Here is a 52,053-nt window from a genome sequence, read left to right on the forward strand (position 1 = left end):
TGAGATTATTTCCAAATAAATGAACTTTAGAGAAAAAAATTAAACAATTTTATGTACACATACATTAAAGGAAGGGATGAATATTGAAATGCATTAAAAACAACCGAGCTAACCATTTAATTTCCTTTGAAATTTTCGAATGTAGTCAACCAATCCATACTGTACGCTCAATTTTGAGAGTGACTGTATTTTAAAAATACTTTACCAATTTAGAAGGAATGTCAATGTTGTTTTTGTGTCTATTGTATTTTGACAGGTCAACCAACTGACCGGTAGTTACGGTGGGTTGCTGTAAAGACACTATTATAAATTCAGTAGAAAACCGAATTATAGCCGCTATCAAAATTGGATTTTTCTCACAATCCATACGTTAAACCTAATTTCGGAAGTGGTGCGCTGTATAGCACATCACCAAATGAAAACAGCGCACCACTTCCGAAGTTAGGTTTAACGTATGAATTATGAGAAAAATCCAACTTCATTAGCGGCTATAATTCGGATTTGCACTGAATTGATAATATAAACAAAGACGGGCAATGTTCCAATTGGAATTCCAAATTTACTGTCAGTGGCATTCCAATCGAGCAAGAGACCTGTCATTCCAAAACATCGCGTGCAACATTTGGCAAGGGTTCATTTGAACCAGCACGAATAAATATGTTTATATTATTATTTGAATATTTTTTTTTATGGATTTAGGTAAAAAATTGTTCGTATGTGGTTAAAAATCAATTAAGCATGTTTATAGTGAATTGTGTCTTTTTATTGGGTGGTTGAACACGATACAAATCAAATATTTTTGAATTATGAAATTCGTATAGACCAATGTGGAAAGTATATCCAGCATCAGCAGTGTTGCGCACGCAGAGTTGCCTGGCGATTTATTTGTTCAGGAATCAGACTTCTCGTCTTTGTATAGTGTCTTAAGGTTGCTGCATTAAATTTGTTAATTCTCTAAAATCGATACCACCGCAATTATAGTAGCACCCACGACTATCGAAACTTCAACCTAAAACGTTATTTTTCTCATCAATATTCATAGCTGGTTTAAAAAGGGTGTATTTGATAAAAATGGCATATCGAAAATCTCCTATTAATTTTGAACTGTATAAGTAAGAAACCTGAAAATGTGACCAAATCTTATTCATAGTGTATTGTTTACATCTGCAGAGTTCCATATTTATTCATACAGTGGTTCCAATCATATCGTCGGAACAAGAAATCACCAGTGAAAAAATTTTGTGCACGTACAATCAAAATCCGGGGGCGTCCCACCGATCGATAGCAAAACACTTAAAGAGTGAAATCAGGAGTGATTCAGTTTCATTCCAAATTTTCAACCACTATTCTAGTCACTAAATTAATGATTTCGTGTGTGTTACTTCTACGTGAAGTTAAACGATTTACAATGATATGCTCCCGTACTTCCCTCCCCCTTTTATACGGGAGCTTGGCAGAAGGAAGGTCGTGTGATATGTGCCATCACAAATATTGCCCTCCGCTCGCTTTCAAATCGACTTCTATAAAAACATTCTTCATGCCTGCCGTATCCTAACGGAACTATCAATTCTATACTTTCGCCTCTAATGCTATCATGAACATGTACGTCCAAGTTTGGAAGATGATATTAGCATTTCCATATCATTGTTTCACTATTCTAGTTTACATCTGGAGCAAAATAGAACAAACTCGCTGGTTTCCCCAGCAGTGTTCTATTCGTGTTTTTCAAATTTTCAATTACAGGAATCATCACGTTGGTGCCAAGAAAGGCGCCGTAATAGCAAAGTCGATTGATCCCTAGATAAAATGACGCATTCATAAACCAAAACAATTGGAAAATATTTGAATCTCGTGATTCAATCGTGGTTCAAATCTACAGAAAATAGAACGGAGCGCTACACCAGTTTTATTTTTTTGACATTTGACTGGTATTAAAAATGAATCTAGAACAGCTGCTGGGAAAATGAATGTTTCAGATTCATATTCAAACTGACAGCCCCGAACGATTTGAATCACTGCTGATTTTACTCTTAGGATTGCAAATTCAACTGTATATCGTGTAATAAAAACTTTCAAGGAGCATCTGAGTATTCAACGGAAGGAAGGGAGTGGTCGTAAAAGCGGTCCAATGGACAGTAAAATGACCAGGAGTGGTAGAACAGCTCAATAAGTTTCCAAACGAAATGTTGCTAACAAGTCCAAGGTGTCGGTTGGTTTCGTGCACAAAAACCATGAAACGTGCTGGGTTACATGTTTACAAGGTGCAAAAAGCCCAAAACCGAAATGAAAAGCATAACACCACTGCAAAAATCCGCGCCCGGAAACTTTACACGAAGTTGTTCACCAAATCCTGTTGCATCGTGATGGATGATCAAACCTACGTCAAGGCTGACTTCCGTCAACTTCCTGGGCATGAATATTTCGTTGCCAAGTCCAAGTTCGATATTCCGGAGGATGTCCGAACAAAGAAGTTATTAAAATTTGCTAAGAAGTCAGGCGATTTGCGAATGTGGTGAAGTAAGCGCTCCCTTCATTACTTCCGGAACATTCAACAGTACGATTTACACCGAATAGTGTCTCAAGAAGTATCTTTTTCCATTCATTAGAAAACACAAAGTATCAACACTGTTTTGGCCTGATCTGGCGTCTTGCAACTACGCTCGTAACGTATTGCAGTGGTACCGAGCAAACGAAGCTAAATTTGTGCCATGAGATATGAACCCACAAAACTCATCGGAACTTCGCTCAAATGAAAAATTTTGAACAATTGTGAAGACGAGACTTCGAAAACACCCTAAAATAATTATAACAGAGGTGAAGAGAAAATTTGGGGAAAGACAACAAACATATAGGAAAAATCGATTGTACAAAATTTGATGGGTGGAGTAAAAAGAAAGGTGCCCGCATTCGGGATGGACAATGGAATCAAATGAAACAAAATTTGTTACTTGTTGTAAATCACAACTTATTAAAAGTTTTTCATTCTCTGAAAATTTCAAGACAATCCGATAATCAATTGAATTTTGGTGAGTAAATATGTGTGTGCCATTTTTATCGAATACACCCTTTAATGTAACTTTCAAAGACAAGTAAGCTAAGGTCTGTAGCTTTACATTAGTGTTCATCTTACTGCATAATGTTTATTTGAATAAAAAGTATGAACGACACACGCAAATAGGCTCCCAACTGAAGACACTTCCTTATACTGTAAGACAAGTTCTAGAATCTAGATGTTAATGTAGATAGTAATAAAACACAATCCAAGTAACCAATAAGCCCAATATTTCGCCAAATCGGCATATAGCCCAAATCGGTGCTACTTCAATGCCTCTCCGTATTTAAATAGCCGTATATTTGCCCTATATGACGGTTTGACGTAATTTAGTGCAAATTGTTACTTAGGATACCTCAACCTCATAATCTCATCAATAGTGTGTCCAGATTTTGACACGAACAAGTTCTAGTAGCGTCTTCTTTGGCTGCAGATCCACCTGATGTGCTGTAGTACGCAGTGTTTACTTTGCTCATTCGCTTCGCTTTGCGTGCATCAACCATAAATAGTTGTGCTCTCGTAACGTGGATTACTACACATGCGCTAGCCGGCGGCACCTTTGAACTAAGCTTGGGCGATATGATTGAAAAAACATACGGCGATAACATTTTGATTTGGGACAATTTGAGCTCACTATTGAAACTTTATGAACGTCTTAAGCTTGAACAACACACTTCATTTGCCAGAATCAGGGAATCAATATTCGAGCAACGCCTAACAATATACCGTTTGTCGTCAGCAGAGTTTGTTACTGACAAACGCACCTCGCAACAAGCCTTTATCAGAACCCGAACACAATATGACAAAAATCATTTGCCTTGCATGCTCTGATATTTCCGAGAATACGATACTAATTTTGTAATCATAATTAGACTCTCGAATATTTCAATAAAAGCAGAAACTATGATAGCATAAAACCGGAATTTGCCGGACCTTTTTTTTAGTAGAAAAACACATCCGGGATATTGTTCGATGTTTAATCTCGCAATTGTCTGGCGTCGTTCTATCTTCGAGCAAACACGCTAAAAAAATTTACTCAAAATTGACATAAATTGAAGAACTCAAAATTTTGTCAAGTTTGGTTTATGCTATAGTTTAGAGTTCAATTTTCGAAGCGTGATTGTAAATACACGAAATAAATTAAGTACTTCTTTCATTTATTTTGTTAGCCTCAAATAAAAATATACAGCCATCCAGTTCCAACATTATTGATATGATCTCTCAAAATTACCTTATATTTGGTAGGATCGTTCCTTATAGAACAATATTGGACCCATTTTATTATTTCCCCTTTATGGTGACCAATTTCAATATAGGGTATTCAGAAAAATCGATCATTTCAGGAATTTTAATTTTTCATAAAATTGTAACTCCCAAATCATTAGGCCTATTTGTTGTATTAACAAATCAAATAAAAGCTACAGGTATACCTCGATATACCGTAACTAATTTTTCACTCTTCAAATCGTTGTATCTCCAAAACCACTGGTCCTGCAAGAAAAATGTGCTTCTTGCTTTTGTGAAGTGATATTTGATCGTGCAAGTGGAATACATAAAATGGGTTCAAAATCTAAGGAAGAATTAAGTATGGAACTTGTTGTCCCAATTGAAAGTTTTAAAGGTGTAAAGTTGCCTTCAAACGGTGATGTGCTTGGTCGGATACGTTTTATAATGAAAAATCAACACTTGAGTATAAAACCAGCTGCTAAAACTGTAGTAACTGAACTTCATTTTTTGGGAGAAATATAGAATTCCTCTAATGCAACACTACAATGCTGTTGTTAAGCTCCTAAAACTATTTAACAAAATGCGAGCAATTATCAAAAAATCTTTTCACGCGGGAGATAAACAGAAATAGCAAGAGTCTGGTTTCATTAATAATTTGGATCGATTGTTTGACATTGCTCGACGAAATGCATTAAATTTGATTAAAAACGATAAGGATAAACAGTTCCTTTTTCTGCAAAGGGAAGTTGGAAGGCTTGGATCTGCCTTTGCGAGAGTTAAAAAAGGCAAAATCGAAGAAGAACCAACAACGGAACCAGAGCCTTCCTTGGAATCTCAATCAGCTACGAGCGTTTTTACTATTGATGGAGGAGGTAAGAATATAATCAAATAAGATGGTAACTTCTACTATATGTCAATATTTTTATGTCTTGCTTCCAGATGAGAAACCCTCCACTAGTAGAGCGTTTTCCGAGCGAAGTAAATAAAAAATATCGACTCCTATACTAGCTGCCACCCTAGACCGTATTGGACTAAGCGACCGAAATGCAATGTATGTTATTTCTGCGGTTTTAACAAGTGGACTAAACTTAGGTAAATTCTCCTTAACAGTACTTTTATTGTATTGTTCTTTCCCCTTGAGTTTAATTTTATTATATTGATAGCATCTTGTAAGTAAAACAAAATCTTTATCAACTTTATCTATTTTTCAGACGATTTTACCGTTAGCAGACAAACAATCTCAAGGGCCCGTGCAGAATATCGCGAAGAGATTGCTCAAAATATCCAAAGCAATTTTGATCTAAATGGACCACTTGTTGTACATTGGGATGAAAAGCTGCTTCAAGATCTCACAGGTAATATATTTGAGTATTTTTTATAGCATTGAAATGTGTTATTCTGTGTTATGATTTTTGGATATCTTCTAACTAAGCATGATTTGAAGTAATCGATAGGTTTTTTTGTTATTTGAAATTTCTTTCCTACAATTTTAGATTACATTTGGTAATATTTGTTTTTTTTTAAGAAGCTATTTGTAACATATTTTTAACTTTTTTTTTTAAAGAATCTATCTGATTTTTTTTTCTTTTCAGGTACTGACAAAGTAGAAAGATTGCCAGTTTTGGTATCTTCTGGAGCAAATGTTAAGCTGCTCGGAGTCCCAAAATTATCTTCTGGAACTGGTAAAAGACAGGCAAACGAAGTTTGCAAATTGATGAATGCATGGGAACTAAGCGATCGCATCTGTGCAATGGGATTTGATACAACAGCAGCAAATACAGGAATAAAAAAGGCGCTTATACCCTAATCGAGAAGCGGATTGGCAGAGATCTTTTATGGCTGGCGTGTAGGCATCATATTGCCGAAGTTTTGATGACAGCAGCTTGGGAAAAACTATTTCCTTCAAAAGGCCCTTCTTCAAGTATTTTTATAAAATTTAAATCGGCATGGCCTGGCATGGCATGGCTGCGGCTTCAAGATTTGCAAATCATCTATGGTACTTGAGTGAAGAACTAGTCGCTCTGGCTTTTTTCGACCCAGAAATATCTACTGATGAGAGAAAAGAAATGGCACACAATTTAAAATCTTGTAAGGGTGATGAAGTAAGAAAAATAAAATTGAAAGTATCTACGATCGATAAGTTGACTTCTTGTACGCTTTCGGATTTTGTTTCTTAAAATATGTACAATGAATTTTTTTGAAATTTCTGGAATATCTGCAAATTTTCTCAAAGGAGATCCTGGTATATGGGATGAATTGGAAGAATTTGTTGAAAGTAGAAATAAAATTAATTCATTTTTGGTAGTGAATGACTGTGCTGAAAGAGGAGTTAAACTAGTTCAAGATTTTTGTGGAAAACTGACAAAAAATGCTTCAATTAAACAGACAAAAACAGCTTCTGAAAAAAAACAGCTTCAATATCTTCTCAAAGTTGTTCAACAGCATAGGCAAAATTTTCCAGGTTGCACTCGCTCTGTTATAAAGGAAGGCCTAGCAGTTGAAATAAATAATTAATATAGGTATAAGTGTTGTTTGTTGATAACTTTGTAAATTTATATAGTTAATAAATTATGCAATAAACATTAAAACTGTTGTTTGAAAAATATATAACTTATATAATATCCTAGGTCTCTCTGTCTTTCTGTCCTTCTGTCCCTCTGTCTGTAACGATTATATCATATCGTTCTAAAATTGATGCAACGGACATCACGATGTCCGAAAACAACTCGCTACAAATATTTCATGGATTTTGTCTGCCTTAGAAACTTCAGCTCGTTGCCTTCAGTGGTAAGTCACCCCCTCCCTCTCTAGCTACGTTACTGTACAGTGTACGGAAAGTATTTACCAGTCGGATAAAAATTCACGAGATTGCGTGGATAATCATGCATTTAATTTCGCACGGCAAATACGCCTGCATCGCCGCCGCAATGGTCGGTGATACGTTGCTCTCATTTTAAACACCCTGGGGACACGCTCGAAACCCTCGACTTTGGATGCTTATAACTTGGCCAATTTGTCCAATTTACATCCGGTCTTCACCAGTCGCTTCCTTATAAAAAAAGTTCTACATTTTGTCCACAACAGGAATCCGTCGACTACAGCGCCACCTAGAAGCAAAAAACTGAAACGGTTGCGTTTCCCCATACATTTGGATCACTTTTCTCATACAAACATTGAGCCATTTGCGCACGCCAACCACTGCACCAAATGAGCTGAAATTTTCAAGGGAGCTTCTGGGACCCCCAAACTGTCATTTAAGGGTGCAAGGTTTGAAATTCCAGACTTTTCACTTTTTCCATATAAGCTTGGGCCACTCTACTAGGTCAGGTGGAAAGTGATTTTCCCATGAAGTCTCTTGACCCACGTGCCAACTCCGGTATCAACGTATGTGTCCGTCGGTGTCAGGCCAATAGGCCGAAGGTCATTAGGCCGAATGGCCATTAGGCCGAATTAGCAAAAAAAGCTAATAGTGAAAAATGAGAAGTTCTTTTTCCACCTTACCCCTTCTTCATTCTCCCTTCTTGCATCCTCCTTCTTCTATCTATCTTTTTCCTTCTTCTTGCTTTTTTTTCTTTTTCGCTCTCCTTTTCTTCTTCTTTCTTCTTCGTACTTATTTCTTCTCCCTTCTTCTTTCTGCATTCTTCTTCCTTATTTCTTCCTTCATTCTTCTTCCTTCTTCCTCTTCTTTCTTTCTTCTTCCTTCTTCTTGTTCCTGCTTTCTTTTTCTTCTTTTCCCCACCCATTTTCTTCCTACTTCTTCCTTCTTTCTTCTTCCTTCTCAATTATTCCTTCTTTCTTCCTCCTTTTTTCTTCTTCATTTTTCCTTATTCCTTATTCTTCATTCCTTCTCATTCCTTCTTTCTTCTTTCCTCCTTCTTCCTTCTTCCTTCTTCATTCTTCCTTCTTCCTTCTTCCTTCTTCCTTCTTCCTTCTTCCTTCTTCCTTCTTCCTTCTTCCTTCTTCCTTCTTCCTTCTTCCTTCTTCCTTCTTCCTTCTTCCTTCTTCCTTCTTCCTTCTTCCTTCTTCCTTCTTCCTTCTTCCTTCTTCCTTCTTCCTTCTTCCTTCTTTCCTCTTCTTCCTTTCTTCTTCCTTCTTTCTTCTTCCTTCTTCCTTATATTACACCTTCGTACCCTATAGAAATGCTTTCAATTAATAACTGTGAAAATCCTTTTCGAACACTAAGTTGATAAGCAGGCCAAGGTCCAGTTGGAATGTAGATCCATTGAAGAAGAAGAAGAAAAAAGGAAGAAGAAGAAGAAGAATATAGACGATCCAACATTACTATTTTGATTTATATTCTTTTAGTATGAACCAATGACTTTATGATTTGAACCTACAAAAAAAACAGATCATTAAATTGCTTCGCTGTTGCATACATCCGCGCCTCAGGAAACATTGTAAATTCGTTTATTTTCAAGGTGTGATCTATACCAAGGCACCAATCCGCGAAAACACGATTGCTGCAGATAAAACTGACAATCCAATAAATAGGTTAATAAAACCTTGATGGTCATAATACTGTTGTACTCTTATTTCGACGAACCAATATAATTTTACCAATCCTGTTCAACAAGACGGGTATTATGAACTGCCGCAAATTGAGAAAAAAAAATCGCATTGTAGGTCATTGTTTTTCGGTCATCGGTATTTTGGTGCGAAGACTTACGCAACATAAAACGCCGCCGACAGAACTGCGTATATTAGAGTTTATTACAGTCTTATCGGACTTGCCGGTCTGCCGAAATGGTTGGTTAGGCGCTGCGCAAATTTGAGAGAAGTCAGCGTTCAATCAATAACCGCAAAGTGATCAACAGACGGAGTTCGCAATTATGAGCATCAACCACCGGGGACTGGTTGGTTGGCCAGCCGGTATATAACTTGGCTGAAATCTGATGAAAGCCAAAAAGCCACTCTACCACATTGCAACATGCCGAGTGGTGGTCACTGCGTTGTTTTTTGCAGCGCGCGCCATTCTCGGTACACTCTCCGACGGCTGCTACAAGTCTCTGTCCTTCTTGCTTTTAAGAGTGGCATGAACGAGCAATAATCAGGACCTGGTGCTGGAACACTGTTTACTTTGCGGGGTGGAAACGTGAACCAAATTTGTTTGATCTCGATTATTGGCATGCGACACGGTAGGCAGAGCCTTTCTACTGAACATTCTTTTAATTTTAGAGGTATAATTTATTATCATTTTAAAAGAGAATTAAATTCTATATTTTTATATCCAAACAATAAGTGTATTGCAAATTTCAAAAAAAAAACTAAAGGAACCGCATCATTACTGGAATCCATGAATGCCTATATCTCTTTATACGTGCTTCTGTGGTGTTTCACTGCGCGTATGTCGGTGACGCATACATACCAAAGACCTTCAACAGTTACAGCAACCTAATTTAAGGTCACTCCTGACAAAAGATATTTTAGTTACTAGATAAAGATTGTCGCTACTGTTCCCTTTGTTCTGCTGTCCGAAACATGTGTGGTACATACCTGTCAAATCGTATGGATTTTCCTTCTTTGACATTTAGCTCCCCTATCCTCGCCAGCAAAAGATGTTCCGGACAGCGACGACAGCGACAATCTTTATCTAGTAACTAAAATATCTTTTCTCCTGACGGAATCCAAGTTTCAAAGTGCTCGCGTTTTCGGGGGCACACCACTCGATACGGAGGCGGCGCACAACTGTCATTTTTGTTGATTTAGTTTTGCTGCGTCGCAGCATGCGTGGGAATTAAAGGTTATTATGTTATGGACTAAACCACGATGACGTCACGCGTCGATTTTCAGTAAGAAGAAAACCTTATCTGAGGGCAAAGTTCACAAAAAATGAACATCAACGTGAACATCCGGTGAACTAAAAGCTCCGAATTCACTCAAATGTTCATCGGCCCGCAGTGGATGTCATTTTTTCGAGCGAAAAGAAGAAGAATCGTTAAAAAAGGAGACGCTCGTGGTTAAGTCCATTGGATAATCTTTACCTCTATGTCTACAAAAAATCATTAGAAGGAATAATTATCAATAGACATTAGAGGGTGGCTCGAGCGAGTATAGAAAAAAAAACTAATGTCAAAATGTATAATGGGTCGCCTAATATTCCATTCTGTTTGATGCCCTGATGCTCAGGACATCTGTAATTGGCCAACGTTTGGGCGGTGCGAAATTCATTTGAAGTTTGTATGTTAAACGAAAGAATAAAAATATTGGGCATCTGCATTTAGAAGTTATTGCTATAGTAATAACAATCGTTATTTATGATTAAAAAATTTGAAACTCAACTGGCTCCTTCAAAATTTGATACTTTATCGAATAATGAAAGCGTGAAATAGGTTCGGTGATATTATTAGAACTTTACTAAAGTGTGATCTGACTAAACAACACTTCAATAAATTACCAATTACTTAACCGGATAAACTATTATATTCTTCCAAGATTGGACTGTGCACTAAATTTTGTAGGATATTTGTCTTTTTCATAGTTTTACATCGTAAATTACGTTACTGAGTTACGAAAATCAACATCATAAAGTTGCATATTCTAAACATACTATCTACCTATCTAATTCGAAGTATCAATCGCTTAATAATCTCCACCAGTACGATCACAAATGAACTTCAATGCGTAATGCCTAGAAATCATTTCTCACATTCTAAACCTTTTAATGCCCATTCATTAAAAAATTTCGCTGCGTACGAAGCTTTAGCCTGCAATTAATCAAAAAGCTTATCGATCATCTTCTTGAAAACCTCGTAACAAACTTACGCTATGTTACGTGTCAAGAAATTTTCCCTACACGCAATGTGTTCCAGATGATACACGCAATGCTATTTGTTTACAACTGAAACCAAGATTATCAACTGTTAAGTAGCATGTGGTATAATAGAAGCACTATTTTAATTCAAGCTCGGTGGTTAAGCTCTTTCTTACATAATTTTTTTCTTACGTAAATAATTTGTTAAAATTTGTGTTCTTCTTACAAATTGCCTACAACTATAAATCTTTATAAAAGGAATATATTACCAGTCGAGTCTTTTGCTTAACCTCCTGGTTACGTGTCCTTCTCACCGTAGTAACTTGCCTTTCGCGTTATTAGCGATGGGCGGAAATAGCATTATTTTGTATGCCCAGATGCAGATGCGGAAATAGCAAGAATTGTTCGGAATCGATTTAGGATATTCTTTTCGATTGACTTGGCTAGAGAGCAAACATTTGTACACCCGACGAGTCTCCAGGTAATTATTTATTTTATTTATTCAGACTAAGGCCGAAGTGGCCTGTGCGGTATATAGGAGTCTTCTCCATTCGGCTCGGTCCATGGCTACACGTCGCCAACCACACAGTCTACGGAGGGTCCGCAAGTCATCTTCCACCTGATCGATCCACCTTGCCCGCTGCGCACCTCGCCTTCTTGTGCCCGTCGGATCGTTGTCGAGAACCATTTTCACCGGGTTACTGTCCGACATTCTGGCTACGTGCCCGACCCACCGCAGTCGTCCGATTTGAAATCACCGTGAACGTCCACCCGTTCTGGGGTGTTGGCGTCCACACGCCTGGGCCAGCTCACCTTGGTGTTATCTCAGGGTCGGCTTTAGACCACGGAAAACTGGACAACCCTATACTCACCTGCCAACCGATCGAGCGAACAATGGATAGGCCTCTACCTAGATGAGGGTTGCATTCGTTTTATAACCAAGCTAAGAACAAAAGGGGTTTATTTTTGTATTTTAAATTTATTAATTTCTAATGAGACTGGGGAGATTACTACTTGCTGTTGATTGTCGTTGGGGCCCGTTCTGTTGCGTCAGATGTTGGTGGGAAGGGGAGGGTTATTGCATACCTTGCATACTTGGAGCACGTGTTAGAGCGTTGAGATGGTATAAGCGTCGCGTCACTCGGGAACCGACGCCGCTCCGATGCTCGTTGCTGACGGTGCTGCGGCGACGTTGCTCAGATGACTTCCCCTCAAATTTGGAATCTCGCCGCCGGGCGGCTGGCTACGGGCGGGAATTGTGACCGTTCTTGGGTACGTCTCCACTGCAGAGATGTGTACCGCCACGAGGGGTGTATGCACCTTGTGCAATTTGGTCGAGAGCGAAATCCCAGTAGTCGTTTGCGGTAGACTACGGAATCGGTTTTGTCGGGATGTTGATCAACCGGGGGCACGCTAGGAAGCGACGTGGCGTGTACCGGAGCGTCCCGTTGAGCTTACACGTAGAAACCGCGGTTCTGCACTATTTTGACGTGTGGCAGACCGGACCTCGTACATCGAGCACTAAAAGCTTCACTCGGCACTTTTTGAGGAATTCTCCTCCGAAAATCTACGCGCTCAACTTTTTTTGAAATGCCACCTGGCAAAAACCGAATATCACTTGGACCAACTACGAGGAACTTTTTTTTTTTAATTACGTTATGTTGCTTCCTTATCCCGAACAATACTGATCCTCTTCCTCAGAACTAGAGCTACTCATCCCATCCATTCCAAAAAACTTTTTTTTCTCCAATTCTCCACCATGCTCCCCCTCTCCCTGAGTCCTTCGTTCCACTATTCTCCCGGATCTGGTGTTGCAGCATCCCCAGTTTGCTCCCTTTTTGCGAGGGGTCTAACAAAGTCTCCATGGGTGAATTTTAAAGTTCGAATTTTATATAATATTAAGCATGGGTTCTAAAACTAATTTCGAATTTAATTAAAAATTTTATATTTAAATGAATTACAATACAATAAATACAATATAAACAATTTTATTAACCTAACAAATAGCCATAGATTGTTGCCGATTACGTCGGTAACAATTCTCCCCTCGTTAGAGAAGAAAAATTGTTACGACAATTTTTCGTTGGAAATCAATGTTGTTGGTTTCAACTCACCGAACACGAATTAATCTTTATACTGGACTTTAGATTAGGAAGGGTACCCCTTGAAGGACATTATCTGTTGATCACTCATCTGTGTTTAATCACCGTCACTCTATACATAGCCCGCATTTCGTTTTTTTGTTTTTAGGGAGCAAATAATTGTAAACCTCACCTCATTGATATTTCGTACTCCCAGCTCGAAGCTGGAAAAATAGAACTTTGATTCATAAATGATCCCATTCACTCATATACCTTCATCAATCTTCCATTGGACGCGTCCTCCATTAACACTCATACATCTATCACACTTCTTCCATGCACTCGCATAACCTAACTTAATTATAACAGATCAGTGACCAAAACTTTATGACGTCGACATGATATTTTGATGAATTTGTGAGGCACTCTGCCTTGATATTAAACATTTTCCCTATAAACAACCGCGTTACGTACCACATCGGGGTCATAGGGCATCAGCATTGAACATTTCAACTCCGCACAATTTTCAGGGATTTCCTACTTAAAGGAACCTGCTACTGACCATCAACGTCTGCATGACTCCGGTCTCCAGCGACGTGGTAACTATTGTAGAGGTCTAGGGTTTCAACTTTCTCAGAATTAGCAAATCAATGTTTGGAATTCGAGCAAATATTATTAAAAGGATTCTGAATCAAGCGTGCAATTTATGCTTTGGTACATAGATTGAGCTCTACTAAACGAACCTCTTCTTAAGGGATGTGAGGTGTTTGATTGAAAAATTTCAAACAACGACTAGCAACTCTGTCGTCGGATGAGGAGAACATTGAATCTCGCCGCAACGTAAACAAGTGGACGATCAAAGAGTGAACATGAATAGCTTGTTGCTATTAATTTTAATGCTTTTTATACTATTTAATTCCCAAAACATTTTATCTACTTTTAGGAACCATGCAGGGGCCACGATAGGTAGTGATCGGTTACCGATTATCGCACAAGAAGTGTCATTTTGAGAGGTTTTATTCTGACGATGGGTTGATGGAAAACATCCTGAAAAGTGTGAATGAACTCGACACCAGCTGGCAGAATGTGTATGAATGGGCTACCCCGGTTTTAAATGTGCAGCTGGCCATACACCTAAATTTTTCCCATCTAAATCCTCGATTTCGTAAGACGAAGTGCCTTTACGCGATTTTACGCGGGCCGGTAAGTAAAGAGGCCCGTATTTCGCGTTATAAGCCTCTGCCGCGCTGGACTGCTTCATATTTCGTCTATATACGAGTTGTCCAGGCTGTAGTAATTTCGCGTGCTGTCGATGTCGAAGATTATACCGTGTTGTACCGGCTTCGTGAGCCTTTCTCAAATTATCTTCAACCACGTCGTAGATTCTTTTGAAGAGATTTTTACGAGCTTCTTCTCGTTCTTCCAAGGGCTTTTCATTTTGCGAACCAAACCACTGATGATCAGTCCCTTGTATGAAGGCTTCGTGGCCATGAATGACGAAATAGGGGGTTAACTTAATGGATGAGTGTATCGACGTATTCAAGATCGTTTCTATTTCGGACAAGCGACTGTCCCACAGGCGTTGATCTTCACGGACATAGGTACGTATTGCGGCATTGATTGTTCGATTAACCCTCTCTACAGGGTTCGCCTGAGAATGGTATTTCGAATTCAACCAATGCCGTATATGGAACCTGTCCAGAAGAGTTTTGAACTCGCGCGATAAAAATACCGATGCATTATCAGTAATGATTATCTGTGGGGTAGAAAACCTAAAAAACCACTGATCCCTTAAAATACTACACAGCGAGACGCTATCTATCCGGCGCACCGGCGATAACATAACCCACTTGCTGTAGAGGTCCAAGGTAACCAGAATATGCTGGTGGCCCTTTTTGCTTCTCGGCAGTGGGCCAATATAATCTGTAGCAATCATCTGCCAGGGGTGGGTTGTATTTCTTTGTTCTCCCATAGCGGGAACTATTGGAACACAGGCTGCCTTTACCTCCTTACAAAGTGAACAGTTTTTTACATATTGTTTCGTCTCTTTGGCCATTTTCGGCCAATAATATTTTAGTTTTGTTCTCGCCAATGTTTTTTCATAACCCGCGTGCATCATGTTATCATGACTTTCGCGGAGTATATTTTCCCGGTCTTCAGGGGCCACTACCTTCTTCCATTCGTAGCGGTGGTCGTATGGCTCGACCGGGGTAGAGACAAATTTATACAAAACTCCCCTTTCTATCCGGAAATCCACGTATTCGTCAGGGTTTTCTTCGACTTTGTGCTTGAGATCTTCGTACCACTGCGATGGCGTTTGAGTTGATACTGCAGCAACACAACGTGACAATGCATCGGGAACAACATTGTCCCTTCCTCTCCGATGGACAATTGTCATGTCGTATTGTTGCAGTGTCAAACTCCACCTGCTACAGCGAGATGAAGTTCTCCACTTAGTTCGCAGAATGTGCGTCAAAGCAGAACTATCCGTTATCAGGGTGAAGTGGCTTCCCTCAATATATCCCCGAAAGGCTTCTATGGACTTGAGAGCAGCCAATGTCTCCTTTTCACACGCGTGATAATTCCGCTCTGGAGTTGTCAATTTGTGTGAAAAGAAGGCAATGACTCGCTCGTGCCCCTCATGTATTTGGGTGAGAACCCCTGCCACGGCCACATCACTAGCGTCAGTTTGGATGCTGAATTCCAACTGGAAGTTGGGGCTTACTAGGATGGGGGAACTGATTAGTCTCTCTTTAATGAGGCAGAAAGCTTCCTCGGCGGATTCATTCCATGGAAGTATTTTGCTTTTCGATTTTAGTAGGTCCGATAAGGGAGCCGTGATCCCACTAAAATCATCAATGAAACGGCGGTAATAATTCGCCATTCCTAAAAATCTCCGCATTTTGGTCAGGGTGTTGGGTCGATCGTATTCCACGATTGCCTTGATTTTCTCAGGATTGGCCCGAAGCCCCTGAGTGGAAAGGAGATAACCCAGGAATGGCAATTCGTTTACCCCGAATCTGGATTTTTCGAGGTTTATGGCCAAATTTGCTTCAGCCAAACGCTTAGCTACTTCCCTCAACAGACGGATATGGTCTTCAAATGTTTCGCTAACTAGGACAATATCGTCCAAATAGACGAACACGAATGGTTCCAATTCACCATGGCCCAGGACCTGGTCCATTAGTCGGGCCAGTGTGGCCGGGCTGTTCACCAGACCGAAGGGGAGCCTGGTGAATTGGAACATTCCTTTCCCTTGAATACTAAAGGCAGTATAGCGCCGCGATTTCGGGTCTAAGGGTATTTGTAAAAATGCTTCGGAGAGATCCAGTGTACTTAAGTATCTCGCCCTTGGCAATTGGCTGAGAATTCGTCCCGGGTGGGGCAAAGGGTAGGCATCTCTGACGGTGCGCTCGTTAATTTTTCGAGCATCAAGGCAAAGACGTACTTTACCTGAGGGTTTTATTACCGGAACCACATTCAGAGACCAATCGGAATGACAGCGCTCTATAATTCCGACTGAAAGTAGACGGTCTAGCTTTTCCGCTACCCGTTCCCTCACTTTCGGCGACATCGTGTACGGGTATTGTCGTACAGGTGGGTGAGATTTCCACTCGTCAAGTATTTCGATCGAGTGGGTCGTCATGTGGGTGATCGTTACTTGGTTCGGAACTGCTGATTTAAATGTTGCTTTAACTTCGTTCAATCTTAGACTTTCTTCGTAGGTAAGAACCGGGTCAGATAACTTTGATTCGACGGAGTTACCTCCGGTGAGTGCACATTGTTCAACTCTGAGATATATGTTGAAACGGGACCAGAAGGTCATGCCTAAAAGACAATCCACTATCAGTTCCTCAACAACTAGTGTTGGAACTACTTTGACTTTCCCTTCAAAGAAAAACGGTATGTACACCTCTCCTAAAATATTTAAGATGCCTCCATCTGCGGACCTTAGCTGGATCTCCTCATCAGTGGGCTTCAATTTCAGGTTTCGCAAGCGGAGAAAGAGTCTATGACTTATAATCGTGCGATTACTTCCGGAATCTAACAAACCTTTTACTTTTACGTTATGGATACTAACCCATGCATACGGACGATTATCATTTAGTTCTGGAAGAGTGATATGCAAAATTTGAGAGGATGTTTCGCTTAGGTAGTCATCGCGAACTGGCTCATAAAAGTCCGCGTGACACACAGCGAATGGAGAATTTACGCGGACTTGTCTGACGACCGGCGATTTACAGTCGTCTGGCGTCCGTTTTTTTGACAGTATGGGCAGTGTTGCGAGTCGAAACCCTTGAAACCACAGACATAACAAATCAAACCTTTTATGGAACGACATTGTTCGATTTGGTGATCTGGTTGACGACAGTTTAGACAAACATTTGCGGAGGGGGGCTTGAATCCTGATACGAGAAAATCTAATGTCCTGGTTGGTTTAGATGGACCTGGACGGTTCTCCTGCGACGGGGATGCTGATGGATTAGTCCTAGAATCCGATGGCATCTTATCTCCTGCGTCGGTGGTTTTCAGGTACTTAGGCTTCTCCTGTAGGGTAGAGGTCTGTTTCGGCTTAGAGTTTTTCCAATACTCCGATTGGCCAGTATTTGGCTTTTGCTGGCGAGAAAAAGAGGAGTTTTGGGTTTGTGGGTTCTTCTGTGAAATAACATTCACCGACTTTTCCGTTCCGAACACCTTCTGGTACATGGAGAAGTTTGACGCATCTATAATGTGTCCGGCTTCAACCAACTGGGGCAGGTCGTGCACGGGCTTCCATAACAGAGCCTTTTTATAATCCGACCGGAGGTTCCTACGTAGGATATCGAGCTTTTCTCGATCATCCATCTGGTTTATCATAGAGCGAAACATTTTGTCCATATCGAAGTAGAACTCCTGAAATGTTTCCCCTCGCTGTTGGCGTCTCTGGTAAACCCTAGAGCGCACAAGTGTGTCTAGCTCTGGATGTACGAACGACTTTCTGAGCTCGTGGACTAAATGTTGCCAGTTCATCAAACGGCCGCTGGTCCGCATTGACATATACCAATTCGCTGCTGGTCCCGTAAAGAGATGAAAGGCAGAATCAAAAAGTTCATGCTCTTCCACTTTTTCGGAGAGCGACAACTGCTGAACTAATCCAAGGAATTCATTCAGTTTCATTCCTTGATCAGTACCCGAATACTTCTCGATGTGCCACTGTGACACTGGTATGGTTCGACGTGTGACGGGGGCTGCACGGTACGCAGAATTGTTATAATCGGGTACCAGACTAGCTTGATTTACCTGCGACGAGGATACCTGATTTTGAACTGTCGAGAGCCATGGATTTGAGAAAGGAACGAATGGTTGAGCAAACTGGGTTTGAGTTAATGCCGACGCCTGGCAACTTGGAATTTGTGACTGAATTTGAGAACTGAAACTCATTGTCGGTTGAGTTACCGGCCACTGAGGGAGCGACGGGAATGCTGTCGCTTGTTGTGACTTATGAGAAGAATGAACCGTGCTGGGTATCCCTGGTTGAAATTCGGGGATCGATTTCGGTAGTGAGTTCAAAAACGAAACGTTTGAATAAACCACCGACGTGGGCGCAACTGTCGAAGCGGTAATTGGGCGCGAATAACAACTAGCTGCCGTGACGCACAATGCAGCCTGACTTGTTTTCGGTATAGTTCCGGTACAAGCACTTGGACTTACACTTGTGTTCATCCTTTCGTGAATATTTCTACTCTCAGCCAAAATGACATTATTCGTCATATCTGGTGAACTATGTCGACTCATATCGTGAATCTGTCGCAAATGTTTCAACTCCGTCTCAATACCACTAAGAATAGTCCCAATCGATTCTGGTTGTAAACTAACCCCATCATATGAAACTCCCAAACGCGCGAAAAATCTAATAAATTCATTTTCCATTTGCCTCGACGCATTTTCTTCTACAGAATTTTCAGATACCTCATTCACTGGCGGATGACCACCGGCGGCTTCGCTCAGTAACGGATCATCTTCATTATCTCCCACCTTATCATCTGCTTTAAAGAAACGATTCAAGTTTTCTAGTACTCTCTGAAGGATTTCGTGTGCTTTTTGTCTAACTTCTCCCTCCGAGTGTTGGATGAGCACCAACAACCGATTTGCTAAATGCAAAAGTGTAGAATGGCATTTTGGAGCGATCTTTGCACCCACCAGAGCCGAAGACTCTAATTCGTACAATTTTTCCTCACAAACCGACATCTCTTCTTCTGGACGATTGGGCAAGACTCTGATCAATGCACCTTGATGAATGCACCTGATCTTTTTCATTTTTTATCGTTTCCCTTAAAGCACGACGTCTACATGACATGGTCGGCACTCCATTGAGAAATACCTTCCGCATACACAGCTCATGATCTAATTCATCTCCATCTAAAAAATCTACCCGAAGATCCAAACACTTTTCGTTTATATTACTCAACGTGTAACCTTTGTCAGTCGTCATTTCAAGCTGTTGTCACCGATCTGTTTTTTCCCCACACGAATAGCGAAAGAGAAGGTGATGATCAAATCAAATCAGAATATCCTATACGAATAATCAATAGGTAGTGGTTTATAAGCTTACATCTATATCAGTGGCTAATGGTACAGAGCAACAGTTTTCACACACCGAACGATCTCGCTGTTTATCCCTCAAGCAATACAATGATCTTTTGTGCAAAACAAAGTTCTAACAGTATGCAGAAATCATCAAGGCCGTGCGAGTATCGACCTACAACTCTGATATCGAGACAAGTATAGGGTTGTTCTCGAGTCTTCCCGAGCTAGAAAGAATATTTCAATACAATGATTGAAATATTCAAACTATTCTAACGTTCGCCAATTGAAATCACCGTGAACGTCCACCCGTTCTGGGATGCTGGCGTCCACACGCCTAAGCCAGCTCAACTTGGTGTTATCTCAGGGTCGGCTTTAGACCACGGAAAACTGGACAACCCTATACTCACCTGCCAACCGATCGAGCGAACAATGGATAGGCCTCTACCTAGATGAGGGTTGCATTCGGTTGCATTTATAACCAAGCTAAGAACAAAAGGGGTTTATTTTTGTATTTTAAATTTATTAATTTCTAATGAGACTGGGGAGATTACTACTTGCTGTTGATTGTCGTTGGGGCCCGTTCTGTTGCGTCAGATGTTGGTGGGAAGGGGAGGGTTATTGCATACCTTGCATACTTGGAGCACGTGTTAGAGCGTTGAGATGGTATAAGCGTCGCGTCACTCGGGAACCGACGCCGCTCCGATGCTCGTTGCTGACGGTGCTGCGGCGACGTTGCTCAGATGACTTCCCCTCAAATTTGGAATCTCGCCGCCGGGCGGCTGGCTACGGGCGGGAATTGTGACCGTTCTTGGGTACGTCTCCACTGCAGAGATGTGTACCGCCACGAGGGGTGTATGCACCTTGTGCAATTTGGTCGAGAGCGAAATCCCAGTAGTCGTTTGCGGTAGACTACGGAATCGGTTTTGTCGGGATGTTGATCAACCGGGGCACGCTAGGAAGCGACTTGGCGTGTACCGGAGCGTCCTGTTGAGCTTACGTAGAAACCGCGGTTCTGCACTATTTTGACGTGTGGCAGACCGGACCTCGTACATCGAGCACTAAAAGCTTCACTCGGCACTTTTTGAGGAATTCTCCTCCGAAAATCTACGCGCTCAACTTTTTTTGAAATGCCACCTGGCAAAAACCGAATATCACTTGGACCAACTACGAGGAACTTTTTTTTTTAATTACGTTATGTTGCTTCCTTATCCCGAACAATACTGATCCTCTTCCTCAGAACTAGAGCTACTCATCCCATCCATTCCAAAAAACTTTTTTTCTCCCATTCTCCACCATGCTCCCCCTCTCCCTGAGTCCTTCGTTCCACTATTCTCCCGGATCTGGTGTTGCAGCATCCCCAGTTTGCTCCCTTTTTGCGAGGGGTCTAACAAAGTCTCCATGGGTGAATTTTAAAGTTCGAATTTTATATAATATTAAGCATGGGTTCTTATACTAATTTCGAATTGAATTAACAATTTTATATTTAAATGAATTACAATACAATAAATACAATATAAACAATTTTATTAACCTAACAAATAGTTGTTGCCGATTACGTCGGTAACAGATTTTCGCGGTGTGAACGATGGATGGTTCTCCCAGCAGCTCATGCAACCCGTGGTTCATTCGCCTCCTCCAAGTACCGTTCGCCATCTGCACCCCACCATAGATGGTACGCAGCACTTTCCTTTCGAAAACTCCAAGTGCGCGTTGGTCCTCCACGAGCATCGTCCAGGTCTCGTGTCCGTAGAGGACTACCGGTCTAATGAGCGTTTTGTAGAATGTCAGTTTGGTACGGCGGCGAACTCAATTCGATCGGAGCGTCTTGCGGAGTCCAAGGTACGTACGCCCTTGGTACGCCCAAGTACACAAATTCCTCTACCACCTCGATTTCGTCACCACCGATTACCACTCGCGGTGGGTGGCTCATATGGTCTTCTCTTGAACCTATTCCTATCATGTACATCGTCTTCGACGTGTTGATGACTAGTCCGATCCGCTTGGCTTCCCTCTTCAGTCTGATGTAGGCTTCCTCCATCTTCTCAAAGCTACGTTCCAAATAGCTGGACAGACGAAGCCAAATAGCTGGACAGACTTATTGAAAATTGTACCACTCGTGTTAATCCCTGCTCTTCATATTACCCCTTCCAAAGCGATGTTGAATAGCAGACACGAAAGACCATCACCTTGCCGTAACCCTCTGCGGGTTTCGAAGGGACTCGAGAATGCCTCTGAAACTCGAACTACGCACATCACGCGATCCATCGTCGCTTTGATCAACCGTGTCAGTTTATCCGGAAATCCGTGTTCGTGGATTAGCGGCCATAGCTGGTCCCGATCGATTGTATGCGGCTTTTAAGTCGATGAATAGATGATGGGCACGTTGTATTCGCGGCATTTCTGCAGTACTTGGCGAATGGTGAACACCTGGTCCGTGGTGGAGCGTTCGCCCATAAAACCCGCCTGGTACTGCCCCACGAACTCCCTTGCAGTTGGTGCAAGTCGACGGCATATAATTTTGGAGAGTACCTTGCAGGCGGCGTTCAGCAATGTGATTGCGCGGTAGTTGCTACAATCCAGCTTATCGCCCTTTTTGTAGATGGGACACACGACACCTTCCATCCACTCCTGCGGCAAAACTTCCTTCTCCCAAATAATGGTAATGGAGGAAAAACTTCCTTCTCCCAAATCTTGGTAATGACCCAGTGCAGCGCTCTAGCTTATCGATTAACAACCCTCGTTAAGCCCTATTTCAATGTTGGACTTGATATATGGTTCATCGTTCGCCAGTTCTTGATGGAAGTTGTTGGCCGACCAATAAACCTTCAATATGATGATATAACATACCGCCCAACGTGTTTCCGTATACCAGAATGGGGATATTCCGCTTGAAGTTTCATATGTGATGGTCTTTGTTATGTTGGTGGATGCATAGGTCTGTATACCAAGGAGTTTTTGGGAGACCTGAAAACCTTGACATGATAAACCACCCAACGTGTTTCCATAAAACACAAGGAAACAATCCCGCTAGAAGCTATACATGAGAAACCCATCGATACGCTGTTTGTTCCGTAGGATTATACTCCAAGAAGTTCACGGACGAGTAACCGAAAGTTCCTTTAAGAGTTCGTTTTTCGCTTAATCAGCTCACCACCAAAGGAATTCTTTAATACACGGTTCTAGGCCTGTTGAAAACACCAATCCTGTCCTCAGCGCCAATTCTGGACGATACGGAGGTTGGAGACTGGAGAAAGGTGCCATCAAAAATGAACGTGGCTGACGAGGCCACAAAATGGGGCAGTGGCCCATGTTTCGAAGAAAACAGCAGGTGGTACAAGGCTCCCTCATTCCTCTACAGTGCAGAGTGTGACTGGCCGAATGAAGTGATCGAGGAAACTACAGATGAAGAAATTAAAACAACTACAATCAACGCTCATCAGCAGTTACCATTGGACCCAATCATAGAATTCGACATTCTTCTGGATATCTATGCAACTGAACCAGCTTGATTATGCTTGCTTCGGCTTGACTTCTAATATTGCTATTTGAAATAGCGTCAATGCTTTCTTCCCTCTGCTTATGTCTGGTGGCAAATAGAAGAACAAACTTCATTGTACCGGTTAGCCGCTCCCACTTGGAAAAACGTTCGAAGTCTATGATTGGGTCCAATGGTAACTGCTGATGAGCGTTGATTGTAGTTGTTTTAATTTCTTCATCTGTAGTTTCCTCGATCACTTCATTCGGCCAGTCACACTCTGCACTGTAGAGGAATGAGGGAACCTTGTACCACCTGCTGTTTTCTTCGAAATATGGGCCACTGCCCGATTTTGTGGCCTCGTTAGCCACGTTCATTTTTGACGGCACTTTTCTCCAGTCTCCAACCTCCGTATCGTCCAGAATCTCCGTAATTCGAAATGCTACGTACTGCTTATATTTTCTTGGTTCAGACCGTATCCAGTTCAACACTGTTGATGAATCGCTCCACAGTATTCTGCGCCTAATCGACAAAGTGTGGTTTGACATGATGGATTTCATGAGTCGTGTTCCTATCACTGCCGCTTGAAGCTCCAATTTTGGAACTGACAGTAGCTTAATCGGTGCGACTTTCGTTTTGCAGAAACGAGGCTACATCTGACCACTTCATCGTCTACAATCCTGAAGTAGGCAACAGCAGCATATGCTGCACTACTGGCGTCTACGAAAACATGTAGCTCCAAAGAATCGTAATTGTTTTGGCTGCAACCCGGAAAATAACATCTAGGTATTTCAACCTTATTCAAGTTTCGAAGAACGGTAACGTACTGTTTCCACCGAGGCACAATATCGACAGGAAGTTTATCGTCCCAGCCGATCCCCGATCTCCACACATCTTGAACGATTGTTTTTCCGTGTATCACGAATGGGGCGACTAGTCCTAAAGGGTCGAATACACTCATGACGAGGCTTAGGAGTTGGCGTTTAGTCGGAATTTCAACACCATCGATTAAACCACTAAGGTCGTCCCGTAGCATCAACGTGAAGATAAATATGTCGTCTTGTGGGCGCCATTCCATCCCCAATATACGTTCCATATTGCTTCCTTTGTCTATAGTAAAGCTCTTTACCGCCTTCGTATTTTGCTGTCCGATTCGCTGTAGAACCTCTGAAGAATTCGACATCCAATGCCGAATGAGGAATCCTGCCTTTTCGTGCACTTTCTTCACCTCCATTGCTAGCTGAACACCCTCATCAACTGTGTCGACACTGTCCAAGTAATCATCGACATAGTGGTTCTCCTTTATCGCAACGGCTGCCTTCGGAAATTCAACGGCATGTTCCTCGGCATTCAAGTTTTTGACAAACTGTGTGGAACTCGGCGAACAGGTTGCACCAAATATTGTGACGTCCATTACATATACTTCCATCGGCTCAGAAGGCTGGTTGCGCCATAGAAATCTCTGCGCTGAACGATCTACAGGGGCAATGTATACTTGATGGAACATTTCCATTATGTCGCCACAGATGGCGATCTGTTTCTGCCGGTAGCGGCATAGAACTCCTTGCAATGAATTCAATAGATCTGGTCCTTTAACAACACGGAATTTAAGGATACTCCTTGAACAGAAGCAGCGGCGTCCCATACAACCCTCACTTTTCGGGCTTTTTGGGTTTATCACAACCCCGAGCGGAAGATACCACGTCCTTCAGGGTCCGTCTCTTGCATTTCCCGTTTGGTTGCCTTATGTGCGTATCCTTTAGCTACGTATTCCTTGACTTGCAGTCGAACATTGTCATATAAGTGAGGTGCTTTACTCAAGCGATTTTCCAGGCATTTTAATCTTCGTTCGGCCATTGGCTTACTATTAGGAAATTCAACTTTGTCAAACTTCCACAGTAGTCCGGTTTGAAATTTTCCGGTTCCCGTGCGTCTTGTGGTTGTTCGAAGAATCTCCTTTGCTCGCTGTTCATCGGCTGACTCCTTTGTTTGACCGATTGCTATTCCCACACTTTCCATGGAGAAGAAACCTTTCACTAACTCTTGAAGTTCATTATCTCTGGTCCTTGTATCGATGTGTAAAACACGTTGCGATGAAACATTTGAATTATTTCTAATACGGCCATACACTACCCAACCAAGTCTGGTTTTAGCCGCTACTGGCTCATCTTCTCGACCTTCTCGTAGCTTCAGTGTAGTCTTTAATCTTGTATTATCCAGACCAATCAAAATGCCAGGTGTTGCGTTGCTATAGCTTCTTATAGGAAGACCGTTCAGGTACGAGTGCTTGTTTCTTAGCTCTTCGATGTCGATGCTTTGGTGTGGAAGTTCCAAAGCTTGAACGGTTTGAACTTTATGAAGCACGAACTGTTGGCCAGTATGTCCTGAAATATTTAGCCGTACCTGCTGGGAGTTTTCCTCAACGCGCTTGACTCCATTGGTCCATTGCATACACAAAGGGAATTTCGGACCTTTTACACCTAACTGTGCTGCCAAAGACATGTCTATCAATGTCGAATCAGACCCTCCGTCCAAAAATGCGAAGGTTTCAACCGAACGATTATTAGCATGCAGTACGACAGGAATAATACGGAACAGTACTCGATGATGGTGCTGATGAACAGCAATCACGCCAGAAACCGGAGATATATCTGCACTATCGCGTCTTGGATCACCAGGGTGTAGCAGTCTGTGATGCCGTTGCTCGCATCCATCAACTCCGCAAAACGATGCTTTACATGGCCATTTACCGTGTGGGTACAAGCAACGTCTACATAGATGTTTTTCCTGCGCAGCTGTCCACTTTTCTTCTAATGTTTTCAATTTGAAAATATGACAGTCTTTGGGCTTGTGACCAACTATCTTGCACACCATGCAAGGGCGTTCATTGGGGACCTCTGTGCTGCATATTCAACGCATGAACCTCTGATGAGTGAGAATTCACTACGACTTTACTTTTCGACTTCCCGTTTTATCCGTTATTGGTGTAACACTACTAGCCGCTGTAACGATCACGTCCATATAGTCCGAAAAGGTCTGCAGGTCAGCGCTTTCCATATGTCGCTTGTGCAAAGCCCAGTCCAGTTTTATATTTGCTGGAAGCTTTTCAACCAGTTCTTCCATTACGATCGGATTCGCTAGATGCACTTGTTGCCCAGTAGCTACAATATGTGCGCAGAGATTTCGGACAGTTAAGCCGAAGTTGATAATGCTTCCTAGTTTTTCAGGTCTCGGCGTCGGTGCTGCTCGAACTTCAGATAGCAAGGTATTAATAATCGCCTCAGGTCGACCATACAAAATTTTCAATGTTTTAACGATTTGTGGTACGTTCGAAGGATGTAGAAGTAAACTGCATACTGCTTTCTTCGCGTCTCCTTTTAGGCTACGTTGGAGGCGCATCAGGTTCTCCGCATCGTTGAATCCACAAAGCTGTGTAGACGTCTCGTAGTTACTCCAAAACATCGGCCACTCTGCTGGATCTCCTCCGAAGCAAGGAAGATCCTTGGGAACAACGTGACGAGCAGCTAATTGCTGGGAATTCGGGCCAGGAACTTGGGATTGGCCGTACATCATCCCCATGTCCGCAACGGCGGCGGTTATTGGTGTTTGATAACTAGATACACTCATTACAGGAGGACATAGCGACGACTGAGGTAAACCCCCCCACTGTGGAAGATTTGGAACTGCTCGTATTTGAGGATAACTATGGATTGAATTTTGCGAGACCGGAGGCACCAGGGTATTCATATAACCAAACGAGATGTTCTTATTCACTAAGCCCCCACTAGCATGCGGATATGAGATTTGATGCATACTGTGTGAGGAGACGCGGGTTGTCGGAATGTGATTTCTGTAGATAACTTCACTCATGTGACGATCCGGATTTGAATCTATTTACCAATCGATAGTCAGGAAGATGAAGCGCTGACGCCGAACCATTTTCTTTTACTGAGCTCCAGTGGAGTGGTACAACCAGCGGTTCAGCCTACAGAAGAGCATGCAGCTATTCGAACAAACTGGAAACATATCCAAGTCATGCTTGATCGCTTTTGGAGACGCTGGATACAGGAATACCTGCCTGTCATAGCACGCCAACCAAAGTGGTTCGGAGAGGCAACACCGATAAACGTCGGAGATCTGGTTATCGTGGTAAATGAAGGTATTCGGAATAGCTGGATCAGAGGACGGGTATTGCGCGTGTATCCTGGACTTGATGGACGAGTGCGGCGAGCGGATATCCAGACAGCAGCAGGAATCATGCAGCGGCCTGCAACGAAGCTTGCAGTATTAAATGTTGCCGGAGATAATGTACAGCTTTAGGAAACCTAAGGCATTACGTGCGGGGGCGTGTTGGCAACACGGACATGCATACCCGTATCAACTGTTCTTGTACCACCCCTGAGATTCCATACTGATAAAATGGGAATAAAGTAGAAAGTCAAGAAGCAGGAAGACAGCAATCGAGGTGTCATTGTTTGCGAGTCAAAGTGCAACATCACGGAGTTTGCTGCTTTACCTAAAATTGGAAATCCTAAAATTGTTAAACCTAGCCTATAATAATCGAACTATATATGTAAGTAAATAATCACGCACTTGAATTGCACACTAAATTAGTTATTCTAAAACATAAAATTACAGAACAAACAAATATAAATAATAAATTGCTACACAACAACGGATGAATTGTACATGCAGGACTATTTAATGTAAGTTAACCACAATTGTAAACACATGCAGAAATTACTGAATTAAAACTATATTTCAGCTTAAAGCTAACTCAGAAATACAAGTACGAGTTCGTCTTGAAGAGGTCCGAAAACTTCGTCCGCTCCAGTAGCAACAAGGCCTCATCTCTCCATCCTCGGATACGCCCCACGCTCGCCAAGTCATTCTGCACCTGGTCTGGCCATCTCGCTCGCTGTGCTCCACGTTGTCTCGTACCTGCCAGATCGGAAGCGAACACCATCTTTGCAGGGTTGCTGTCCGGCATTCTTGCAACATGCCCTGCCCATCGTACCTTTCCGGCTTTAGCTATCTTCTAGATACTGGGTTCGCCGTAGAGCTGGGCGAGTTCATGGTTCATTCTTCGCCGCCACACACTGTCTTCTTGCACACGGTCAAAGATTGTCCTAAGCACCCGTCTCTCGAATACTCCGAGTGCTTGCAAGTCCTCCTCGAGCATTATCCATGTTTCATGTCCATAGAGGACAACCGGTCTTATTAGCGTCTTGTACATGGGTGCACATTTGGTGCGGTGGCGAATCTTTTTTGACCGCAGTTTCTTCTGGAGCCCGTAGTAGGCCCGACTTCCACAGATGATGCGCCTCGTATTTCACGACTGACATTCTTATCAGCCGTTAGCAAGGATCCGAGGTAGACGAATTCCTCGACCACCTCGAAGGTATCCCCGTCTATCGTAACACTGCTTCCCAGGCGGGCCCTGTCGCGCTCGGTTCCGCCCACAAGCATGTACTTTGTCTTTGACGCATTCACCACCAGTCCAACTTTTGTTGCTTCACGTTTCAGGCGGGTCTACAGTTCTGCCACCTTTGCAAATGATCGGCCGACAATGTCCATGTCATCCGCGAAACAAATAAATTGACTGGATCTGTTGAAAATCGAACCCCGGCTGTTACACCCGGCTCTCCGCATGACACCTTCTAGCGCAATGTTGAACAACAGGCACGAAAGTCCATCACTTTGTCTTAGTCCCCGGTGCGATTCGAACGAACTGAAGTGTTCGCCCGAAATCTTCACACAGTTTTGCACACCATCCACCGTTGCTTTGATCAGTCTGGTAAGCTTCCCAGGGAAGCTGTTCTCGTCCATAATTTTCCATAGCTCTACGCGGTCTTTTCTGTCGTATGCCGCCTTGAAATCAACGAACAGATGATGCGTTGGGACCTGGTATTCACGGCATTTTGGATTTGCCGTACAGTAAAGATCTGGTCCGTTGTCGAGCGGCCGTCAACGAAGCCGGCTTGATAACTTCCCACGAACTCATTCACTAATGGTGACAGACGACGGAAGATGATCTGGGATATCACTTTGTAGGCGGCATTAAGGATATTGATCGCTCGAAAGTTCTCACACTCCAGCTTGTCGCCTTTCTTGTAGATGGGGCATATAACCCCTTCCTTCCACTCCTCCGGTAGCTGTTCGGTTTCCCAGATTCTGACTATCAGTTTGTGCAGGCAGGTGGCTAGCTTTTCCGGGCCCACCTTGATGAGCTCAGTTTCGATACCATCCTTACCAGTTGCTTTATTGGTCTTTAGCTGTTAGATGGCATGCTTAACTTCCCTCAAAGTGGGGGGTGGTTGGCTTCCATCGTCCGCTGAACATCCTCCGCTACCTTGACTTTCACTGCCTGTACTCTCAGCGCCATTCAAATGTTCCTCGTAGTGCTGCTTCCACCTTTCAATCACCACACGTTCGTCCGTCAAGATGCTCCCATCCTTATCCCGGCACATTTCAGCTCGCTGCACGAAGCCTTTGCGAGATGCGTTGAGCTTCTGGTAGAACTTGAGTGTTTCTTGAGAAAGGCACAGCTGTTCCATCTCCTCGCACTCCGTTTCTTCCAGGCGACGTTTCTTCTCCTGAAAAAGGCGGGTCTGCTGTCTCCGGTTCTGTCTATAACGTTCCACGTTCTGCCGGGTACCTTGCTGCAGCGCGACCGCCCGCGCTGCGTCCTTCTCCTCCAGAATCTGTCTGCACTCTTCGTCGAACCAATCGTTCCGTCGACTTCGTCCCACATACCCGACGTTGTCCTCCGCTGCGTCGTTAATGGCCAATCGAACCAATCGTTCCGTCGACTTCGTCCCACATACCCGACGTTGTCCTCCGCTGCGTCGTTAATGGCTGCTTTAACTGTATTCCAGCAGTCCTCAAGAGGGGCCCCATCGAGCTCATCCTCTTCCGGCAACGCTGCCTCGAGATGCTGCGCGTATGCAGTGGCGACATCACGTTGCTTCAGTCACTCTAGGTCGTACCGCGGCGGTCGTCGGTACCGAACATTGTTGATGACGAATAGTTTTGGGCGTAGTTTAACCATCACCAGATAGTGGTCAGAGTCGATGTTAGCGCCACGATATGTCCTGATGTCGATAATGTCGGAGAAGTGCCGTCCATCAATCAGAACGTGGCCGATTTGTGATTTTGTCTGCAGTGGTGATCTCCAGGTGTACCGATACGGAAGGCTGTGTTGGAAGTAGGTGCTGGGAATCGTCATATTCTTGGAAGCAGCGAAATCAATTAGTCGTAGCCCATTTTCGTTCGTCAGCCGGTGGGCGCTGAACTTCCCAATAGTCGGTCTAAACTCCTCCTCTTGGCCAACCTGAGCGTTCAAATCTCCTATGATGATTTTGACGTCGTGGCTTGGGCAGCTACCGTACTCACGTTCCAGCTGCGCGTGGAATGCGTCCTTATCATCATCAGTGCTTCCGGAGTGTGGGCTATGGACGTTGATTATGCTGAAGTTGAAGAACCGGCCTTTGATCCTCAACCTGCACATTCTTCCGTTGATCGGACACCACCCGATCACGCGCCTTTGCATATCGCCCATCACTATGAAAGCTGTTCCCAGCTCGTGTGTGTTGCCGCAGCTCTGGTAGATGGTATGATTACCTCTAAACGTTCGCACCATTGATCCCTTCCAACAAACCTCCTGCAGCGCTACGATGCCGAATCCACGGTCCTTGAGCACATCGGCGAGTATGCGTGTGCTCCCGATGAAGTTGAGAGATTCGCAGTTCCACGAACCGAGTTTCCAAACGCTAGTCCCTTTTCGTCGCAGTTGTCTTCGCCGATGATTCCGGTCCGTACTCTCTTGTTGATTGTTCGTCGCGTGAGTTTTTTTTTTGCTGGCTTGCAGGGCCTGACACCAAACCCCCTAAATTTCCGGAGGACCATTCCTCCTTATTTCCGGTGGACCATGGTGCACAGTTTCACTTAGAGTCCCTCGCTGGCACTCGGACGATGATCAGCCGCCCCTAACATGGAGAACAGACGCTGTTGTGGACCGATCCTGACATGGAGAACAGACGCTCAATAAGATTTGCACCTCCGGAGAGGAACAAACCGCCCTTCCCTGTCAGCATACGACAATTGTTCCCACCGGGGTTGGTTACCCGATCTTCCATAAGGTTACTCGTATCCCGGCCAGCACCGCGGGGAGGTAGGGATAGGACAGAGCATTAGTAATTAATCATAGATTTAATCATTATTAATGAATAATGGGTTATTTAATCATTATTATTCATTATTATTCATTAATCATAATCATACAAAAAATATGATTTAATCATTAATCACTAATCATTAATCATATAATTCTACATTCAATCATTAATCGCAAATCATATTAATAATTGTTTTGAGTTGATTCATTATTCATCAATTTTAATTATTACATACATCGATTTTATTCATTAATCTTTAATCATAATCTTATAATTTTATACCTTTTAATAACTCAATTTGGAAGCAAGGCTACTTGACTATTGATCACTATGCAAATCATTCAATTTGATTATTCATTAATCATATCGATCGTTAATCATTAATCATACACATATTCTGTCAACATTTAATCACGATCGGTAATCGTTAATCATACTTCAAACGTTTTATTCATTATTCATAATCGTTATTCATTGTAAAAAAAATATTTTAATCGTTAATCATAATCATTAATCATTGTCAGAAATGAATAAATCATTAATCATAATCTTTAATCATAAAGTTAAATGATTTAATCATAACCAATTTAATCATTCATTGGAAGCTTTATTCATTAACGCTCTGGGATAGGAGTTGCTGGGTAAGAGGCTGAGGACCGCGAGCTGGGGTCTATTTTATTCCTTCAGGTACGCGAAGTACCAATGGTACGCTTTACCCAGCATTTGCCGTGCCAATGACGTTATTTTTTACTTAAAATTAGATTTTTCTTGTCTTTGTAAAAACATGTGTTACTGCTGGCTGACTATCAATACCGATTAATCTTCTATTATCGCCACTTCCTGTTCCTGCCGCTGAATCCTACGGACAATATTAAACGATTTAATTGTGATGGTAAGTGGTCGATTGATAAGGGCCAAGTTCTGTTTATTTGCAGAAATCTGGATATTGTTTTTTTTTGTGTTACATTTCCGTAAAACTTCCAGGATGGATCAGGACTCGAACTCCAGTCACCTTCAAAAAGATCTACTTGGCAATGGACGTTTTCCAATTATTTATTTTTATTGATTTAGTTTACATCTGTACAGATAAATATGAATCAACATTCTATCGCCACATTCTCGGGAATGTTGGTCACGGGTTTGTTTGGAGTCCCTCGCTGGCATTCGGACGATGATTAGCCGCCCCTAACATGGGGAACAGATGCTCGATCAAATTTACACCTCCTGAGACGTGACCTCCGATCTTCCCTAAGGTTGCTCGTATCCCGGACAGCACCACGGAGAGATACCCAGTCAACACAAAATCGTATATAATGTTACATAAGATGCTAAAGTGGAAGCCATATAGGTACTTCACCATTCAATAAGTACTTATATCGCCTCCACTTTAGCATCTTATGTTGCCTTATATACTTATTTTGTGTTGACTGGGTAGGGATAGAAGTTGCTGGTTAAAAGGTTAAGGACTCAGCATTTGCCATACCATACAATAAAGACCATAGGCCAGCGGAAAATTTGGCCGAAGTGAAAGGCTCCGTATGGCTCCGAGGCTCCGAGGCTCCGACATGGTTGGGTCCAGTAAACTCCGTGTCACGGTCAGTGATCGCAAACAGGCCAACGAGATTGTCACCTGTGAGCTTTTCACTCTCGAATATAGGGTGTATTTACCGTCAGCAGTGTGTGAGATCGCGGGGGTGGTGACGGAGGGAAGTATGACATGCGACGATTTGAAACAAGGTTTCGGTCGTTTCAAGAACGTTTCTTTGCCTCCTGTTGCGATACTGGATTGCAAACAAATGTATTCGGTGTCGCAGGAGGGAGAGAAGCGGAGTTATTCCCCGTCTGACTCTTTCTGCGTCACTTTTTCCGGGTCCGCACTGCCTGACTACGTAGTGATTGGCAAACTTCGTCTACCTGTTCGGCTGTATGTACCGAAGGTGATGAATTGTGTTAATTGCAAGCAGCTGGGCCACACCGCTCAGTACTGTTGCAATAAACCTCGCTGTGCATCATGCGGAGAGAAGCATGTGGAGGGAGCGTGCAAGACGGCACCGAAATGTGTCTATTGTAACGAAAGCCCTCCACATGCTCTTGAAGCTTGCCCAACGTACATACAGCAGCGAATCCACCAGAAGCGGTCTCTTCAGCAACGTTCTCGGCGAAGTTACGCCGAAATGTTGAGGAAGGCCGCTCCTCCACTCGTTTCTGACACCATCTACTCATCTCTTCCTTTGGACGATCAAGGTAGCTCTGACTCCGAGGTTGGAAATGGGGTTCCCTTTGTTTTCAATGGCTCAACGAGGAAGAGAATAAAACAGAGCCAGCGACCCTCGAAAAAGCCTAGAAAACAGCCTCAAAGTGAGCCCCAATCCAACATGGTCAAATTCAAAGCGGGAGGAAATACTCAAAACGATCAACTTTTGTGGTTTCACATCGGGATGATCGAGAGTTTCCACCGCTTCCGGGAACATCTAAAATCCCAGATACCCCATTTTTGCGATTTCTCAGCCAGAAAGAGAGCATACAGAGCGAGCAGAAGAACTCCCGAGCGCTCCAATGTTCACACTTTCTGGCATCGTGGAGCTCATCCTCAACTTCTTTGATGCTTCCGACCCCGTGAAGAACATGGTCAAAACTGTTCTTCCTATTCTGACTCCTCTCCTGAAGCAGCTGGCTTCGAAAATGCCCCTCCTCGAGTCATTTGTATCCTTCGATGGCTAACTTAGTCAATAAGGGTAACATGGTTTCGATTCTACAGTGGAACTGTCGAAGTATTCTTCCAAAATTAGATATTTTTAAATTTTTAGTTAACAAATTACAATGCGATGCTTTTGCTTTATGTGAAACATGGCTAACACCAGATGTGAACCTTCATTTTCCTGATTTCAACATAATCCGCCGCGATCGGGCAAATCGATATGATCGACAGCACTCCTTCTATAGAGTCGATCTTGCGCCGATGTCTGACACCGAAGCTGTCGCATGTCAGGTGACTATTCGAGGAAAAGACCTCAGTATCGCCTCGATATATCTTCCTCCAAACACCGCGATATCTCGCAGAGATCTCTCGCACATCTGCTCGGTTATGCCCGAGCCACGGTTGCTCCTGGGAGATTTAAACTCCCACGGAACAGGCTGGGAACTGTACGACGACAACCGTTCATCAATGATATACGACCTCTGCGACGACTTCAATATGTCAATTTTGAATACAGGAGAAGTTACACGAGTGGCTCCTCCAGCAAGAGATAGCCGTCTAGATCTTTCCATTTGTTCGAGCTCATTATCGTTGGACTGTACTTGGAAGGTGGTCCAAGATCCCCATGGTAGTGATCATTTGCCGATCGAAGTTTCGATTTCCAATGGACATAAGCAATCTGCTTCCATCGATCTTTCATATGACCTCACGAAGCACATCGATTGGGGCAAATATGCGGACGCCATCAGCGATGGCATACAGTCGATAGAAGCACTTCCCTCGCGGGAAGAGTACAAGTTTCTATCGCAGTTGATTCTTGAAAGCGCTCTTCAGGCACAACGTCGGCCAGTGCCAGGGGCTTCGGTTCGTAGGAAACCCTACAGTCCGTGGTGGGACATCGAGTGTACGCAACTTTATCGCGAGAAATCCGCCGCGTTTAAAGAATTTCGGAAACACGGGGCGATCGTTCTTCACAAACGATACACCGCGCTCGAAATCCAGTTCAAGAAACTGGTCAAAGTGAAGAAGCGCGGATATTGGCGCACTTTTGTTGAAGGTTTATCACGCGAGACTTCAATGAAAACTCTGTGGACCGTCGGGAGAAGAATGCGCAACGCGTCGTCCGTAAACGAAGATCGTGAAAGCTCGTCGCGATGGATACTTGACTTCGCAAAGAAAGTTTGTCCGGATTCGGTACCGGTGAGGCAAGAGCTACGTGATGCTTTTGCAGACAGGGATGATATGGATCGTTCCTTTTCGATGATTGAATTCTCACTTGCTCTCCTTTCATGTAACAATTCCGCTCCAGGGATGGATAGAATCAGGTTCAATTTGCTCAAAAACCTCCCAGACGTCGCGAAGAGGCGCTTATTGAACTTGTTCAATCAGTTACTGGAGTGCAACATTGTTCCGGATGATTGGAGGGAAGTGAGGGTGATAGCCATCCAGAAGCCCGGAAAACCCGCGTCGGATTGTAGCTCGTATCGCCCCATCGCGATGCTGTCATGTCTTCGGAAGCTGTTGGAGAAGATGATTCTCTTCCGGCTAGACAAATGGGTTGAATCGAATAGTTTGTTGTCAGATACACAATTTGGTTTCCGCAGGGCAAGGGAACGAACGACTGTCTTGCGTTGCTTTCTTCAGAAATTCAGCTTACTTTCGCTAAAAAGAGCAGATGGGCTCAGTGTTTTGGACATTAGGGGGCTTTTGCGTCGATGTCTTATCTAACAAACTCCACGAGTGTGGACTTTCACCAATTTTGAATAACTATTTGTACAATTTGTTGTCAGAGAAGCGTATGAGTTTTTCTCATGGTGACTCGGCAACTTCACGAATTAGCTACATGGGTCTCCCCAGGGCTCATGTTTGAGCCCCTTCTTTATAATTTTTACGTCAGAGACATTGATGAATGTCTCATGCCAAATTGCTCGTTGAGACAGCTTGCAGATGATTGTGTTGTATCCGTTTCGGGGCCAACATCGGTTGATCTGCAAGGACCATTGCAAGATACTTTGGACAATTTGTCTACTTGGGCTACGAAGCTGGGTATCGAATTCTCTCCGGAGAAAACTGAGATGGTTGTCTTTTCAAAAAAACATAAGCCGGCAAAGTTCCCGCTCCAACTGATGGGTAAGACAATCACTCATAGCATATCTTCTAAATACCTCGGGGTCTGGTTCGACTCGAAATGTACCTTCGGGAAGCACATTGTGTATCAGACACAAAAATGCCAGAAACGGATCAACTTCATGCGATCAATAACCGGAACATGGTGGGGAGCGCATCCCGAAGATCTTATGACGTTGTATAGAACAACCATTTTGTCGGTCCTCGAATACGGTAGTTTCTGCTTCCAGTCCGCGGCTAAAACACACATGCTGAAGCTTCAAAGGATTCAGTACCGCTGTCTCCGTATCGCGTTAGGATGTATGAATTCGACACATACAATGAGCTTGGAAGTACTTGCGGGAGTACTGCCACTAACAGATCGTTTCGCGGAATTATCGCTCCGGTTCCTCATCCGCTGTGAGGTTCTCAATCCATTGGTCATTGATAACTTCGAGAAGCTGCTCGAACAAAACCCTCAATCTCGATTCATGAGTATTTACCACTGGTACATAACGCTGGAGGTAAGCCCTTCTTCGGTAGATACCAATCGTGCTAACTTCTTAGACTCTTACAGTTCCTCTGTTACTTTTGATCTGTCCATGAAGCAGGAGGTTCATGGAATACCAGACTTTCTGTGTGCGGAGGTCATACCTCCATTATTTGCAAGTAAATACGGGCACGCCAGTGAGGAGAGAAGCTTTTTTACAGACGGGTCAAAAATGATGACTCCACTGGTTTCGGTGTTTTCAACGTTTTCATAGCGCCTACTTTAAGCTCAAAGAGCCTTGTTCCGTGTATACTGCTGAGCTAGCAGCTATACACTATTCACTCGAGCAAATCGCATCCCTACCTCCTGACCACTTTTTCATCTTCACCGACAGTCTAAGTTCCTTGGAGGCTGTTCGGTCAATGAAACCGGTTAAGCACTCAGCGTATCTTCTAAATGGGATACGGAAAGCTTTGAGTGCCTTATCACAACGGTCTTACACAATCACCATGGCTTGGGTCCCTTCTCATTGCTCGATCTCGGGAAATGAGAAAGCGGACTCTTTGGCTAAGGTGGGCGCTATGGAAGGTGATATTTACGATCGGAAAATCACCTTCGATGAATTTTTCACATTAGTTCGTCAGGAAACCTTGAACAGCTGGCAACAGAAATGGACAAATGGGGAGTTGGGTAGATGGCTGTATTCAATTCGCCCGCAGGTGTCGAAGCGTCCATGGTTCAAAAATTGAATATGGGACGAGACTTCATTCGAACCATGTGTCGTCTAATGTCCAATCACTACACTCTAAATGCACATCTTTTCAGAGTGGGGCTCTCGGAAGGAAATCTCTGTGTTTGCGGCGAGGATTATCAGGACATCGATCATGTCGTGTGGGCGTGCGAGGAGCATCGTGGCCCCAGATCTGCGCTAACTGAACATCTCCGGGTCCGAGGAAAACAACCAAAGCCTATTAGGGAAGTGTTGTCGGGCCTTGATCTCGAGTACATGTCCCTGGTCCACCAATTTTTGAAAGTTGCTGATGTAAAACTGTAATCATTGTCTGCCCATTCCCTTGTCTGTCGTACCCCATATCGAATGTCTTCCTCTTGTTGAACATTCCCATGTCTGTCGTTAATCCCTTCCGTATGTCTTCCTCTCGATGTTGTCTCCCAAAAAAAGTTTGTTTGTCCCGTTACAGATGTAAAAATGCGAGGAATGTCAACTTTGTGAACATCAGCATAGTAATTACTTAAGCACCCTAAAATCCTTTCCTTTCCTACTGTATTATTGTATTCCCTAACCTCGACTAAACCGCGAGTCTTTCGGTTCCCCAAAACTAACACTATGTATAAGAATCAAACTTGATTTCGGCTCCGTAACGCTTCACGGCAAATGAGCCTTCCAAAAAAACGAAAGATAAAAAAAAAAAAAGTTTGAAACTAACGTGGTTTTTCACCATGCAGGAAGAAAAACGATGAATAACTCTGCACAATCCTGCAAAACTCATCTTCATCAAAAGCCGGATTTTACCCTTCATTCAGTTCCATGATGGCCCATTCATATTTCGGATAAATTTAGCCAGCTGCCATTGTAGCAAGGACGTGCTACAATGATACTACAATATGGTAGTCCAGTTCATCCCAAAAAATCTGAATCCATCAAATTGTTCTTTTGAGTGATTATTTACCAGAAACTGACGATGAGCACGCAAAAAAAGCGTTCCCGAATTTGTGAACCAGTAAAAATACACCGTGATTTAACTCATGGCTTCGGGGACACCAGTCACGTTTTCCAGAACGTTCCAGAAAACGTGACTGTATTCCCGAATCCGTGACTGTTGTTCCCGAAAAAATACACTGTGTAACGAGTTCACGAATTCATGAACGCTTTTTTTTTGCGTGAAGGGATCAATCACCACTGACATTGGCCGTATGAAGAATTGGTGGAATCAGCTAGCCAAAATCATGACTGGAGAAGGTGTTCGCCGACTGACAAGCGGCATCATCAGGAAACTGCGAGATTTTTTTTTTCGAAATAACGATGCATGATTTGTTTCAGTTATTCATATGAAATAAAATAATAAAACTTTTGTTCAATTCTTAGAAAGTTTTTCGATCAAACTAAAAGTTAAAAAAAACACGCATTTGAAAGTGCCCCATTTTAGCTTAGCTTAGCTTTAGCTTAGCTTAGACTGACTGTACATATCAATGGTTGCTACTCCGTGATTGATCAGAACTGGTGCAAATTGCACTACGATCCAAGTGAATAGTGGTTGGGATTTACCAACTATTCTCGAAGTGCACGTTTCAGCAGCTCGCAAATGTTGATCAATAACGGCGCCGGCCAAGTCCTTACAGTCAGTTGGGAAAGGGAGGAAATGTGAGTGTGTGGTACTTGTTGCTACTAGAGACCGAGAATACCTCTGCATCTCCACATTTACCACGGGAAGGAAGTAGTGTTAGTTGGGTGGGGTAATCAGTAACATAGATCGGGATTCACCATGGAAAGTGATGTGACCTATGAAACTTCTACACAGCAGTATTAGCATTTCCCTAATTTGTTCAATTGTTCATTCTTCGCGAGAATAAACAATCAATCGCTCAAAGTGAGCAATTATTCATTTGAATTTCGGATTAGGCGCCCGCGTTATCATTTCATTAACGGAAGAAAAGTAAAAAAGAAACGGAATTAAAATTGGAAATAATTGATAGTAATCGGAAAGCTAATGTTATTCAGCAACCCTTATTTTATCTCTATTTGACGTTAATTAAGATTGTAAATTTACGTTCATTTTACATGCCGTTTGTCGCGCGCGTGTGTGTGTCACTTCCCTTGACCAGTATACCATAATCAGGATCTCACTGGTATTAATCCTGATGTGCCGGTTGGCACTCGTGTTGGGCTTGTGCGCTTTGAGCGGCACACGGTCGCTTCCCAGTCTACATAAAATCGCACATGGTGCAATACAAGATGCTAAATTGGAGACGATATACATACATGTTGTGTGGAAAAGTACCTCTATCGCCTGCACTTCAGCATCCTACACGACACCATATACGTTCATGTGTTGACTGGGTTTGATAGGGCCTGCTTATGGACACATGCAGCTTTTTGTAGAGGTTTAACAGAGCCCACTGTCTAACCCCACCACATCCTAGGCAGGCCCCCTAACTCGCAGTGGCCATGGGGAGGGGTCGTCAAGCCCTTGGACATAGTCCCTGCTGCCCCTCGCATTTGAAAGTGCCCCATTTTAACCCTTAAATGCGCAATGTTGTTTTAAAACAACAAACCGAAAATACGTTTAATGTTAATAATTTCAATGATTATTTACGATAAAAATATTTCCGACGATTTCTAAAAAAATCGCCATGCACCTTTAAGGGTTAAATATCTGGGCTTTATTAGGTACTAGATTCAAGCCCCATTGCTCGCCTACTGAAACGAGAAAAAATGAAAACATAACAAAGCAAGCTACTATTTTTTGTCTCTTACATCAATTAGATAATTCATCGCTAGTGAGCATGAGCATGAGTGTAACGAACGCGAATCAATCAATTTGCATTTCAAACTCAAGTTGTCATTTTCGTTAAGCTATACAGCGCACCGCATGGCATATTGTTAGTTGCAATATGCGCATAGTTGATAATTCTCTGCTACCCGAGACAATTATGTCATAAACTAATCTTCTACGAAGGACCAAGAAAGAGACCCATAAATTGTAACAAAAATAGTGACGCACCGATAGTGGCGGCGATAACAAAGTAGAGATAATAAGAAAGGGACCCAAAAGATAATGAGCCAAAATCAGGTAGAATATATTGTACATTCATTTATATATACGGCTTAGCATTAGTAATAAAGTTAGTTCTAGACCACAGTTCTACAGTGTATGTTTTCTACATCCGAAAAATCCGTAAGTCACCGGCGTCACATTTTGGTGAACTACCAGAGAGGAAAGTACTCGCGACGTTGTGTTGAAATTGTGCAGTGATACCGGCGCGCGGAGATCAACTAGAATAAGTGGAAAGGACTCCGACAAAAATAAAAAAAATTGTCGTAATAAATAGCTAGAGTGATTGATTTTGTAACGTGGTATACTGTCGCCAGGAGTGCAGTCTGAGTGTTGTGCATTGTCACAAAATTTAACTGTTACAAATCTTGAGCCAATAGTGGCAAACATTCGAAAGTTGTGAATAGATATTCACGAATCGTGTCTAAAATACCTTGTGTGTTGAATAAAACCCAGAGTGGTAATTCAAGTGAAACTAGGACATTGGACATTTTGAAAATAGTGAAACTGCAGTGTGTGAATTAACAAAAAGGTTGGAAATACCTTTGTAAGCTGTCATCAGAAGTGAACGCGCAGATCCGGCAAAAGGAAACAGAGAAGCAAAGTAGCAGCAAACAACCAGGTGATAGTAAAGTGAACATTTGAGATGGCAAAATCAAAAGCTATGTTCCAATTCGTGGAAAATAAGAACGGAAACTGCCGTTTATGCAAGGAAGCTGACACCAAGGATAATATGGTGTCTTGTGACGATTGTGATAGGTGGTTCCACCTTAGTTGTGTGCAACTTAAGCATACGCCGACAAAAGAAGAGCGATTCCTTTGCGCAAAATGCGAATATCTGGAAAACGAACGAGCGAAATTATTGGACGTAAAAATGAAATTTGATTTAGCGAACCAGCTAAATGAATCGCTGAAAATTCAACAAGATGTGGCAAACAAACGTCAGTCTGAAGGTCCTTTAAATGTGACGAGGCAAGCCTTAATCAAGCTTCCAAAATTTAGTGGAGAGGCTCGTGAATGGCCGAAATTCAAAAGCATTTTTAATGACACATCTGCCGAAGGTAGATTTACCAATCTCGAAAATTTATCAAGATTGGAAGAAGCTCTGTATGGCCAAGCTGCCAAGAGCGTGTCAAATTTGATGATAGGGGCAGCTAATGTTCCTAAAATAATGCAACGGCTTGAAGAAATTTATGGGAGACCGGAGGCTATTTATCAGCAATTATTGAACGAGCTGACAAAAACATTGAATCAACCCAAACTCCATACAATCGATATTGCTAACGCATTGGACGATTTGGTTGTGACAATGGAAACATTGGCCAAGCCAGAATTCCTTCATGATTATCGGTTAATTACTGACATAGTATCAAAGCTACCATTTAGTATGCAGATAACATGGACAGAAGCGCTTCAAAGAAATGTCAGTCAGCCAACTCTCCATGATTTGAATAAGTGGCTGCAAACTCACGCAACGACATTACGGAGATTAGCACCACCTACAAGAAAGGAACAAAAGCCCAGAATCAATATTCATAACGATCCTTCAAAAATGCAGTGCAACGTTTGTAAGCATGAGCATCAAACGTTCAAGTGCAACATATTGAAAACCTCAATGTTGAGCAAAGGCAACAACGAATTCAACAATTGAAACTGTGTTTTTCTTGCCTGAACAAAGGACACGGTAGTAAGTTTTGCAGAAGCAAGCGAGAATGCAAAATAGACGGTTGCAAGGAATGCACAATCGTTTATTGCATAAATCAGCCGTCGAGAAACCCAAGGAAAATCAAAATCTGGAGAAGGACAAAACTAACAATAATCATCATGGAAATCGGAAATCAACGGTATATTATCAAATAGTACCAGTAACGTTGCAGAATGGAAAACTCTCTTTGGAAACATTCGCTTTCCTTGATCCCGGCTCGTCATTAAGCCTTTTGGATCAATCGGTAGCGGATAAACTTGGGCTCCATGGACGGTCAGACCCACTGGAATTAACCTGGACGCAGAACGTTTCAAAGGAATCACCTAGCCGAAGAGTACAGCTGTGGATACGCGGACATGGAGAAAAACTTATTCAATGAAGGATGTCAGGACCATCGAGAACATTGAACTTCCAACGCAAACATTGGATATTAAACACATGAAGAAGGAGTTCACTTATTTAGCTGATGTTCCAGTTCAGGGATACGTCAACGCCAAGCCCATGATTTTAATTGGCATGGAGCACGCTCATTTGTTGTTGACGACCGACAGAAGGGTAAGTGACGAGAACTCGCCGATGGCAGCGCGTACCAAACTAGGATGGTTGATTTTCGGTAAGGTATATAGAGGTGAGCCTTCATATTCTTTTTGCATTAGAGAGCATGAAAGTACAGATTTGAGAGCAATTTTTGAAAATTATTGTTCTACTGAAAACTTTGGAGTCAACGTCGTTAATAAATTACCAAAATCAGCAGAAGTAGAAAGAGCTGAATCAATTATTAAAAATACAATTAAATATGAAAACGGACATTACTCAATAGGATTATTGTGGAAAACTGAAAGTATGAGTTTCCTCCAAGTTTTAATAATGCTTTCAAACGTTTGGAAATGTTGGAGAAGACATTAGCTAGGAAACCAGAGCTAAGAAAATGGGCAATTGAGTCATTTGAAGGATTTGTTAAAAGGGTTATGCCCGTAAGCTTAGCCCACGTGAGCTACTACAGGAACATCCAAACACCTATTATTTACCTCATTTTATTGTGACAAATAAAAACAAAGTCCCACCTAAATCAAGAATTGTTTTTGATGCAGCTGCAGCAGTAGAAGGAGTATCTTTTAACTCAGCACTGCTTTCAGGTCCTGACACAGTAAAATCTTTGTTCGGTGTTTTGCTAAGATTCAGAGAGTTCAAAATCGCTGTTACAGGGGATATACAAGAAATGTTTCAGCAAATAAAAATTGTTATGGAAGATCAGCCTGCACAAAGATACCTTTGGAGACAATGTGAGGCCGATAGGGATCCGAGCGTATATGTGATGGAATCAATGATTTTGGATCAACGTGTTCTCCTGCTTGTGCTCAAGCAGTGAAAAATTATAATGCACAGCTTTTTAAGGATGATTTTCCAAAGGCTTCTGAGGCTTCTGAAAATAACTTTTATGTTGATGATTATTTGGATAGCTTTGATGAAATTAAAGAAGCATCTGAAGTTGTTCAGGGTGTTATAAATATTCAACAGTATGCTGGATTTCATCTAAGAAGTTTTATTACAAATTCGCAACAGCTTGCCAACGTTATTCCTTCAGAAAGACTTCATGTTTCAGAAATAAAATGGTTCGAGAATAAAGAAATACCAACTGATAAAGTATTGGGTATCTATTGGAATACATCAACTGATTTGATCGAATTTCAATTAAAACTTGATCGATTGGAATTCACAAGGTTGATTACAAAGAGAGAAACTCTCTCGTTTGTAATGAGTATTTACGATCCATTAGGGTTAATTTCGAACTTCACAATTCATGGTAGAATTCTTTACAAAATGGCATAAAGAATCTTCTGATTGGGATAGCCAGTTACCAGATAGTTTATCATATTTTGGAACTCTTGGATAGATATGCTTAAACTTGTCACCCATTTTAAGATTCCAAGATGTATGACCTTGAAAAATGCATTATTTTATGAATTGCATATGTTCGGAGATGCTTCGGAAAATGCTTTTGCTGCCGTTGTGTATCTGAAAAGTGTTACTGAAAATGGCACTGATGTGAATATAGTGTCAGCAAAGGCAAGAGTTTCACCGAATAAAATGTTATCTATACCACGTTTAGAGTTGCAAGCAGCAATATTAGGGACAAGATTGTTGAATACCGTAAGGAAAGAATTAAGAATTTCGATTTCAAAATGCGTCATGTGGTCAGATAGCCAAACTGTCCTAGCATGGATTAATAGTCAGCATAGGCGGTATAAGCAATTCGTAGCTCATCGAGTTGCTGAAATCTTAGAAACAACTTCAATGGATCAATGGAGATATATAAAATCATCATTAAACCCTGCTGATGAAGGTACAAAATTAAAAAGGGAGCATCATTATGGCTCAATGGACCATCATTTTAAGAAAATCAGAAAGTTATTGGCCAAACTGGACAGTAAGTATGGAAACTGATGAAGAGCTGAGAAACTATGTAAACATTCATCAAAGAATACATCCTTACTCTTTTATTCAGGACGATTATTTTTCGGACTGGTGGCGTTTGGTTAAGCGAACTCTAATAATAAAAAAGTTTACCGATTGGGTTAAAAATAAAACAGATTTTGATCGTAGCACTAATTATGATGATGTAAAATTGGTTGAAAACGCGATATTCAAAAAGCTCAATGGGATTGTTTCGCGGAGGAAGTAACATTACTGAAAGAAGGTAAAGAAATAGAAAAATCCAGCAACTTACGAAAATTGAGTCCAATGCTTGATAATCATGGAGTACTCAGAGCAAGAGGAAGATTGGAACACGCAAGAAGCATACCCGAATCAGCAAGAAAGCCTATTATATTACCATATGAACATAATATTTCTTTTTTAATTGTAAAGACATATCATGAACGGTATTTGCATCAGAATGACAATGTCGTAATTGCAGCTATTCTTCAAAAGTTTTGGATTATTAAACAAAGGTCACTTTTGAAAAAGGTCAAGAAATATTGCCAAGAATGCATTATTGCTAACGCAAAACCAGTACCACCCATGATGGCACCTTACCAGATTATCGGACCGAATCTTTCTTGTATCCATTTACGCATACTGGAGTGGATTACTTTGGTCCATTTGAAGTTGCAGTAAAACGATCAAGAGAAAAACGTTGGGGTGTGATTTTTACATGTATGTCTAGTAGAGCAGTTCACATCGAAATGGCTGAGAAGTTAGATACAGATTCTTTTATTGTCTGTTTGCGTAATTTTCAAAACAGAAGAGGAAAAGTTAAGCACCTTTACAGCGATAATGGCACGAACTTTGTTGGAGCTGACAATGAATTAAAAGAACTAATTGTGAATATTGATAAAGAATGAGAAACGGTGATGCGGCAGCATTAGCCTTAAAATGGACATTCAATCCTCCCGCGGCATCGCATTTTGGCGGAGTATGGGAGAGGCTTATTAGAATCATAAAGTTATCACTATACAAAATGCTGAAGCAGTATGGTAGTCGTTTACCACGACCAGCAATTTTAAGATCTGCTCTGATCCAAGTAGAATTTATTTTAAACTCTCGTCCTTTAACACACATACCAGTAGAAGATATCGACGACGAAATAATGACACCATTTCATATTCTAATTGGTCGTGCTGGAGAATATGTACCACCTTATGATCCAACAGCAATTCACTTAGAAAAACATCATTGGAAAAAGGTTCAAAACTATGGGAAATATTTTTGGGATCGGTGGACGAAAGAGTACCTTCCATTGTTGTTGAAACGAAATAAATGGACTAATCAAATTGAACCTATTAAAGTTGACGATATTGTTGTAATAACTGATGATAAGGCACCTCCTGGAACATGGTTGAAAGGTCGAGTAATCAGTGTTAGAATGGCTAAAGATGGACAAGTAAGATCTGCTGAAATTAAAACATCTAAAGGTATTTATAAAAGGCCAGCCGTCAAAGTGGCAGTTTTAGATGTTCGGAAAATTCAAAAGCCAAAGCCATCTTTAGAAACAAATGATGATTTATTTCAACAAACTCAAAACTTTCAAGGAAGGCATGACACAATTCCACTTTCAGAACCGAAGAAACTAGATTCACCAGATTTAATCCTGAATCAAAATGAGGAACATGATATATGAACAAGGCGAAAGACGTGTAGCATCTTCTGTAGTTTATAAAATTTTAGCTGGACAAAATCCTAATACTCAAGGCTTTAGATTTGATGCTTTATTATCTGAGAAAATAATTGATGGTGCAATACATAAGTACTGGAACAAAGTGTTGTCTTGGAGCACATGGTTGGGAAACACTACGTCAACATTCATCGGTATTTACCTATTCGCTCGAGGTTTAAAATTTATTGTTGATACAATCATACATAGTCAGATATTATATGACATCTATGGTTTCAGTTGGAAACTAATAGCATCATTCTGGGACTCATTAACTAATTTTTGTCGCATAAAAACATTAGAAGGGAGACGGTAAACAAAATGGAAAATAATAGATGTTCAGAAGAGAATCAACAACCAAACAATGAAACAGAAGAAACAGAAATGAACCTGTATAGAGGAAATGTGTATCCAAAAATCAACACAAATGTCTAGTCCTAAGTAAAAAGACAATATCAATATCATTTCATAATAAGTAATAAATCGCTTATCGACAGTTATTATTGTAAATCTAGTAGATTTACGGGGTCCGGAATGTAACGAACGCGAATCAATCAATTTGCATTTCAAACTCAAGTTGTCATTTTCGTTAAGCTATACAGCGCACCGCATGGCATATTGTTAGTTGCAATATGCGCATAGTTGATAATTCTCTGCTACCCGAGACAATTATGTCATAAACTAATCTTCTACGAAGGACCAAGAAAGAGACCCATAAATTGTAACAAAAATAGTGACGCACCGATAGTGGCGGCGATAACAAAGTAGAGATAATAAGAAAGGGACCCAAAAGATAATGAGTCAAAATCAGGTAGAATATATTGTACATTCATTTATATATACGGCTTAGCATTAGTAATAAAGTTAGTTCTAGACCACAGTTCTACAGTGTATGTTTTCTACATCCGAAAAATCCGTAAGTCACCGGCGTCACAATGAGCATGAGCATGATTACCGTGCATTTCGTAGTTGCTACTCCGTGATCGACCAGAACAATCGCAATTGCACAGGGGAAGCAATGGATGGAAGCATGGGATTTGCACTCCAACCTCAATGTGCACAGTCCGAGAGCTCTAGTATTTTGGAAGGTCGATAAAGGCGCTGGCCACGTCCTCACGGTCATCGGGGATGGGGAGGAATTGATGATGCAGTCACTCGCCCACTGCAAGCCGAGAACACCTCTGCACTCGCCACGAGTTTTTGCGGAATTTTATTGGAATCTGGGGGTTAGGTTTTATGGCAGAGGTTCGTCTTGGTTAACGGATTGCCAATGTGATAGTAATGAAAGGGTGGTGTAGTATTCTAATTGGATGCCGAAACGAACTTTTTCGCTCATTTCGAATTCTAACAGTTACCTGCTAAAACTAATCAAGTTGTAGTTATAGGGATATAAGATAGAAACGGTATGAAAGCCCATTTCCAGTTCTAGCGATTGCTAGAACATGAGAAATATATGAAAAAATACAAAGTAGGAGAATGGAACGGGCTTGGGATTGAACCCTCGACCTCCTGCGTATGAGGTAGAAGCGGTAGCCATATGACCACCAAGCCCGTTAATTAGATAATTCATCGCTAGTCAAAGAAATCAAATCGTAGGACAGTCGACTCTCTACAGCGTTATTTGGTACTCCTGGAAGTCGCAAATGCATTACCCGTGAGTAGTCATATAAAAATGTTACAGATAACACGTAATAAAGGTTTTTTGAAAAGTCGTGAAAAAATGGATATAAAAAAGTGCCTTTCAATACGCCCCACCCCAACCAAAGACGTTCCATAGCCCTTCATTAGTATTTTATCAATCCCATAATGAAAAAAAATGGAAGCAATTTTACATCATATTAACCACTGAGAAAAGTTATTTTATTGCCCAACTGAGTGTTCCAATGCAAGTTTTGCGGACAGAATGCTAGCGTCGCTCTAGAATGTTGAGCAAACAAACATTGAAAGTTACATCAAAACTGTAACTTTTTGTATTTTGCTATTATTTTCATTATGTAATACAAAAATACTTCCACATTCACATAGTATGATGGTTTTGCAAATATTTAACCAACTGATTTTGACCCTTAGTTAGTTATAGTTTTCTAGAAATCAAAGGGGGGCGTTTTGGCCAGGTGGGGCGCATTATACCGTCTTACCCTACATACATTTGGGCTTTCTACATTTCGATAACCTCCATATCTTGATATCTCTCTATCTCGATGGGTTCTGATCATATTTTGTTCAGGAATCACTCTCCTTATGTCGGATAAAAAAAGCGAAGTTGGCAGTGATCGAAAGTGGACGCATTTTTTCTGTCAAAGATGTTTCTCTTCTCTTTTAATTTTTCGTTTAGTGTGATTTATGATAGTTTTTCATACGAAAAAAATGCTCTGTCTTTTGCGTATGCAAACCTAATCAAGCAATAAGAAATTTCACAAGCACTATCCTGGAAGAAGATTTTCGGAATCATTGCCAGCTTTCCGATGAAAAAATGCCTCCCAAGCTTGCGTGTGGACCTGTAGATATGAAGCCAATTCAACAAGTATTCTCAAGATTGGAATCAAGACTCGTGCAGTTGCAGTTGATGTATCTTCTGAGGCTTTCCGTTGTGTTTGTTCAAGTGTTCGGACTTTCGCTCAAATCCTTAAGTATAATTTTATTTGCACTTTTTGCACATACTTTTGTAGGGATGGTAGTATACAGTTCAGATGCAATTGTAATCAAAAGTTTTTAGTCCTGGTCAACTATTTGGTTTACAGTGATTCAAAGATTCGAAAGGCAGAGCTTCTTCTAAATAGTCCTGGTCATAAGATGAGTGCATATCATCTGATTTGTTTTCAAAATATGATTGCGTCTTTGTATATGCGTGCTTTGGCCTTAGCGACGAGGTCACCTTCAATGTCTCGTACTTGCAAACAAGGATGTTAACGATCATTCAGTAATTTGCGTTCGATCATTTAGTAGTTTGTCAATAACACATTCCAGAAGCTGAATTTCAAAATATGTTGTATGGTGGACTTCTAGTGCGAAGCTTTTCCTACAACGTTGCCTAATGGTTTGTTATTAGAATTCAACTAATAACGGAGTTAGAGCGCTAGTTGCAGTAACTCAAACTAAATGATTGGAATTTTGTTATTATTTAGTCTAAGTTACTGAAACTATAGCTATAACTCTGTTACTAGTGGAATTCAAACAACGAACCATTAGGCAGAGTTGTAGAAAAACCTTCGCACTAGAAGTCCACCATACAACATATTTTGAAATTCAGCTTCTGGAATGTGTTATTGACAAACTACTAAATGATCAAACGCAAATTACTGAATGATCGTTAACATCCTTGCTTGCAAAGCACTGCAGATGGCGTTATTGTTGAGATCAGGGTTTGTATCTGGAGGGCTGCAATCGACTGATGGAATAGAATGGGATGGTTCTGACTCATTTTATAACCAGCAGTGAAGATGTTTTTCGACTTTTTCCTCAGCTCAGATGATAATTTCCTTTAATTCATTTTACATTTTCCATACTATTACAACAATATTTTTATTTTACGATGGCTTGGAACACAATGGGTGTTCTGCCGATACTCTACGCCAATATGGAATTGACATGTAACCAGCAGTGTTTCGTTATACTAATCGGGAAAACTGTTGTCAGCAAGTGTATCGATTGTTCATAAAAAAAGTCTTCAGCTAAAAATTTAGCTAAGGTAGCTTAAATTATTTGTTAAGAGGATATTTTTAAAATTTCGTCCAAATTTTCATTATGATTCATTTCACATTTTATCGAGAAATTTATCCGCACTTTCACGAGAAATTCTTCCGAAACACTATGCGCAACCCTTCTGAATTTCCACGGATATTTGTTTTGAATTGTTACGAGAAGATCTTATCAATATCGATGGAAAATTCTTCATAATTGCCATATTAATTTTTTCCGATTTGCAATGAATTTTTTTTGAGGTTCCCCTGTTCCCATAGATCATAAAATTTTAATAATAATTCCTATAATCCTAACTCATGCACTCAGGATGATTTGAATACGATAAGTTCAAATGGATTTTATTGATTACACTTTTCATGTTCTCCCGAACATCAGACCATATATACACGAAAATCTTTTCGAATGTAATCTGAATTACATAATTCTTATGTATTTTCGAATATAAAACTATTAAAAATTTCTCCAGAAGGAATTCCAAATATTTTCATATTTCAGTGTTTGTTTTATTAGTTCAAATAAATGTTACAAATTTGTTTTTGTCAAATCAAATGCTTGGTCATTAATGGTATTTACATACTGTTATTAATCGTAGCAGTGTCGTGTTAAAATTACCTTTTCTAAATATTTTCACAGAAATCTAAATGTGACAAGATTTTCGGGAAAGTTACAGCTCAGGATGTAATGAAGACTCGCAGGATTTCAAGAATTTCTAGGATGTATTCTCAAGAATTCTATAGAATTGCAGCGGTATCAACAGTAAAACACGTGCACTGCATTCTGTTGGATTTGTAAGATGTTGGAACCCTTGTATACGATGGAATTACTGATAGACGGCATTTGCGGGGCGGAACGGCCAATCGTTCATGCTGCGGATCTGGTGAGTCCGTTCCATAATAGTATTACATGAAACTGATTTTACTAAATACGCGGTAGGATCACAGATATATATCCACGATGAATATCATTGATATACATTTTAAATACAGGAAGCGTAAATACGTTGCATATCTATTCAAAAATATATGTATAATGAATTCAACTAAATGCGCGCTGGATTCAAACTATATTATAGGCTCGCGAAAGGGTGTGTTTTTTTCTTCGCTATAGTTTCTGGTGCTTCCGTCATTTTATATTTCTGCTGTTTATAGCAGAGTATAGCAGATTTGAAAGTTTTTTATTAGCACAGTGATAGTGAAGTTTTATCAATTAGGATAATATAGGAAGATGTGTGTGCTACCTAAATATTTATTTGTGAAGCTCGAATCGAAGGATCGAATTGTCTCCCGTTTCCGGCTACGAGGGAATTACTAAGATAAGTCTTCATATTTAATTATTTGTTTACCGCCCACATTGAAACCCTAAAAATTAATAAAACTATATTATTGAACATGGGTTCAAAGGCTACCTTCCCGTTAAGAGTAGAGTATGGTCTATGTATTGGTAACATAGCCAGTTTCAGGCATATCATGACGCAACAAATGACTTTCCTAATAATTAACATGCTTCATATTACATACACGGAAGAAATAAACTACCCAATGGTGAGTTTAATTCACCCAACCTCGAACATCCGTACGGGAAGCCAAAATTGAGTAAGTAGGGTCGAAGTAGTTTGCCTTTACTCCCATGTTAAAAATGTACCCAACGGAAAATTTATTGACCCAAATTTAAGTTTAATTCACTCTATTTCGACCTCAGGTAATAAAACTCAACATTGGCTTCCCGTACTGAACTGGCGTCGTTGGATTGTTTGGCTCTTTTGTTTTTGACAACAAAAGAAAGAGTGGATGAAAGCGAAGAGAAAAAATAACTCAAAAGTAAGTTTAAAAGTACTCAATTTTGGGTACTTTTTTTCTTCCGTGTACTGTTTCTGATAGGAATTTCAACATGAATGCACTACCCGACTAGGAGAGCATAACTGAAACTGAACACAATATTAACATATTGTGATATTTATAACTTATTTTGATAGAATTGTGTTCTTAGTAGCCATTATCTTCCAAATGTTGTAACAGGATTTTATCATAATATGATTTAAAAAATGCTTAACACCGAATTGCCCAACAGTAGGCAATTAA

The 52,053-nt window shown here is 41.5% G+C and overlaps 1 protein-coding gene across 1 annotated transcript; it reads right to left on the reverse strand.

Moving 5' to 3' along the window:
- Positions 1-23,137: 23,137 nt before the first annotated feature.
- Positions 23,138-23,701, reverse strand: LOC134222539 (uncharacterized). Its single transcript, XM_062701704.1, has one exon. The coding sequence runs from the start codon at positions 23,699-23,701 to the stop codon at positions 23,138-23,140; it is 564 nt and encodes a 187-aa protein (XP_062557688.1).
- Between the last annotated feature and the right edge of the window lie 28,352 nt (positions 23,702-52,053).

The sequence above is a fragment of the Armigeres subalbatus genome, chromosome 3, assembly GCF_024139115.2.
Source record: "Armigeres subalbatus isolate Guangzhou_Male chromosome 3, GZ_Asu_2, whole genome shotgun sequence".
Taxonomy (NCBI): Eukaryota; Metazoa; Arthropoda; class Insecta; order Diptera; family Culicidae; genus Armigeres; species Armigeres subalbatus.

Bases quoted from the DNA above. Each gene is read 5' to 3' on its own strand.
- LOC134222539 (XM_062701704.1), bottom strand. From the start codon at position 23,701: ATGTCAAACCACACTTTGTCGATTAGGCGCAGAATACTGTGGAGCGAT.